Raw genomic sequence first — 72089 nt, 5'->3', positions numbered from 1 at the left:
GTTGTAATTTTAGGATGGGGTGGCAGGCCAGGGTATTTTTTGTTTTTAGGGGTGGGGTTGGGGGGCAGGGTAGTTTAGGTTTTAGGGGGTTGGGGGGCAGCGGTAGTTGTAGGGGCAGGGTGGAGGTGGGGGGTTCGGGGTATTTTTAGTTTTTGGGGCGGGATGGGGGTCGGGTAGTTTAGGTTTTAGGGGGATGGGGTTGGTGTAGTTTTAGGGGCGGGGTGTGGGGGTCGTTATATTTGTAGTTTTTATGGTTGGGGGTCAGGGTAGTATAGGTTTTAGGGGGGTGGGGAGTGTGGGATTGCGGTACTTTTAGGGGTAGGGTCGATGTAGTTTTGGGGGTAGGTGGGTCAGGGAATTTTTAGTTTTTAGGGGTGGGGTGGGGGGCTGGGGTAGTTTAGGTTTTAGGGGGTGGGGATTGTGGTAGTTTTAGAGGTGGGGTCATTGTAGTCTTAAGGGTGGGGGTCTGTAGGGTGCGGGTGGGGGTGTCGGGGTATTTTTAGTTTTTAGGGGCAGCGGTGGGAGGTAGTTTAGGTTTTGGTGGGTCGCAGTAGTTTTAGGGGTGGGGTGGAGGGTTGGAGTATCTTTAGTTTTTAGGGGCTGGGTAGGGGCGGGGTAGTTTAGTTTTTAGGTGTGGGGGTTGGGGTAGTGGTAGAATTGTTTTAGGGGTGGGGTGGGGGTTGGGTACCATTGTTTTAGGGGTGGGGATCAGGTGGGGGGAGTTGCATGCTGGAACCACGCATGCCGTTCCACGCATGCCTTTCCCAGGAATGCCTCTACAACGAAAAAACGTTGTTAAGGCATTAGTGGTAAAGGCATTTGTGATAGCAATGGTGTTGTTGTTCTGACCGCGTTGTTTAGGCATGCATGGTTCCAGCATTCGTGGTTCTGACTCCTATTCGTTCTGTTGAGCCACATCTAACATTTGACAGGAAGAAAACAGGATGCCAAACCAATTCTTGTGTATTTGATGCCTTTTAACTCAAAGACTCTGTTTGTGACTTACCAGGCAGCTGTCTCTGGGTTTATTGTGGTACAGTGAGTGCTTCAAACTGGATTTTAGTGTTACCACAGTATACCCCCACTCACATACCCAGCCTCAGAGCCCAAGTTTAATGTGGCCAAAGACCTTGGCCACCATGAGTTTGCCCTGACACATTAAATGTTTGGCCTGTTTACAGTAAGGCAAACAGGAACTACAGAAAAAGTAGGTTGGTCATGGCCTGGGAGCTATTACTCTATTGATCATAGAGGAACTAGCAGTATCATAGGGTGTTCCCCACCTACTTGCTGGTGGACCTTACAAGACTGGGCCCTCATCCAGCCTTTATCAGGAAAATACTAAACTTGCTAAAGGATGCCAGGCAGACTGAATATGCTGCACTTGGCTTCTCTGGCATGTGAGAAGGACCTGAGGAGTTCGGACCAACTTCCTCTTGAAACCCAAGGATACAAAGGTCTTCTAGGATTATGAGGCTGATCCTCTGGGTACCACCAGGAACATAAACAAGCTGAAGAGGACTTTCTCGTGAAGAAATCCATTTGAACAGTAGCAACTGGACCTGGACTGGAATTTGCTGTTTCACTCGGCCAGATACCCTGATAGTCTACAACTACTCCACCTGAGGTCTGGTGGACATAATCAGTGTATTCCTGTGGTTGTTTGGGCACCCCAAGACGTTTGTGAAATTAGCTCCAGAGCTTCAAGGGGACTGACTGCAAAAATTATTTGATTGGCAGTTCCACACTGTCAGATTGAAATTCCTCAGAAAAATTTAAAAGTTTGGACATGGAAAATGTTTCTAACTTTCCTACTTCCATGTCCTAGCAAGGCCAATCTGCTTGGTGTATCCAACTGGATGAGGTGGCCCTGCTGTCAAAACATACAACACTCTTTTATTTGATGAAATTCCTCTCACTTTTGAGGCAATGCCCTCCTGTGAAGGGCTCTGGTTGTCAAATCTCTCCCTCTCTCTCTGTGTCTTCCTTTATGCGCTTCTGGCAGGAAGGAACTGAAAAGGCTTCTTCAGTAATAATAGTTCTGAATATTTTCCTTTTGTATATAGACATCAACACAGCTACAAAGAATTGTAGGTACTTCCATACCCAACTTCTTTGTTAAATGCCCTCCATTTTAGATGCAATGTGTCTGTAAATAGTATGGTAGGGTTCATCAATCTCCAGATGGTAGTCACCATCACCACATAAGCTATCTTTGCCAGTGATTAATAAAAAGTTGTTCTGAATCTGTACTTAGTCTACAGTCATAAGGGCATAGTTTTCACTGATGCGGGCCTCTTCAACAGGGGTAGGGTTGTTTTCCATCGACGATTACGTCAAAAACGGTAAAAGGGACAAGGGAAGATGTCTTGTTCTTCTGCTTTAATGAGAACACAAACAGAAACAGGACCAAACTCTTTCCACCTTTTCACATATAGAAAGAGGCAAATGCTTCTTTGAATTGTTTTTGCAGGATCCTGCACAAAAACAGTCTTGCCCATAACGCAGACACACTTGTGTCATGGTACAAGGGTGCCTACATTGGTGCTAGGCAGACACATGTTTGCCAGCATTGAAAGACTACTAGAGTGCCATATCTTTTCAATTTGGCCCTCGTCACCTCCCTCCCATTCATGCAAAACAGTTCAGAAACTTGCATTGGTGCACTATGTTACGTGAACTCTTAGTAAATCTGTCCATAAATCTGAGATCTGAGCCTGTTGATCTTGTGGAACAGTTGCGTCATCCCCTTTTCAACTCTGGATTGTGGTGTGATGCTGTCTGGAAGGTGCATCCTACTACATGGGTCCATGTTGGGCTCCATCACATTTTTTTGCAATGTATTTGCTAGGGCACACAGACTACAGCTTAGCTAAAGGCAATTTATTTAATAGTTTGTGCATACTATTTTGAGAGGTACCTGTGGAAGAGTCAATTTGTTTCAGCCTCTGGCATACAATTTGAAATGTTCTTTCTTTGTGTCAGCTTCCTTGTTAGTGTGGTTTGTATTTGGAATGCCGACTTATCTCATTCATTCAGTCCTCTCCCTTAAAGAGCATTGACCCCTTTGACTTCTCCGTTCCCCCAACTCTTTGTACACTTCCATGCACCATTTTCTCCCTTCATCCCATTCCTACCTGGATCCAATCCCTGCATTTGATCCTCTACATTTACATCTGTACCCTGTCCTGGTATTGTTTGCTTAACACACCTCCTTGACATGGTAAGAACTCTAGTAGAATTCTCTTCATGGCCTCACCTCAATATTGTGTAATTTCTTCCTTCCACTCCCTTGCCCATAGTGGGTGTATCCCCTGCAGTCCCTTTTCCCTTTCTGTCTTTATTCTTTGTTTGTGCCATTCTCTACCTTATACCATGCTTCGTTCTTACTTTGCTGTGTTTTTGTGACTGGACTCCTGGATACCCTCATGCGTCCTACCTTCCTTTTGCACGAAAATGCCATTTCCATCATCTGTCCCAACAAAACCTGATCTCTGTCTATATGTCTCCCCAGCTAAACTCCTCTTATTCAATTGCCCACCTGTTCTCTCTCACCATTGCAGTCCGTTGCGTACCTCCACAACAAGTTACTTACCTTTGGTAATGCCATATCTGTGAGAGACTCTATCTAGCCACATATTCCATACCTTACAATAATCCCTAGGTGTCACACTTGATCTGGACATTTTCAAGCAGTACCCCTGCGTGCATGTTGTTGGAGTAATTTGGCCCCGTGTCAGCATTCTCCACACTGGAAATGATGTGTGCTGTTCCTATATAGGTGCCACACCAGCATGCAGACGTGCCTTCCATTTGTGACTTGCTACAACAGGAGTGTGGAGCCATGATGAAGACTGACACCCGGTCTGAAATTCTAAGGACCTTAGAATGGTGACCCTCACACTGTAGTCAGTTTATAGTGCAGAGAGGATGTTAAGGCCAGTAAGGAATCTGCAGATAGAGGGCCATAATTATGACTAGGTTTGCATCGATCATGCACCAAGCAAAGTGGTGCAAGAGTGACGGAAACGGAGAGTCAAATATTTGAAGACACACAAAGCCACTTTACGTGGCTCTGAGTGGCTTCAAATGTCAGAAGTAACGCAATGCCGTGCAAATAGCTGCTTTACGTTATTCTTCCCTGTGAAGGCGTTTCATGGGTGAAGGAGAAGGGATTAGGATTTGCTCCTACAACATTAGCTAATACATTTGCAATAGAGAATAACATTAAGGATTTGTTTATGAAGGTAAGGAAATTATTTGCAGAGAACGAACTAATAGTTAAAGATAATCAGTCTGGGTTTTAACCTCCTTCTGTGTGGAAACAATCTATACAAATGTTAGGAAAGGAAGTAGAGACATTTGAGAGAGAAATAGAAAAAGGGGTTGAAGATCTCTCTGCTAAGAAATTGTGGAGTAAGAACAACTTTTCTAAGAAACACAGAGAAGCCCTTAAACTGTTTGAGAGCTGTGATAGTGTAAGGATTAAACCAGGGGACAAAGGAGGAAGTATAGTGGTTATGGATACGGGTGATTACATGAGGAGGATGTACGCTTTGTTGAATGTAGCAGCACATTATAGGAAATCCAATAGAGAGGAGTGGAAGGCTCTAGTAGTAAGAATCAAAAGCATTCTAAGGTTAGCTAAAGACAATGAGTTGATCTTGTCAGGATGAATATGATTTTCTTAATAATGAACACCCAATATTACAATGCCTGTATGGGTTGCCCAAGATTCATAAAAATATCTATGATCCCCCTATGAGACCAATAGTCTCAAGTCTGAGTTCCCTTAGGGACCCCCTCAGGAAGTATGTAGAGTATTTTTTTGAACCATTAGTCTTAAAGCACCCTTCGTACATCAAAGATGCAGCTGATATGATTTGCAAAATTTAAGACAGCCACGTGGTGTTCATAGACCACAGTGCAAGGCTGGCAGAAGAGAACATCCTCTTCCCAAAGGTATCCAGCTTTTTGGATTTCCGGTCCAGTGGAGTGGTAGGGAACATGCCCAGTTTGACTGGAGAGGTGGAGGCGTGCACCACAAAGCTCTCCGGGGTGAGGTGTTGAGTAAAGAAACTGGGGTCCCCAGGATCGGAGCAATTGTGGTGGCCAATTGTAGAGACGCATAGAGATGCACATGAGCCCCTGTGCAGGACTTGGACCAGGCCCTGAGTAAGACATCACTACGGGCTTGCTAAAGGTAAGTAAGGGTTCAGATGGGAAACTCATGGCTAAAGCACTTCTGTCAAGACATTTGTCTTGACTGCCACTGTAGGTCCCAAATACCTTAGCTGACCTATGCACTACCAAAGCAAATGAGGCACCCTCCTCTGGAGATACTAGTGGGAGAGACCAAGCCAGATTCTGATGAAGTGTCTAACCCACTGGCATCTGCCAGTTCCCAATACCAGTTGTCCTCAGTATCATCTTAGGTATGCTGGAATCCATACGTTTCCTCAGACCCCTCCCATTCATCTCCCCCTCCAGGCCTGTCGAATGAAAAAGGTACTAGCTCCGACCCAGAGGGCATGTACTCAGTTGGTGCCGGAACTGGTGTTGGACGCCCGTCCAGCTCCATATCGTAGTCAGGAATGACAATAGGGATGGTGCCACCGTGGGTCAGCGGCGGGACTGTCGGTACTGGAGCTGGTGCCTAGGAAGGTCTTGGTCTCACAGTCAACTCTACTCGAGATCCAACACCAGATCTATAGGCCAGACTGGCACCAAGGGCGAAACTGCCAGCCAGGATCCAGTGGGGGCCATTCCTGAGTCTGGGGGGCCCAAAGGTATTACAGAGGGACCGGGCTGCTCAAATATGAGGTGCATGGCCGGATACAATTTTTAGCAGCTGCGTAAGGGTCATTCCAGCTCAGGGAAAGTCAATAAAGCACACAGCTGACCCTATCCCAGGCTTTGCTCAAGCTTTGCTCAAGCATGTAAATGTAACATGTTACATTACGGAGACAGCATCGGCAAACGGGTTTCGTTTCCTCCTAAGCCTCATCCAGTATGTATTAAATCCTATCGGAGACCATACATCTTAGGACCAGTTCTTGCAACTTTTTCTAGCCCCGTTAGATCGTCCTTCCTGTCCAATTGATGTTATCACGTCCATCTCAAGGATTGGACATACCATGAGCTTTGAACATTGCTCGATTTACCACTATATATTACTTCAATGACATGACTACAAGATTCCAGCGTACCAAGTATTTAATGAAAAAATAATTAGAACATTGGTTGCTGAAATGAACTTTGTTGTTTGTTATTAAGGGGATTGGCCCTGAAGAAGGTGACCTATAACCAATAGGAACACCGAAACGCGCGTAGGCCTTTGGTTCCCTAAGAGTATCCCTGTCTCAACACCACTCTAATTTAATTTTTTCTAAACATCAATCTCTATATATATATATATATATTTATTTATCAGTATGATATCAATGTACATTTATGTATTGTTGGAAACAATCTTTACATGTTTGTATGTACTGTATTTTAGACACGTTAGTTTATTTATGTAGATTTATACGTTAATTGTTTTTTCATTTACCTCATATGTCTTTCTTATCCATTTTTTGTCGTCTAGTTTGATTGTGGTGTGCCTGATTTAGAAGTTTAACGTTATATATATTTCCATTCATGTTTTATATTTCTTGATTCCTTGTGTTTTGTTATATCGCTTCATTAAAATGTGTTCAGTTGAGATTTAGTTCCCTGTTATCTTTTGTCATTCCTTTAATTCTTTCAGCAGCTGCTTATTGTTTTCTCATACGACTTTGAATTATCAATGGATATTTATCAGTCCTTATAAGGCTTTTTCTCTGAAGTGTATCTGTTACTTCAGATATTATATTATTTAGGTAGCTCACGTTGTAGTTTCTCTTAACTGTATTTTTCCCTGATTGAGCTACTGTTACTCTATTAGGGTATCCCCGTATAGTTTTTCTCTCTTTGCTCAAGCATGTGACTTAGGCTGCTGATTCTGCTGTGCCTTGCATTGGTGCGTTTAAGTCGAAGATCTCTTTGGCTTCTTGGATCTCTTCTTGCAGTCGGACTTACCCGATGACTTTGAACAGGACTGCGACCGCTGGGTGTGGCTCTACGAGCAATCCCAGAACCTTCCTTGCAACCAGGGTCTTGATTGTGGTGGCATCATCCAACATTAGAAGCAAATGTTCTTGAGGGAACGGTCCTTTAGTGCCTTTGGGTGCATTGCACAGCAGTCCTCGCAGGTGTTAGAATCATGGTTTCTCTCCAAGTACCACAGACAAACCAAGTGTGGACATCTGCTTGTGACAGGCACCACATGGCTTGAAACCAGTATTTTTCTTTGGGGACATCCTGTCAGACCAGGAGAAAAATCTCTTTAAAAAACTTTGACAAAAAGTCAAGGAATAAACATTTAAAAGTTGACTAAGTTAGTTCTTCATGGATCAGCGCTATCTGGGATGGAAAGGAAAGAAGTGAAGTAAAGGTTGGCTCCTATATAGACACCATGCATGTAATTTCCATTGTGGGTGATGCTGACAATGCCAATGTGGACGCAAATTACACCACCTACCGGCATGTGGGGGTGTTGCTTGAAAACATCCAGATCCAGTCTGACAATTCTAAGGTAAGGAATTTGGAGATGGAAATCTCTATCAGATATTCCAGTTGCTTGTACTGTTCCCTGACTGTGCCCTTCCCAAACACCTTGTATGTGCTTTTACCTCTTCCACCCTGGCCCTACTGAGTCTGTACTATTTTAATTTCTAATCTTCTCAAAACACTCCATCTTCATTGTTGCATTTACTGTCCTTAGCCCCATTATCCCTTGATATTCTTTTTGTGCTACTTGGTTTATATATTTTGCGTGTCCTCAGCCATGCTTGGACTGGAGACAAATCTCTACTATTTGATACTTCCTGTAAAAAACCCTTGCTTGTTTTTCCTTGAGAGCTCCATTGTCCCTGTATTCTGTCCCTTGCCGTACTAGCTGAACACCCAGACACTCTACCCACAAATTATCCTTATTTGTTCAGTATTTCTTCTTCTCCTGCTGGACCACCGTTTGTGACCCCAGTTGTTTGTCTCTACCCACCTATGCACCTTACATGTGCCATTCTATCTCCTGATTACACTACACCAAATTATCATTAACATATCTTATTAACAGTGAACCGTGAAATATTTCCTATCTGCCCAGAAGGACACTCAGAGACTGGCTGCATGGGTCACAACACCATGACATTTACCCTGCTCAACAGTGGGTTCTCCACCTTGATCTAGGTTTCTTCATTCATGTAGCTCAATGCCAAACAAGCCTACACAGGTGGGCCCGTTCTCGCCTTGCCTAAGCTACAGAGATAAGTCTGCAGGACTGATCACATAACATTTAGATATTACATCAGTTTACATATAAACCTAACAAGACTTCTATGCAGAGTTCAAACTTGCAAGGTCTAAGAAACTCTGGCACTGATTTATACTTTTTGGTGCAAAACTGCACCAACTCAGTTTTGCACCAAGAAGTTTAGCACCGACGTGCACCATTTCTGTGCACCAGCGGAGCACCATATTTATAGAATCGTGCAAGCCGTTGCAAAGGGTATGCTAGCAGCAAAAAAAATGACTTTAGTTTGGTTGGGCTGGCAGTATGGAAGATGGTGTTTTTGCACCCAAAAATTACGTTAGGCAGGTTATAGTGAAAAAAATGACTCTAATCTGTCTAGAGTAATTTTCTGACGCAAAACCATCCATACCACATGAATCCTGGGTTTGAAAAGACAGGAGTCATGCCCACCACCCCAATGGCCAGCACAAGGGACCAGGGTCCCCTGGGCATGGCCAATGCACGCAGTGCCATGTAGGGCGGCCCATTTCAGGGCCCCCAATGGCCCTTTAAAAAATAAAATAAAATACTTACCTGTACATACCTATGATGGGGTCCCCCATCCTCCGCTGTCCCTCTGGTGTGGGTGAGGGTGCCCCTGGTACCCGGGGAGGGCACCATGGAAACAGGCCCAAGGTCCCCTAAAGCCTGCCCTGACCCAGGCGTTAAAAAATGTTGTTTGCACCATTTTTGACCCCTCCTCCCTTCCGTACACCATTTTTGCATGGGAGTATAAATATGGCGTTAAGGCCATAGAGTCATTTTTTGCACAGGAACGCGTACCTTGCATCTCATTAGGGCATGGTAGGTTTCCACTTCCAAAAAATGACTTTAACTCCATAAATTTGGCGCTAGACGGGACTAGCACCAAAGTATAAATATGGAGTTAGTTTTGCACCGAATTAGAGTAAAAAAGAAATTACGCTAATTCAGTGTTAACTGAGTATAAATATGCCCCTCTGATGTCTAAACTTAATGCTCGCAAGTCTTGGACATCTTTACGGATAACTGTGTCAATGAGCTGTTGATTTATCACCTTCATCCAACCAGTTGAGGTGGGCTGACATTCATCTGACTGCAAGCCTAAAGTTCGATAAAGTTAATTAAAAAAAATTAAATCACCTTCACAAACACTCTTATATAGAGAATCAGTCCATCCTTCCCTTACACTGTGAAGAACTCCCCTCTCATCTGCTACTGCTGTCATTTGAAATCTGACAGCCTTCCTCCCAATAAAACCACATCATCAAAAAGTCACTCATTTCTTCTTTCCTTCTATGCAACTCATTCACTAATTGTCTTATCTTGGCTGAGAAGAGACTGGTATTTAATTTCTATAACTGTTAAGCTTGACTTTCTGATTACTGCTTTCCTCCACTGGAGCAACCCAGTTTCCTAAAGAACATGCAGGACAGATCGTCTGGCGTGTACAACACCATACAAGGTGCCTTTGACTATAGCAATATTACACAACACCAAAGCCGATGTAATTACCCAAAATTTCCTAACTTACCATATCAACTGGTAAGTATCACTACTACTCAACACAGTTTCAATATGCTAGTTAATCAGATACCACTGAAGACTGAACAACAATCCACTATTCAACATTGTATATTTTCTGTTTGGTCAAGATATAGTTGTTCTATCCAATGCTCACAATAGGAATGATAAATGCAGTCCTGGAGGCAATCAGCTGGACACCATGGCACCATCGACTTGTAGGACATCAAAGTCAAAGTAATTTGCTTATCTACAGCAGAAGGTCCTCAACTCATTACATTTTACAGAAGTACCTTCAATGCTAGATGTAATCCTGGGAAAAGGCCTGCCACTATTTATCTTTTTTGTGGCAGTGGCATTTCTCATCTAAGGTACAACTAAGCAGGAGAAAACTGATTTAAATCTGTTAAATCAATTTTTGGGTTCTATTCATTTGTAAATCCTTCCATTAACAGAAATGGCTTGGTGAAATGGATTAATAGAAGGCTAAAAGTTACAACCTCAACTGCAAATGCACTTGAAGATTTTTTTTCACCTTACACCAACAAAACCAAATCAGCACACCTGCTGCTCATCGTGTGCTCAAAAAGCATTATTTTTGAAGCAGTTTGCATTACTCATGCAAACAAAATTACCACAGTGCAGCAGAGAGGAAAGGTCTACTCAGCTATCAAGAGAGCTATGTGTATGGAGCACCATTACAAGGTCACCCAACCCAGGATAGACAAATGTGGAATCATGTTTCAATACATTTGCTCACCTATTAGAGATGCATCTAACTGAATCATTGTTTGTTCTGTGGTACAGATTCGAGAGACTGACCACCAACTTTCCCTTCCCTTTCCCGAAAGAATTATTGGTGAGAAAATTGTAAACAGACCTACAAATGTGGGCCCGGAGTTTGGGAGAGCAATACAAGAGGACTGGTTGCTTTTGGGAGATGCTTCCGCCCAACTGCAAGCTTTCAAATGCATTCAGTGGCAAAATATGAACTGGCCTAAAATAGTTGGGGAAAATATTAATCATTCACTAATATAAAACCCCCAAAACTGCTACTATTATAGATGTAGTTGTTATGTATGGTTTAGGACAATTCATGCCCAATAGCAGGGATGTGTGATATAAAACATCCTGGATTTTTCCAATTTGAAAAAAAATTCTAACATGACTGCAGAATTTATAATATTTTCCCTTATTCTGATACACAAGGATTGTGTGATTATTGTATATATTACTAACCTATTATTCTAAAACATCAATAGCTGTGTATGGCTGGACTGTCTAACTCATAAAACTCTGGATCTAGGTGAGCATAACTCATTGCAGAGAAACGTGAGAGACACCAATTGTTTTAATTGTTCTGTGACAGCTGTGTAATAACCAAGATCCCCAAGGAGATATATGAATCTTTGTGGGTGCAACCTACGATTTGGGAGGGTTCACAACAGTGCAGTAGGTCCCTGATGACCACCCCTGGTGGGCTGAACAAATTCCACAGTGATGGGAACTGTCACACAGGTCTGCTTGAGATAACTTAGTGCACAGACTATTCTAAAAGGTTGTACGACGGAATGCCGACTAACAAAACAACAGGTGCCTATACAACAAGGTCGGAACACCGACCTCGTTGTTACTACTAATGCCTTTACCACGAATGCCTTAACAACGATATTTCGTTGTAAAGGCATTCCTGGTAAAGTCATTAGTAACAGGCACCCATTGATCCTGCATGCCTCACCCCACCCCCCCAACCCTACCTCAAAACCTAAAACCCCCGACCCCCCCACCCCCCAACCCACCCCAATACCTAAAACCCCGACCCCCAACCCCCTCCCCAAAACCTAAAACGCCCCACCCCCCCAACCCCACCACAAAACCTAAAACCCCCCACCCCCTCCCCAAAACCAAAAACGCCCCACCCCCCCAACCCCACCCCAAAACCTAAAACCCCCGCCCCCCACCCCCTCCCCTCCCCAAAACCAAAAACGCCCCACCCCCCCAACCCCACCCCAAAACCTAAAACCCCAGACCCCCCACCCCCTCCCCAAAACCAAAAACGCCTCACCCCCCCAACCCCACCCCAAAACCTAAAATCCCTGACCCCCACCCCCTCCCCAAAACCAAAAACGCCCCACCCCCAATCCCATCCCAAAACCTAAAACCCCCGGCCCCCCACCCCCTCCCCAAAACCTAAAACCCCCCACTTACGTGAGTCGTCGCCTCGTCATCTGCGTCGTCCTCCTCAGCCGATTCCCTTGTTTGTACCTTAACCATGCATGTTCGTTGTTCATGACATGCGTGGTTAAGACACAAAATAACGAAGTCGTGGTTAAAGAAAGCGTTGTTCCGCTTTCGTTAACCAAGACTTTGTTATAAAAAAGTCGGCATAAAGGATGTTTCCCATTCTAAAAGGCGATATGCACCTGCCCTTGTTACTGGCCCTAGAGAGCCAAAACCCAGAAAGATGGAAACACCTGGTAGAAGAGGACTAGGATGCAAGGCACAGTTGCTCAGTAGAGTAATTGTACCTGTTCTGTGAAGCATTAATTTTTACATATGCATATATACATCATTATCTTTACTAAGCAAAATAAAGCAATGGGTTGGACGATCAGTTATTGTGCTGCAGGCCATTTGATGATTTCATGGCTTGCACCCCCCCCATTACACTACATCCCTGAGAAGCTGTCACTGCTTGCCATTGCAATACATGAGAGTCAAGTGTTAAAGCGATTGTACTTGGCCCAGTTTGCAGAGCCATAAGGTGATGTACCCCCAGACATCAGAGGCAAATGGCCGCAGGCCTCAGGCCCTGTAGCCCCTGAAACCCTGTAGCCAACCAAACATTGTCTGACACTGACACAAGAAACAAGAAAAAAATTAAAACAAGAACTCTGTCGATATGAAGAACTTCTATTTATTGTTAACCATTGTAGGAAAATACTTTATTGGTCATTGCAACAACAAACATTGTCAAAGATTTAGAAAAAATAAGGTCCTTAGCAGTCCTTTGTAATATACCAGGATAAACAAATCAGGAAGGGAAAGAAATGTGCTTTTCTAAAGGCACAGAGACATGCACCTTGCTATCAAATGAATTTGCAGAAGAAAAAGGCCTTTGAATTATATGAACTTCCACAAGACTATCACATGCACCTTGCTATCAGATGAACTATCACACCTTCATAGACAACAGCATGGTCAATCCTCTCTATCTAAAACACATGCTACTACATCAAATATGGAAGCTATCTACTCATCATCAAAACATGACTACTAGGCCCGCCCAAATCCCGGTGAATTCAGTATCCCAAAGTCCATGTTTGTTTTAAATTCTTCATAGGACATTGAAAGAGGGAGGCGCAACACATTTCCACAAGTGTTTGCCTCTGGGAACATGGACAATTGGACTTGGCCACTGCATACATGAAGAAACTCTATTGATGGTTGAGGGTTGAAGCCAAGTGGTGGAACTGTGTTAGCACCAGTTACAAAACACAGAATGTCTTTTATTTTGGCTTGACATGTGAGTTCTAAAAAAAGGAAAAAAAGTATGAGTCAAAATAGCAAAATAGATTCCATCTGCTAAATGAATACTTCAGTGACGGTTGATACATGATTAATTAAAACCCCTCATGATTTGCTATGCATCATTTCAGAAAAACTCATCAATTCTAGATTATTTGCTGTTAACAACAGAGAAAACGTCTAGTCCTGGCTTGAGCATATGTTACCATCCGCACAAGCCTGCTCACCTTCCCCTCCCCTTAATAGGAGACTTACTACTGCTCAACATGTAGTAGGCATGGGTAGTCCATGTTGCTAGACCTGAATCTGACACATTCTCTGCCACTTCAAACACACGCTCCTTTTCTAAATAATGCTGGCATGCCAATAAAGTAATCTCAAAGACTTGGGACTGGAGGTAACTGCTACCTCCGCTGTGCAAAGGCTCTGCTCTGTTAGAAACACACACAGCAGACCCATTTATTCACCATATCTGTTTTCATTACTTTTCCTCGATGGACAGCACACCTTCCTGCTGAACTGGAGATACCTCTGCTGCTTCAAACTTGCCACCACTTTTGTCACTGGACAACTGCCTATTGTGTAAACGCATTTTTAGTTTGAATCAAGCAAATCATAAACAGATGAAAGGAATGGAAAGATAGAGTAAATGAACTGTGAAACATTGTAAGGATCAATGAAGAAAGTGAGAGATTAAGAAAGCAACAATGATGAAGAAATCATGCGGTGGCGTGAGATTGTGAAAATACAGAGTAAGGTAAGCAAGGGAGGGACCTGGTGGGATAAAAAGAATACTGAACTAGATAAAAAAACTCAAGGCACTGAAAAAACGGAAAGGGAGAAATAATATTTTAATAAAAGAGAAGTGGGAGAGGAATGCTGGCAGGAATACATGAAAGGCAAAGTTAAACTGGTTTATCAGGCGCTCATGCACTGCCATATTGGCTATCTTGAAACGGACAGTGTGTGCCCATGTTTTCTTGTTCTGTGGACCGCAATGTGCCAAAAACAAAAAGTTAAAGAAAACAGCCCACATACTGGCCCTTCCAGGAAACCATCTGGCATTGCCAAAGACCCTGACATTCCAACACTGATTAATGTATGTAGAACTGATGAATAAAAGAAAGGAACAAGGTAGGTAAACAGTGCTGACAACAATGAAGGCAAGGTTAGTATACATTTCAGCTGAATGGACAAAAGAGGAAAATGACGGTAAAAGGCTTAAAAATGTGAAGATATGGATGGAAGAGAGTGTTGCTACACTTATGAAGAACATGAAAAGAAAGAGTAAAATAAAGCAATGTGGAGGGAAATATCAATGGAAGGACAAAGGATGTCTTCACAAGTAGTGAAAGGAATTAACTAAATGTCGATGACAGAAAGAATGATAGCATAAAGGATGCAATCTATGAAAAAAGAAAGGTGATGATAGAGCAAAGAGTGTAAAATAGGGAGCATATAATGTAAGAAAGATATAAATACTGTTGTGAAGTAAGGAGAGAGTGGATGAACGAAAGAATGGGCTCAGATGAGATACCTTTCAAAAAATATATGTGCCTTGAATCTTTAAAATTTGGTTCTACTAAATCCTTTCCCATGTGACTCAAACTGTATGATACTGAGCTATTTGTTGTATTAGTTCCTGAATTTCACAAAGTCAATGTTGAACAGCATTGTTTTTCACCGTATTTCTTTATTCATTTTAATTATAGGAGTACATGAAGCATGATTACAATTGGGTAGCTACCTTTTACTGCGATGACACTTCAGTTAAGCTGCAACAACCTTGTCAATAGTCATATCACACAAAATTAAGTTGAGAAAATGAAATAAAGTTTGCACATACTTTCCAATTGTTTGCACATTTATCCTTTTGTCCTTGCAATGGATTTTACTCTGTGAAAATTAATCCAATACGTGTGTCCTTCTTTTTCTCTCTATACTATACAGTTATCTTTAGGAATTCTTACATACGATGCTTGCTATAATAGGTTGTTTTGAATTGTAATTTTAATGGCTGTCTAGCCATAAATTGAACTATAATGGAACACTTTCACTTGCCTTCGCAATCTTGTAGGTAATCTCTCCAGTAACCAATGATGTGTTCTTCCTGTATCCGGTAGTTACTGCCTGATGGACTGAATTTAATGTTGAACATTCCATTAATAGTATCAGTGGTGATTTCTTGTTCCATCCAAACGAATGCCTCTTCAAAAATATGTTTATGTATTTCCATGGCCTGCAACACGCCCAGAGTTTTTAACCCCTCCTTTAATCTGCAATAAAGAATACTTAACTATAATTAGGCATACTACTGGTCAAATTATAATTTAAAAGTAATTCTAAAATGAACATGTCAATGATACATCCAAAAGTAATTCTGTGCCCTATATTCAAGCTGTGTTCATAAAAAGTTCAGTCTAATTAGGGTCATTTGAAACTAGCTGCTGGAGACCACTGACAAAGGTCAATTCTCTTTTTCCTGAGGTCTTGTGATAATTTCCTAGCAGCAAGGTAGCACACAACCTGCAACTTTTCTTCAAAAAGCTGAAGAGGATAACTAATCAGACTGACCATGCACATTATTAGAGGGCAAACTGTGTGAGTTTCTGAGCCTTTTGGGTATAAGGACAAGTAGAAAATATCAGAACTGCTGTATGTCTAGGTCCCACCCTGCTGAGATGGCACCTAGTGGCTGAGTAATGTAAAAGGTGCTCCGTGTTCTGTGGTTGTGAGCCCACTGCTCTTCAGAGACGCTTGGTAGATTGAGGGGTAGATATTTAGCATGGTTGGAATCAGTGGCAATCCCAAATTGGCTAAACAAAGACCTTGTGATGAGGCAAGAAAGCATGTCTCAGTGATTTCCCTGAAATAAATCTTCAATTTCTTGTTTGTCTCATGCTCCCCATTAGAACAGAACGTACACATTTTGATGAGGAGGGAATCTGCTTCTGGTGGTGGAGCAAGGGCCCCTTTAAACACAAGCACAGACTTTGGTCTGTTTTGTACACTGAACTGCCTGACATTTCCAGTCCAACCACAGATAGCTAATTAGTAGAGAGTTAACACACCTGTGTCCTGCTGTATATCCCCTTGCCACCTAAATAGTAGCTTATTTAGCAGAACAAAGTATCGAGCAATTTTATCACCGCTGCCTCGAGCACTAGGGACACCCATAAATCCACAGAGGAGATCTAGCCCAAGGAAGGCATTGACACTTACAAAAGAGAATTTAATAATGATCCTTCAACAATTCAAAAAAGAAGTGAGTGAAGAACCTGAAGTAAAACTTAACACAATCACTAAATGATCTCCAGTCTGAACTCAAACATAAACTAGCTGAGCTACATCATGATGTCCACTCAGTGAGGATTTGGATTATAAATGCTAAAAGCGAAATTTAGATTCTAGAGTACTGGACTGACCACTATGGTGAACCCGCTAGCCAAGTCCAGAACTTCTGACAAGCCACTATACTCAATTGCAAAAATCCTGAAAATGGATCCCAAAGGGCAAACATCCACATCCACGAACTGGAAGAAGGTGTGGAGAGAAGCAATTTGGAAGCTTTTGTAGCTAGCACATTCTCATCTATTCTTGAAGACGATCATCCAGATGTTACAAATTGATTGTGTACTCAGAGTTGGCTGCCAATCACTCACAAACCTGAGATGATGAAAGGATATCCTTGCAAAACTACAGTTTAAAGGCAAAGGAGGCCATCCTCTAGGTGGCCCAGGAAACGGATACCATCCCTTTTCAAGAGGCCACATGTTTCCTATCCCCAAATATTGCACTGGCAACCTTAATACACAGGCAGCAATTTAGAACCATAAACTAAAAGCTATGAATGTGCTGAAAACATGTGCTATCCTTTGACTTATCCATTAGACTGTTGTTCGACCATAAACAAAAATAACACCCATTGAAGAGGTAAAACCTCCCACAGAGGTCACACACACAGAGGGAGGTTCCCCTCAATGACTAAGAAGTGAAGATGGCAGTTAAGGTGCTGAAGATGCACAAGGCCCCTGGTGTCAACGGCTTTACAAGTGATTTCTATAAGAAAAACTTGGCAGTGTTGCTACCCCAGCCTTAGTTATTGGTATCGGGCAAAACAGCAAACATTCCCAATGAATGAGTGAGGCCCTAATTACACTAATCCTGAAACCCAAGAAAGCTCACAGGCTCTGTGCTTCTTACAGGCCAACAGCCTTGTTAAATCTTAATACCAAACTTTTCTCTACTATAGCTTGATGCCACAGCCAATACAACCTGCCCAGTCAGGATTGATTAATTAAGACAAGACACAAAATAACATTTTGAGAATTGTCCAGCTGGTTGGAAAGGTCAACAAGAAGATCCCGGTCATATGTTAGCCTTAGACACTGAGGAAGACTTCGACTGGGTGGCCTGGGTCTTCCTCTCGAGTACTCTAGAGAGGTTTGAATTTGGTCACTAATTTATAGTGATAGTTTTGCCAAATTATAATAATCCTACCTCCTTCATCCTAGTTAATCACAGAAGATTGAGGGAGTATACATGTGTAGAGAAACAGGGAATAGTTAGCCATCCTCCCTGCTTTTTTATGCTCTTAGCATAGAACCCTATGCATCACATAATGGAGTGGAGAGAGAGGTGGGAGGCACAACCTTTGGGTAGGAGTTTCACAAAGCATTCTTGGTTTCTGATGATGTCCTCTAATCTCTTAATGATCCCTCAAGATTGCTCCCATGATTTCAACAACTTTTTACTTGATTTAATGGAGTATCGGGCTTCAAGGTAAACATAGCAAAGTTCATTACTTTCATTTTTTTCAACCTTACACGATCTTTGAGGAAGGTTGGTGAACTAGCAAAAACACCCAATAAGACAAGCAAATGCCTGGGTGTTAAATTGACTCCTAAGACTGGGAACCTTTACAAAGCCTACTTTACTCCACTTCTACATTCTACATGACAGGACTGCCGGAGACTGTCCCCTCTTTACCTATCTTGGTTGTGAATGCTCAATTCCATTAAGATTACCTTTCTAGTTCTCAATCATTCCAGGCACTTCCTTTAATGGTCTGCAGTGAATTGTTTACCTCCCTCAAACAGTTGGACAATATACTCTCCTATAAACATATGCGACTACTGCAATATGGGGGGATTGCCCTACTGGACATGCTCTTATACTGTACACCAGCCCAAATAAGGGTGATGGTGGACTAGTCTCTCTGAGAAACTGTGAAGCATTTGCCACACATGGAAAGGATGTTGATAATATGCTACATTTGGGACCTAACATAGAAGTCAGGATCAAATCATTAACATTGACAGGATCTGCTTGGCCACCAAATGTACGTTTATGTACTCCCAGAAAGACAACTTTCACAGGCTACACACGGTTACTAAGAAATCAGCATTGGCAACATTTCCCTCCCCACACACACACACACACTCACTGCTTTCACAGAGCATTTACACCTGCACTAGAACCGAATCCCTTTGATAGCATGTGGATGGGGAGGGGGGGGTGACTTACTATATGTTATGTTTCAGGGGAAAGAGATATTGTAACCGTTGATGCCTGCAATAGTAAATTTCATGTAAATGATAGAGAGCGTTTTAGATATACACAATGACATCATTGGGTTCTTAAAGAAATGGCTTCTAGGGAGTTTGAGATCCTCTACCATTTGAGATGTCTGTGCAGGAGGCAGGAGAGACTAAGGTGAGGACCACCTTTCCAAATCACCTCTACTAACATCTGTCCCAACTCGTACTCTACCTTTGCAAGCATTTTCCTATACAATCTCTGTCCTTGATGAGACAGAACCACACCAGACTACCCTATGGCATGACTCCCAAACAATGTTGCATACACTAGCAGGAAGCATACACTATTATCTCCTTATAAGGTGATATTTGATTGATGCCTATATCTTGTTAAGTTTGGAGAACAAGCCAACACTCTTTAATGGAGAGGTTGTGGATTATTAGGAGACTTTAAACATATGTAGTGGGAAAGTCCTCATGTCTCCCCTTTCCAGAATGAAATCCTTGTACAAATTGAAGTGATACTTGGCTATCCAGTTCCAGCTTTACCTCCTTTGGTGAGACTGCACTCTAACTTCTTTAAGTAACAAAAAATTGCTAATGAATTGAATATGTGGAATTATTTGGGGGCAAATAAAACAACACCGGCACCCGAGAGGAATAAAGTGGACCCTCCACCTGTGTCAATGTGGCATCACAGACTCTATTCGGACAATGGTTAAACAGATCAATGTCCTTGTGGATGGATTTAAAATAAGGCAATTTGGAGCTGCCCTTACTTTTGTGTCTCACAGACACGAGCCCTGATTCTGTTAATTTTTTATAACTAATTTTAGGTTGCAAGGCGTTGAATATAAGTCTTCTGCCTCTGTAACTCAGTTGTTTATGCTGATGCTCAGGGAAGGTAGCCAGTGCATATTTTCAAGTGCATTTTCTAGTTGTGGAAGGTGGAAAAGAGGGGGAAGGGTGGTCCGTGGACTCTCTTTTTAATTCTTCCTGGATTTTTTCTCTATTTTGAATTGTGTTGGGTGGGTCAAACCAAAGGGGATTGTTGGGATTTCTGTACATTTTGTTAGCCGTATATTTACATCCTGTTGCTGTAGGACTGCATAAGTTGCACTGCAAAATGCCAATAAAAAGACTGAAACAAAGTAAATTCAATATATATTTGATAACAATAATGTGATTGATTTCTGATTCTATCATTGGATATTCATGGAAATGTGATTATGTATGAAGCCATTAGGATGGACAGTGATTTACGGTAATTACATTTTTAAAATGATATAGGCCCTCATTCTGACCTTGGCGGTCGGCGGAGAGGCGGCGGTCGGACCGCGAACAGACCGGCGGTCAGAAAAATGGCATTCTGACCGCGGCAGTCACCGCCGCGATCGACCGCCACTTCCCCACTCCGACCGCCACGGCGGTCATGACCGCCGGGCTGGAGTTTGCGCACTCCGGCCCGGCGGTCGTCCCAAGACCGCCAACGGTATAATGACCCTGCCTACCGCCGCGGTTTCTGGCGGTCGGGAACCGCCATGCGAACCATGGCGGTAGGCACTATCGGGGCCAGGGAATTCCTTCCCTGGCACTGATAGGGGTCTCCCCCACCCCCCACTACCCACCCGAGTCCTCCCCCCACACCCTCCACCCCCCTGCCACCCCCCAGAGGTGGTACGAACCCCCTCCCCACCCCCACCCTGACATGCACATACATGCACCCCGACATGCACACACCCCCAACATGCACATATACACACCCCCTACACACACATAGACAACGGGGACACATACCCGCACACATACATGCAGACATGCGCACCTGCCGAACAGCACACATTACCCATAGACACAGCAGCACCCCCCGCCCGCATACACGCACCCACACACCCCCTCTACACACTCACACGCACACCCCCATGCACGCCCACATCACACAACACCCCCCCTCCCCCTCCCCTCACGGACGGTCAACTTACCTTGTGCGTTGGTCCTCCGGGAGGCGACGGGAGCCATGGGGAGGTGACCGCCAACAGAACACCGCCAACAGAAGACCGCCACACAGATATGTGGGTCGTAATTCTGTGGGCGGTGTTCTGCTGGCGTGGCGGTGGAGGTTGACCAGTCTCCACTTTTCCGCCGACCTCCAGTGTGGCTGCTGGCGGTTTCCCGGCGGAACGCTCCCAGCGGTCGGAATGCGCACAGCGGCATACCGCCGCGGTTGGCGGTCTTCACCGCGGCGGTAACTCGGCGGTCTCGCGAAAAGACCGCCAAGGTCAGAATGAGGGCCATAGTGTTATAGCATATATGCACATAAATATCACCGTACCTAACTAGCGAAGGAACAGTCCTCCCCACAATGTACCAATTGATGAAATCCTCCAATAATTCTCTTTTGTCATTCAGAGATTTCAATGGGCGGAAGCAACCTGCTATACTTAGAACTGTGCTGTGTTTTTGAATCAATTCTTGAAGATTCTCAAGAGAAGAAGCATTCTCAATCTGTGGAAATTGTAAGAATGTGATATTGTGATTAAATATTTTTAAAAAAACAATGATACTGTAAAAAACATTAACTAAACCATATTAATGCAGAAAAAGTGACTTGACCATCTTGTTCAGTAAGTTCAATGTTTCTAAAAGTATAGCACTCAATAGACTAAACAATATTACCTGGGACTGTACTTAACGATACTGTAGAAAATTTAAAAATCCACATTGAGTGAATTAATCCAGTACGCAGATATTGAGGTACTCTCCTATATCATATTGTTTGTGGAAACATGGTCAGAAAGGCTCCTTCTATTATATTAAAAGTCAGTGCTGTAAACTGTAGCAATTCGTAGGACGTCCGATGGGGCAACTGGAAGTGGCTGTTGATATGCCTCTAGTTATGTGCCTGAAGCTTTGTCTTCTTGGAATGTAGAGATCCAGATATATCAAGCAGATATCACATGTTGAAACAAATATGGATCAAAAATGGTCCCACACGAGGGCCTCCTAGGTTGATCACTTGTGCAAGAACATGGATTTGTCTATGGCGGTGGAGAGAGTGGCAAATAATTGTAGGCTGCCCTGGAAAGTCTAAAAAAATTATGGAGCCCCTGGAATAGACATTCTGAATTAACCTGAATCCATATAAGAAAGATAAGTGCCATTTTTTCATTTTTGTTTATAGTACATATAGGGGGTTATTCTAACTTTGGAGGAGTGTTAATCCGTCCCAAAAGTGACGGTAAAGTGACGGATATACCACCAGCCGTATTACGAGTTCCATAGGATATAATGGACTTGTAATACGGCTGGTGGTAAATCCGTCACTTTTCCGTCACTTTTGGGACGGATTAACACCTCCTCCAAAGTTAGAATAACCCCCATAGTAACATATATAAATCCATGATACATAAATATTAACCATAACAAATTAAGTACAAATGAGTTGCATGTTTTTATCTAGTTCACCTAAAACTAAATGAAAACAAAGTAGGAAAACTAGATAAAGATTTCTCAGCACCAATGTTCAGTATCTATTGCTTACCTCTTGCAGCATGTCTTGTGTCTCAGGATCTACCACATCTCCCAAACTGGAATGCACATGTTTTGCATCAGAAACTAAACATTGATACAACACAGGAGACACAAAATTTGGAGCAGGCCCCCCGTGAACTAGGGAAACGGCCATTGCTTGGCCAGCAAGGTAGTACTCATCATTTCGCATACCTGAAACAAGAAAAAAACAATTAAACATAATGGTGGTCATTCTGACCTCGGCGGTAAAAGGCGCCTACCGCCGGTCAGAAATCCTCCATAATCCCGCCGCGGTCGCGGAAACCCGCCACGGTCATTCTGACCCGCAGAAGGCAAACCTCCGAAAATCCGACCGCCACAACAGACCGCCAGACCAGCGGTCGGCGGAAAAGTGGAGGTGACAAAACCTCCACCGTCACGCCAACAGAAATACGCCCATCCCATTACGACCCACGAATCCACGCGGCGGTCATTCAAACGCGGTATTCCATTGGCGGGACACACCGCCGCGGTCAGAATACACACAAACGAACAAAACTCAGCCACATTGGACGATTTGAATCCCACACACCTGATACACATACACACACCACTCCCACACACACAATACAATATAAAACACCCACCCACATCACCCACAAACCCCTACGCTAAAAAATTCGTAAAGAAGGCAAGAGCGAGACACCAGCATCCAAAAAATAACAGCCACAGCCACTCAACACCATCACCCACACACTATCCACACACAAAACAACACACACCACCACACTCAACTCACTTAAATACACATACTCCACCCCACACATCAAACACACCACCCCATGGCACCCCAAAGACAACCCCGCTTCACAGACGAAGAACTCAGGGTCATGGTGGAGGAAATCGTTCGGGTAGAGCCCCAGCTGTTCGGCACACAGATACAATACACCAGCATTGCCCGGAGGACGGAGCTATGGCAGAGGATTGTCGACAGGGTCAACGCAGTGGGACAGCACCCCAGAAATCGGGAAGACATCAGGAAGCGATGGAACGACCTACGGGGGAAGGTGCGTTCCATGGTATCCAGGCACAACATCGCCGTGCAGAAGACTGGCGGAGGACCCCCACCTCAACCCCCACAATTCACATCATGGGAGGAGGAAGTCTTGAACATCCTGCATCCTGACGGCCTCTCAGGAGTCGGCGGAGGAATGGATACTGGTAAGTTGAAGCTTCAATACTGCTTCCCCCCCACCTGCATGCCAAATCATACCCCAAACCTCACCCCCATCCTCGAACCCCACCCTCACCCCCATCCTCGAACCCCACCCTCACCCCCACCCCCACCCCCACCACCATCCTCACCCCCACCACCATCCTCACCCCCACCCCCAGCACACCTATTCCCCGCCAATGTCTCACCATCACAACCCACACATCCCAAAACCTAGGCCTGCATGCGTCCACTAAGCATGGACACCCATCACCAAAGCATGCCCAATGCATATACACATCCCCCCCACAAGCCACCCTCACCAAAGCCCACACACACGAATGCCAGCACTTGGGGACACGAGAACCCACAGATACACCCATATGCCACACATTGAAACTATAACCATACCTCTATACCCCTGCAGGACCCGACCGTCAACACACCGCGGCGGAGGGGCCAGAATTCTCCACACCCCCCACCCAAGAGGCCGTCAGCGATGACAGCAGCTCTGTCGACCTGGACACCGATGACCAGCCCGGACCATCGGGGACCTCTGGACAGTCGGTTCCCCTCACACAGGCCCAGGCCACTACAGACCCAAACCCCTCTGGGAACACCAGCACAGCTCCCACCCAGCGGGCCCATACCTCTGTCTCCAGGGCGCGTCAATCTGCGGTGTGTCTACCACTACAGGGCACCCAGGATAACCCACCACCCCAACAACAACAGGGACCTGGGGGCAGTGGTAGTGGGCACACCGGCCAGGGGGCAGAGGCCCAGGGAAACAGGGGAACTCGGAGGGCAGCTGTGCGACAGGGGGGGGAGGAGAGGCCCAGGGAACCCACTCTCCACGAGGTCCTCACCACCATCATGGGAGCATACAACCGCTCCCAGGAGACGATGGCGACGGTACTGGCCCGGTTCCAGGAGATCCAGGTACTGCAGGAGGAACACTATCGGGGGTACAGGGAGGACATCAGAGCCATCAACACCACCCTGGTTACCATGGTAGGGCTGCTGCAGGACCTCGTCAACAACAGGGCGGACACTCAACAACACCCAAGGGCCCCTGCCACTAGCCTGGACCAAGAACAGCCAACCACCTCCGCCGGCGCTAGTGGACAGGAGGCCCCCGCACAGCAGCAGCCCACCAGACCCCCACCTCCTGCAGGAGAAGAACCACCCCGCAAGAGGGCCCTGAGATCTCGCAAGAAGACAGAGTAGGATGTCAAGACCCCCGCCAGCAATGGATACCACCTGATGTCATCCCACTGTCCCACATTGTCACCCTGTCCATCCTTGAACTGCCCATGCTGCATCTCTCCACAGACCTCTGGACAATGCACCTGTGTGACTGTTACTCTGGACTCTGCCATGGACATTCCTTCACCATAGCCCCCACCCACTTGAAACCACCCATCCCATTTTGAGCACTTAAATAAACACCTATTTTGCACCAAAATATCTGGAGTCTGGCTGTGATTTCAATATATTGTAATTGACATGACAGTGCAAATATGTCCTTGTACATGGTGAAGTCAACAAACAGCTGCCACAAAGCTGTAGTCCATGGGGAAACGAAGCACAGGACTCGTAGTGGGGACCCCAGATCTGAAATAGGGAGGGAAAAGCCAAAACTCAGTCGTCATACACTGGGGCAAATAGACAGGCAGCAGAGATGCAGGAGAGTAGTTAACATTTACTAAATTATCTTTGAAATGTTACCTGTGTCCTATTGGAAGTACTGTTCAATGATTCTGTCCCTGTTGTCTGTTTCAGCCCCGTCGTCTTCCTCCTCGTCACTCTCCTCAGGTTCCACCGCTGCCACAACACCACCGTCTCGACCATCCTCCTGCAGGAAAGGCACCTGGCGGCGCAAAGCCAGGTTGTGAAGCATGCAGCAGGCCACGATGATGTGACACACCTTCTTAGGTGAGTACATTAGGGATCCACCTGTCATATGCAGGCACCTAAACCTGGCCTTTAGGAGGCCAAAGGTGCGTTCGATCACCCTCCTAGTACGCCCATGGGCCTCATTGTACCGTTCCTCTGCCCTGGTCCGGGGATTCCTTACTGGGGTCAGTAGCCACGACAGGTTGGGGTACCCAGAGTCCCCCACTAGCCATACACGGTGTCTCTGTAGCTGTTCCATCACGTAAGGGATGCTGCTATTCCTGAGGATGTAGGCGTCATGCACTGACCCTGGGAATTTGGCATTTACATGCGAGATGTACTGGTCAGCCAAACACACCACCTGGATGTTCATTGAATGGTAATTTTTTCTGTTCCTGTACACCTGCTCCCTGTCTCTTGGGGGAACCAAAGCCACATGGGTCCCATCAATGGCACCAATTACGTTGGGAATATGTCCAAGGGCGTAGAAATCACCCTTCACTGTAGCCAATTCGCCCACCTCAGGGAAAATGATGTAGCTCCTCACGGATTTCATCAGGGCAGACAACACTCTGGATAACACCTTCGAAAACATGGGCTGAGACATCCCAGAAGCAATTCCCACGGTTGTCTGAAATGACCCACTTGCCAAGAAATGGAGTACTGACATGACCTGCACCAGAGGGGGAATCCCTGTGGGTTGGCGGATGGGGGACATCAGGTCGGGCTCCAGCTGGGCACACAGTTCATGGATAGTGGCACGGTTAAGACGGTAGGTCAGGATAATGTGGCGTTCTTCCATTGTCGACAGGTCCACCAGCGGTCGGTACACGGGAGGATTCATCCGTCTCCTCGCCCAACCCAGCGGACGGTGCCTAGGAAGTACAACATGGAGCACACAGTCAAGCAACCCACAGGTACGTACTCACAGCTAGCACAGTATACGATTCTCTATGCAGTGAATGGCGTGTCTGAGTGGCTATGCAAGGCCTAGGCCTGTGTGACGCAGTTGAAATTGAGCCATGTGGGCCCTGGAAATGGCGGCTGCCTGACCTGTGAAGTGTGACAATGGGATGTGAGGTCAATGCGCTGGCGTGGCACACCGCGGCGGGCGGCGGGCGAAGACCGCGGCGCAAAGCCGCATTGGTTAACATTGAAGCCTATGGGTTTCAGGAGCCAATGGCGAAGGGCGCCGGCGGTGGCGGGACGCACCGCCGCGGTACGCACCGCCGCGGACGTCACCGCCATTTTCTATCTACTTATCCACTTGCGACTTGAACTTTCACAGGAGAGGACCTATACTGCAAGTGTTGCTGTGACCTCGGTCTGGAAGGGACAATGGCTGCTGCGCCTGGGGAAAGGGCCCCTGCCTTCACTGGAGAGGAGTTGGAGAAACTTGTGGATGGGGTCCTCCCCCAGTATGCGCTACTCTACGGTCCTCCAGACCAACAAGTGAGTTTAATTCAATATGGATTTGGGGCCACTGGCTGGCTTGGGGGCCTTGCGGGGGGCCTGGCGGGGATGGGGGGCATGTTGGGCCTGGCGGGGGGCCTGGCGGGGATGGGGGGCATGTTGGGCCTGGCGGGGGGCCTGGCGGGGGGCCTGGCGGGGATGGGGGGCATGTTGGGCCTGGCGGGGGGCATGGCGGGGGGCCTGGCGGGGATGGGGGGCATGTTGGGCCTGGCGGGGATGGGGGGCATGTTGGGCCTGGCGGGGGGCCTGGCGGGGGGCCTGGCGGGGATGGGGGGCATGTTGGGCCTGGCGGGGGGCATGGCGGGGGGCCTGGCGGGGATGGGGGGCATGTTGGGCCTGGCGGGGGGCCTGGCGGGGGGCCTGGCGGGGATGGGGGGCATGTTGGGCCTGGCGGGGGCATGGCGGGGGGCCTGGCAGGGATGGGGGGCATGTTGGGCCTGGCGGGGGGCATGGCGGGGGGCCTGGCGGGGATGGGGGGCGTTGGGCCACTGGAAAGGAAAATGCTGAGAAACTTGAACGTGGTATTTCTCCCTCCCTGTACGTGTCACATAGGTCCGCGCCCATGAGAAGATCGGGATTTGGCGTGCCATCGCCAAGGAAGTCCGGACCCTGGGGGTCCACCATCGACGGGGCACCCACTGCCGCAAGAGGTGGGAGGACATCCGCCGCGGGACCAAGAAGACCGCCGAGTCTCTGCTGGGGATGGCCTCCCAACGTAGGCGGGGTGCCTGCCGTCAACTGAGCCCCCTGATGTTCCGGATCATGGCGGTGGCCTACCCTGAATTGGATGGGCGCGTGAGGGCAGCACAGCAGACACAAGGGGGTGAGTACAAGCATTATCTACTCTGTTGTCGCGCAGTGGAGGTGTCTGGGTGGGGGAGGAGGGCTGGGGGTCCCCCTAGGCCAGGGCGATATCTGTAGGCTGGGCACCCCCGTAAGCCCCTGTGTCCCCAGCCACCACCCTCAGTAGTTTGTCAGTACAGCCATCCCTGGGCCGTGTCATCCATGGGTGCAGTTGTCAACTCTAGGCGTGTAGGGCATGTTCCACGGAATGCGTAGCGGACCCCAAGTGCGGAACTTAGTGCAGGGGGCATCTGTGTCTGTCATGTCCGCTAACTGTACCGGAGATCCATGTACTCAATATCCCTTTATTTCTCTCTCCCCCCCCCCTTTTTGTTTGTCTTTCTGTGATTGTGTGCATCAGCATCATCAGGCGGAGGAGAAGTGGCATCGGGGCAGGAGGGAGCTGCATCTCACATGGCCCAGGAGGGCCATGCCACAGAGTCAGACTGGACCAGTGAGACGGAGGGCGAGGGGAGCTCCACGACGGGGACGACTGGACCCTGCAGCGACACGGACACGTCCTCGGAAGGGGGCTCCCTTGCGGGGGTGGCACCATCCGTGCCCCCCGCCATTACAGGTACAGCCGCCACCCAGCGCACCATCTCCGCCCTCCCAGCAGCCCCTCAGCGTTCGCCCCGTGCCCGCTCTGCCAGGAAGCCGGGCATCTCCTTCGCCCCAGGCACCTCAGGCCCTGCCCCTGTTACCCCCGCTGCCCTCAGTGAGGAGGTCATTGACCTCCTCCGAACGCTCATTGTTGGGCAGACTACCCTTTTGAATGCCATCCAGGGGGTGGAGAGGGAGGTTCATCGCAGCAATGCGTACCTGGAGGGCATTCATTCGGGTCAGGCTGCCCATCAGCGATCGTTCCAGGCTCTGGCCTCAGCACTGACGGCAGCCATTGTCCCTGTCTCCTGCCTGCCTCTACTAACTCCCTCCTCCCAGTCTCCTGTTCCTCTGCCTGTCCCACCCACACCATCAGACCAGCCTGCACACACCTCAACACCCAAGAGAAGCTCATCCAAACATAAGCACCACAGATCACGCAGACATTCACACACGCAACATTCCGATGCAGACATGCCAACAGTCACTACCACCTCTGTGACCCCCACCTCCTCGTCTCCCTCCTCCCTCCCTGTGACGTCTACACTCACACCTCCATTCACCTCACCATCAGCCAGTGTTTCCATCACCAGCACACCCTGCACTCCAGTCCGCACACGTGCAGTCACCACCCCCACTGCCATTTACACGTCCCCTGTGTCCTCTCCCACTGTGTCTGTCACCCCCTCTTCCACACCACACAAACGCAGCCACCCACCCACCCAACAGCCATCCACCTCACGACAGCCTATCCCTCCTGCACCTGCACCCAAAGACAGCAAACGTGACTCACCTACAACCACATCCTCTCCCTCCACTCCCATTCCCACTGTACCTACCACTCTCCATTGTCCCAAGAAGCTCTTCCTCGCCACTACTAACTTCTTTCCTGACCCTGAGCCCCCCCCTCCTTCTCGTCGGGGTAAGAAGAGCACCTCAGCCACCACCAGCCCTGCAGCCCCCTTGACAAGGGTGCAGGGGTATTGGAGCCCGCCAGCCCGCATGTCTGGATCTTCGCCCAGCAGCAAGGGGACAGCCAGCCCACCCCCTGGGAAGAGGAGCAGAAGGCGGAAGGGGCGCCGCAGAAGCCCGCCTTCTACATCCCCCCCGGACACCACCCAGAGACAGTCACCAGCCACAGCTCCAAAGGGAGGAAAGGGCCACAGGCCCACGACTAAGGAGGGCAAGGGCAGCAAGTCGGAGAGGTCAGGCAGCAGGCCTGCTGCCCAGGAGGAGCCCACAACCCCCATAGCCGCTGCCCCGGGAGGAACCGGCACAGCTGCCCCGGGAGAGCCCACCACCCCCATAGCCGCTGCCCAGGGAGGACCCAGCCCAGCTGGCCAGGAGGGCCCCACCACCCACAGCCCAGGTGGGCAGTGAAGGAGCACCATCCCCGCTGCCCAGGAGGGCACCACCAGGCAATTAGCAGTTGGCCATAGACCGGCCGCCGTCTCAAGAACCGCTGAACTGGGCCCTTCAAGGCAAGGACCGCTGAACTGGGCCCTGCCGTCTCAAGAACCGCTGAACTGGGCCCTTCAAGGCAAGGAGCGCTGAACTGGGCCCCGCCGTCTCAAGAACCGCTGAACTGGGCCCTTCAGGGCAAGGACCGCTGAACTGGGCCCCGCCGTCTCAAGAACCGCTGAACTGGGCCCCGCCGTCTCAAGAACCGCTGAACTGGGCCCTTCAGGGCAAGGACCGCTGAACTGGGCCCCGCCGTCTCAAGAACCGCTGAACTGGGCCCTTCAGGGCAAGGACCGCTGAACTGGGCCCCGCAGTCTCAAGCACCGCTCCGCTGGGCCCCGCCGTCTCAAGAACCGCTCCGCTGGGCCCCGCCGTCTCACGCACCGCTCCGCTGGGCCCCGCCGTCTCAAGAACCGCTGAACTGGGCCCTTCAGGGCAAGGACCGCTGAACTGGGCCCCGCAGTCTCAAGCACCGCTCCGCTGGGCCCCGCCGTCTCAAGAACCGCTCCGCTGGGCCCCGCCGTCTCACGCACCGCTCCGCTGGGCCCCGCCGTCTCAAGAACCGCTGAACTGGGCCCCGCCGTCTCAGTAACCGCTGAACTGGGCCCTTCAAGGCAAGAACCGCTGGCCCTTTGGCAGACGTGGCAGGGCAGGATCTATCTCGGGCAGGGCTGCAGGATGTCCTCTGGCCAACTTGCCTCCTCCAGTGGCAGTGGGGTCTGTTATGGACTGTATGGACTGTGGCTTTGCTCTCCCCAGGATGGCCCAGTGGGCAGGCCACCCACTGTATGGACTGTATGGACTGTGGCTTTGCTCTCCCCAGGATGGCCCAGTGGGCAGGCCACCCACTGTATGGACTGTATGGACTGTGGCTTTGCTCTCCCCAGGATGGCCCAGTGGGCAGGCCACCCACTGTATGGACTGTATGGACTGTGGCTTTGCTCTCCCCAGGATGGCCCAGTGGGCAGGCCACCCACTGTATGGACTGTTTGGACTGTGGCTTTGCTCGCCCCAGGATGGCCCAGTGGGCAGGCCACCCACTGTATGGACTGTATGGACTGTGGCTTTGCTCTCCCCAGGATGGGCCAGTGGTCATGGAGTCCCCTCGTGGATCTGGCGTCGTGTACTCAAGTGGCTGAGGTGCCCCACTTTCCCTTCCCCCTGAGGTGCCTGTCCTATTTTCTTTCTGATGCCCCTGCAGTGTTCTCTCCGTGGAGTTCTTGTCGTGGGACTGGGCCTTGCCCCTTTGCACAGGACCCCTGTGATCCACGGACAGTGGTTGGACTACATTTAGTAGCTGTATATATTTTGGACATAGTTTATTTATTTATTGGGATTACTGGTGTACATATTTCAATATATCTGCCCGTTTATGATCTCTTCTTTTGGTCTTTGCATTATTTCGGAGGGGGGTGGTTTGTGGGTTGTGACAGTGATCTGTGGGAATGCATTGATGTGTGTGTTGTAGTGGGTGTGGGTGGGTGGGTGTGTGCCGGTAATCTTTTCCCTCCCCTGTGTCGTAGGTGCAGTACTCACCGATGTCTTCCGCGCCGCCGGGCGTGCTCCTGGTATATGAGCAGGAATAGGAGTGCGGGGATGACCTGCAACTCTGGTTCCATACTGCCGGAATCTCGCGTGGAGTGCGTAGAGGTGAGCGTTTTCCCGTTCGTAGTCTGTTTCCGCCGTGTTCTTATCGGCGGTGCTCCCGCCCCGGAAAAGGTGGCAGATTGGTGGGTCGTAATAGGGTGGGTACATTGTCTGCCGCCTGGCTGTTGGCGGGAACCGCCGCGCTGTTTGTTTGTACCGCCGTGGCGGGCGGAGTGTTAAGTTGGCGGGCTGTGTTGGCGGTTCCCGCCAGGGTCAGAATTGCATATTTTAGACCGCCGGCCTGTTGGCGGCTTGGCCGCCGCTTTATCACCGACCGCCAGGGTCAGAATGAGGGCCAATGTGTTCTGCTTTACTATAAAACATTTAATAAATCTCTGCTCCTACATTTATTGCATAAAATGTAGAGAACATGTTGTCCAAGTACCCATGTCCCGATTCATGAAGGTACTTTGTGCAGTCAAGTAAAGAGTGTGGAATCTCGGGATGGAATCTCTTCACTTGAGGCAGAATCTCCGCACTGCAGTTCAGTGTGGAGATTCCACCACAAGTACGGAGACTCTGCATTTATAAAGTTACTGCATGTAAGTACCTTAGTGAATCGGGCTCCCAGTGTATATTTGAAGGAGAGAAGATTTTCCGACTAATAGCCTGATTACAAGTTTAGATGTATCTTAACATTCTTGATAAATAAGATACCTCAGGGTATGTTATTTGTTGAGTGTGATAAATTACTCTTATTACAGGTTTGTGAGAAATAACCTAGTGGATTTCTGTACTTAACGCCCCAAAATACACATGATCCAGTAAATATCCTAAGCTTTGCCCTTTTTAAATTTCAGCAAGTCTGACCAGTCATAATTGAATGAATCTTGAGTTATATTACCCACCTGATAATTATTGGATGTGTTAAATACCTTAGAACTCTTAATTCCAACCATCTGCAAACAGGGGTTTACACATGAGTCACAATTTACATACCTCTCATAAAAAGGCACAAAGTGCTTTAAAAAACGGGGGTAGTCCTTTCAAATTTAGCACATTGTCATCATAACTGAACTTGAAATAACTAGTTAAGGCACATTTCATAGCAAATGTGCATTTGCACAATATTACCAGCGGTGGAATACTGATGTGCCAAAATCTGGTGGTAGCGTATCATCAGGAGTGCAATAAAAGAGAGGAATATCGTAGGAGGCTGACCCTCTATGTAGTGTGCAAGACTAGGCACACTGTGCAGGGGGGTCCAGGCAACCCACACCTTGGTCTACAGGGGTAAAAACTAGATCACCTAATGCTCAATTTTTAAGTTAGCTTGGTCGAGCAGTTAAGCCAATCTTGGAGAAGTGCAAAGCATTTGTTGTACTCACAGTATCACTCTTGCAACTCACACACTCAAAGGAATAACTCAAGACCAATTAAAAAAAGTACTTCAGATTTTTATGTAATTTTTATGATCAAGATGATCAAAATCGGTTAAGTACTTTTTGAGGTATGAATTTTTGAAGTCTAATAAAAATAGTATTTTGTGCGTAATTATGCACTATAGGAATCAATGGAAGATCTCCTTAAAAAATACATATAAAATCATACAGTTGGTTTACCAAGTTTTTCTTTTGCAGGGTGTTCGAGGTCCTCAGTGGGCACACTGTGCCAACTGGAGAAATTCGGGTGGTTCCTGGTTCCAGTGGGAGCAGCAGGAGAAGGTGTCTGGAGCTGGCGCAGGGCCACTCCGGGGGATCACTTGGAAAAGCACTGCAAAGCTAAGTTTAAAGATGGTTTCTTCGGGTCCCCTTGAAGTATCAAGGTCATAGGTGAGGGGGACCCTTAGGTCACAGCAGGTTAGTAGGTTCTTTGGTGCAGGGCACAGGGCACAGGGCAGCCGGATGCAGAGCTAGTCGGTGAGCCAGGAGATGTGTGCAACGGTGCCCCCTGGAGCAGGAGGTAAGTTGGTTTAAGGGTTGTTTGGAGGACAAAAGGGGTTCTCTAGCAAGAGGTCCAGGGCGTTCATGAAGTCCCTTGACTGGGTCTTCCTCCTGGTCCTTTTTCAGACCCAAGCGAGCTGGTTTTCTCGATGTCCGATGTTCAATCAGTCAATCAGTTTTTGTAAAGCATGGCTACTCACCCGTGAGGGTCTCAGGGCGTGGGGAGAGGAAGGGGGCCTCATCCAAAGAGCCATGTCTTGAGGTGCTTCCTGAAGATGGTGAGCGATGGACTTTGTCTGAGGTGCAGGGGGAGGATCGTCCACCGGCGGTGGTTCTGGTAGGCTGGTTCTGCGCTGTGCATGGCCTTGTACGTGGGGGTGAGTAGCTTGAAGGTGTTTCATTTCTTGACCCGGAGCCAGTGGGAAGTCCTCAGGTGTTGGAAGATATGTTCTCGGCGTGAGAGGTCCAGGATGAGTCTGGCAGTGGCGTTCTGGATGAGTTGTAGTTTTTTAATGTTTCTAGTCGAGGTGCCAGCATGGAGGATTTTGCTGTAGTCGAGCTTGCTTGTGACTAAGACGTGGGTGACTGACCTGCGGCAGTCTGCTGTGATCCATCTGAAGATTTTCTAAAGTTTGCGGAGTGTGTGCCAGCAGGAGGAGTTGACTGAGTTTACCTGGAGGGTCATGGAGAGGGAGGAGTCCAGGATGATGCCTAGGTTGCGGGCGTACTCAGTCGGTGCATGGGGGCCCTGAGGGATGTGGGCCACCAGGAGTCATCCCAAGCTGAGGTGGCATTTCCAAAGATGATGAGCTCAGTCTTGTCAGAGTTGAGCTCGAGGTAGCTTTCTCTCATCCAGGTGGCGACGGCTTCCATTCCTGAGTGGAAGTTCCTTTTGGCCAAGTCCAGGTCTTCGGTGAGGTAAATGATGAGTAGTGTTATCAGCATATGACACGATGTTCATTCCATGGCTTCCGACGATGGCTCTGAGAGGGGCCATGTATATGCTGAACAGTGTGGGACTCAGTGAGGATCCTTGGGGGACTCCACAGTTGACTCCTGTGGGTCAGGTTATGTAGGGCAGGAATCTGACCCTCTGAGTCCTCCCGGAGAGGAAGGAGTGGATCCATTCCAGGAGTCTTCTATGGATTCCTATGTCGTAGAGTCTGGTGCTTAGAGTCCTGTGGGAGACCATGTTGAAGGCTGCTGAGAGATCAAGGAGTATGGGCGCTGTGGTGTGGCCGCAGTCTAGGAGTGATCGGATGTCATCGGTAGCTGCCAGGAGGGCTGTCTCCATGATGTGGTTGCTGTGGAATCCTGACTGGAAGCTGTCCAGGGAGTTGTTGTCCTCGATGAAATTTCATAGTTGTGGGTTGGCGGGATAGGGTAGCAGCGAGATGGGCCAGAAATTCCTTAGTTCTGATGGGTTGGACGAGGGTTTCTTCAGGAGAGGGCGTACTTTGGCGTGTTTCCAGTCCTTGGGGAAGGTGCCAGTTTTGATGGAGGAGTTCATCGTGTTTTGGAGCTCGGGCGGGCAGGGGTCAATGGGGGCTCCGGAGTGGGTGCTGTTCATGATGCTGACTGTTTCCTCCATGGTGAGCGTGGATGGGTTCTGTGGGGGTTGGGTCGGTCGCAGGTTCCTGTGACAGGTTTTTCCGGGATGAAGCTATCGTAGATGTCCTGGATCTTGCATTGGAAAAAGATGGCGAGTTTGTCGCAGATGTCCTGTGACGGAGGATGCTGGTGGCTTCAGAGGGGGGGATTTGTAAACTCGTTGAGGACTGAGAAGAGTTTCTTAGAGTTGTGTCCAGAGGAGTTGATGCGATCCCGGAGTGCGCCCTTCCTTGCGTTCTAGATGTTTCGGAGGTGGGTGGCGGTTGCAGCTCTGAATGAGGCGAGGTCTTCTCTGGTTTGGCTGTTCCTCAATTTTTTCTCTAAGCGTCTGTGGGTGCACTTTGATTCTTGGAGTTCGGTGGTGAACCAGCTGACTTTCTTAGGTACGCTTTTGGCTGATGTCAGCCAGAGGTGGGCTACAGTGTCGGGGCATTCAATGATCAATCACAACACAGGCACTTTAGCTGCAAGAATGGATTTCCAACAGCAAAGGAACATGAAGAGGCTGTTTATCCAGATTACGCATTCCTCTAGACTAATACCCTGTCCTGGGCGCAGCGAGCCTGTATCTAGATTTAAAACTCATGCTCTCAGCAGTGGTATTCATTGCCTTTGACAGCATTGCCATTTGCTGCTACAGCATTTATTGTTAAGAAAACAAATTGTAAAAAAAAAAATCACGCACAGCTCTAACATATACTGCGTGTATGACCAAGATGCATCACTTTACATGGGGCCCACGGGCGGGGCTCTGACTGGACACCAGGCAGCAACTGCTTTACACACAGGTTGAAGGTATGCAGATAAAACTAGAAGTAAATATGGCCATTTGTTTGTGTTATGCGTGGAAAGTTAAAAACAAGCCCACAGAGCAGCTCTGGCTAGACCCCACCCTTCTTCCAATGAGTGGCTGCAGAGCCCGAGGGAGGAAACAAAGACAACAGGTTAAAGGAAACACGTGGCCACCTAAAAACAATTGCATGTGTGAAGAGCTCTTTACAATTTAAACAAGAAGACAAACGAAGTGTGAGGGGCACAGAGCCACTTCAAAAGAATTGCATGTGTGAAGAGCTGTTCACAATTTAAACTAAGGCCAGGGGGGAGTAGGAAGGGATGCAGTGCCTAATGTGCTCCACGGAAAATCTGGCAAAACACCATTGTAATGACAACCAACGGAGCAAGAGGTACGGTCGCAATGATGAACAAAACAAAAGTAAATAAAAAAATAATGCATCAGACAAACAAGAAAGAAACGAACAAGAAAGATCTCATCTAACAGGGGCAGTCTTCATGGAAGGGAACCGAACACCAAAAGGCGGGACAAAGACAACAAAGGGACCATAGAAAAGCAACATTGTACGAGGAGTACTACAATGAACCAATGAGAAACAATGGGCATGCACAAAGCCCACAGGGAGAGATACATCATGTCTCCCGACAGCGCATAGGTGCTGCATAGGCTCTACCTAAAAAACTGCAAAAACCAAGCCCAACCTGAGGGATCTTTTAAGTTTTCCTTGAGCCTGAATTGAGTTGACCCATCCCAAGACCAGGGATAGAGACAGTCTGGCAGCCTGCTTGACTGTCAGTCATTTCATGGACATTCTTGTTGTCCTATCATTCTGCGTTAAATGTATTATTAGGCTTCACACACTGTGTTGCCCTGATGTTTGCAGTTTGGTCATTTACTGGAGAACTGTGGGCAACCCTGAATGTGCCTTTTTGTTCAACTGGCTGCCCACAGCACACTTTTCTGAGCCCTGCCTTGGTGCCTGTATCCTAAGAGGCAAGTGATAGCTGGATAGGTGCAGTCCTCCTGTCATAGTCAGGCCTGGGATAGTGCTCTCAAGACCTTTTCTGATGGGACTAGTTAAACTAGTGTACCACACATGCAAACCAGCCTCTATTAACTTACATAGAGATGCTTTTGACAGGCTACTAATCAATATCATTTAAACATGTAGGTTAATTTATTGGAGAATTTATTTTTTTATACAGCACACATCTTGAACACATGTATTTTAATGTGTTCTTGTATGTGTTAATGACATCCCTAGTGCGTATGACAGGTTATCGAAATACTTAAGCTCATTATGTGTGCTGCACTATAGAGGTTGGTGAACCAATAATTTATCATGGAGAGCAAACCCAGCGGTGGACTCTGGCTCAAAGATTCTTGTGCTGAAGTCAAACCTTCAAAATAAGTGCCATAAAAATCATGCTGCAAACATGTTTGAATCCGATAAGATGTTCACAATTTAAAAAAGTGTAAATCTTTAAAACTCAGAATCTTTACACCTTAATACATCACACAGTAGTATTACAAATAAGAGTTTTGTAACATGCACTAAGAAACGTTCCTGCTCCTGCCTTCATGACACTATCAGTAAACTAAGAGGTAAATCACTTATGTTTACCTTAAATGTAGACTAAGGGGCAAAATAACAAAGATTTTGTGTCCGGGTTGTGTCACTTTTATGTCACAGCTCCAATGCGAAATCATTTCTGTTATTTAATAATTCATGTAAAGCTACTCATAGGCATAGGGCCCCCTTGCTTTTGGAAGAGGTTCCATGGGTGGAGCATAAGCGTTTCCACCCATGGATTTTGAAGCATTCCCAGATTTACAGACTTGTAAACCTGGGAATGTGCCAAAATCCTCCATCTTCCAAGTGAGGCGCAGGAGGAGGAATATCTATTTCTACTTGTTATTTCCTCTCCATGGGTGCTGGATTTTGTAGCACACATATGAATTGGAAAAGGGTGTTAAATATTGTATTTATTTAAGAAGGTATCCCTTCAAGCACAAATCAATACTGGCTGTAACACAGTCACTTTTGCACTATGTTCCTAGGGTGCCTATGTTCACGCTAGGGAACACACAGTGTGCTAGTGCGAGCAAGCAGTAGAAAAGTATCATATTTTAATTAGTAGGGCACACATCTGCATGCAACACTGTGCAGCAACTTTGCTTGCTCCCCTATGTTGCAAGAAAAATGAGTAAATCTGTCCCTAGATTCTAACTATGGCTGGAGCAACATGCAGTCTATTATCAAGTGTATGTTATTCAATAACCTCTTGTTTTGGTTTAATTGTAATTGTATTTATATACCGCTTACTACCCCTGACAAGGCGTCTAAGTGCTTTTCAGCGAGGAAAGGATTAGTGGTGGATTAGCCTAGGGAAATATGAGTTAATATGAGCGGTGGACCTGTGAGTCATTCGGTTGGATTAAATAGAATATTGGAGGGATAGAACAGGGAAAAATATACAAAGTGTTAATTGGTAGATCATAGCAGTGAGATGAGGTACGAGATGAGTAAAACAAGTGATGGAGGAGGGAAGAGTCTGTTGAAAGAGATTAGTGGGAACATAGTAGTAAAATTAGGTTTGGGGATGTCAAAGGAGAGATACTTGAGGGAAAAATGTAGGGTTGTTTGGGGGATCATAGTAGGAAAATGAGGTAGCAGATGAGCCAGGAGGGATAGAGGGGGGAGAGTCTAGGAATGGTTATGTTGGAGATTTTAGTAGTAGAATCACTTTTGGGATGAGTCAGAGGTTGGAAAAAGAGACTAGATTGAGAGAGGTAAAGTGTAAGGCAGTAGTGCATTGGAGAGAGTGATTTGTTTCCTTTTTTACAGTAGGAGTAAAGTAATAAATATATAGATACTTGGAGTTAAGTTGTAGACAAGTGTGCACTTTAGCCCGCTGCTCCAGTCACAACATATTTAGATCTTTCTTAAACTCATGTTAGCAATATTTGGCACGCAGTTCCTTCTTTGTAATAGGAAATAAACTGAACCTACCCAACTCTCCTTCTGTTAATGATGCGCTATCTTGATGCTTTTTTGTACCCGAGGGACTGTCGACTGAGATGTTAAAGTACTTCCTAGCTATCTCAGGAAAATGTCATCAATTGACTGTGGCATCTACATTCTTTGCAGTTTGTGCTATTGAACAGGAGATGTGTGGTCATTTTCTCCCAGAAACATGGCTTGTAGATCAAGCCACATTTGTCAGGTACTGAAGTATTTCAGTCACTGGCAAAACAAGTGGACAGAGGTCATGCAAAAGCAGTGCATTGATAGAGGTTTCAAAGTCACAATAATAAAAAAGGATAATTTCTTTAACCTATGAGGTTCTGTTTGTTTAATGTCACTGGTCTGTCCAGGACAAATTGTTTAAGCTATGAAGTTCTGTAAATTTAGGGGCATATTTATGAAAAGTAGCGCTGCACCTAGTGCAGCGCCACTTTTCTTGCACCCCTGAGCATCCCCCTGACACCACCATGTGTGTGCCGTATTTACAATACGGCGCACCATGGCAGTAGTTAGGGGGACTAGCATCAAACTTTTTGACACTAGTACAGTGCTTTGCAGGACTGGCATCGAAAATGGTGACGCTAATCCTGTAAAGCACCCGGAGAGCCATTGAATATAATGGGAGCCTCCTTGTAACGCCTGCAAAGAGAAGGCATTAAAAATGCAGAAAATGTTTTGCAAAGGAATCTCATAGATTTCTTTGCACCATTTTTACAATCCCCTTAAGACCAGAACTCCCCCCTTGCATACATTATGCCTGGTGCAGGCATAATGTGGCACCAGGGTTTACAAATTGGCACAATGCATGCATTGCACCACTTTGTAAATATGGCAGGGGAAAAATGCCATGTTAGCGCTGCCTTAGCGTAAACAAATAATGATATGGCGGTACTAAGGTGGCGCTAGGGGCTCTTAAGTATGCCCCTTAATGTTACTGGTTCTGTCTATCACACATTTTTGAATGCCAAATGGCAGACCTGGAAAATACTTCCTGTTCAGAATTAGGCGGTAGGAAGTAGTGAATAAAGTGGTTCAGGATGAATAAAAGCCGAAATTATCGTGCTTTTGTAATTGGAACTTAAGTATAAAATGAATGTCTGACTGTAGGGTTAGAGGCTGCTAAGTGGTGGACCCTTTTTGTCAAAGAACCATTAGTGCTGCAGAGGGATTAAACTGACACAAAAAGAGCCATAAATAAACACTTTTAAGAGTTTTCTCAAGCATCCAGATGGGCAGCACTGTCTCACAAGATAGCTATATGACATACAACATTGGAACACATGCCCAGGATGTGTCAGCTCTGCAATAGAAAGGTGAAGAGAAGGCATTTTTGTATGCCACAGTTTAGTGAACACTGGTAAACTTTTGTTAAGTTTTTGCATTATTGCAAAGCTGATTTACTTTTCACTTCCCCTCAAGAATGCATGACTATTTCACATGACACTGACTGAGCACAAAGAAACCTGCACCAGTGGGGCAGTGTCAGAACATACCGTTTCCATGTAGCGACTTATTGTAGGAGGCTGGACTGGCTTGTAGTGAGTACCAAGGGGTACTTGCACCTTGCACCAGGCCCAGTTATCCCTTATTAGTGTATAGGGTGTCTAGCAGCTTAGGCTGATAGATAATGGTAGCTTAGCAGAGCAGCTTAGGCTGAACTAGGAGACGTGTGATGCTACTACAGTACCACTTAGTGTCATATGCACAATATCATAAGAAAACACAATACACAGTTATACTAAAAATAAAGGTACTTTATTTTCATGACAATATGCCAAAGTATCTCAGAGTGTACCCTCAGTGAGAGGATAGGAAATATACACAAGATATATATACACAATACCAGAAATATGCAGTATAGTCTTAGAAAACAGTGCAAACAATGTATAGTTACAATAGGATGCAATGGGGACACATAGGGATAGGGGCAACACAAACCATATACTCCAAAAGAGGAATGTGAACCACGAATGGACCCCAAACCTATGTGACCTTGTAGAGGGTCGCTGGGACTATTAGAAAATAGTGAGAGTTAGAAAATTAGCCCTCCCCAAGACCCTGAAAAGTGAGTGCAAAGTGCACTAAAGTTCACCTAAGGACAAAGAAGTCGTGTTAGAGGAATAATGCAGGAAAGACACAAACCAACAATGCAACAACGCTGGATTTCCAATCTGGGGTACCTGTGGAACAAGGGGACCAAGTCCAAAAGTCACAAGCAAGTCGGAGATGGGCATATGCCCAGGAAATGCCAGCTGCGGGTGCAAAGAAGCTTCGACTGGACTGAAGAAGCTGCAGTTTCTGCAGAAACGCAAAGGGCTAGAGACTTTCCCTTTGGAGGACGGATCCCTCTCGCCTTGTAGAGTCGTGCAGAAGTGTTTTCCCGCCGAAAGAACGCCAACAAGCCTTGCTAGCTGCAAATCGTGCAGTTAGCATTTTTGGATGCTGCTGCGGCCCAGGAAAGACCAAGAGGTCGCAAATTGGACCAGGAGGTAGAGGGGAGGTCGAGCAAGACAAGGAGCCCTCTTAGCAGCAGGTAGCACCCGGAAAAGTGCCAGAAACAGGCACTACGAGGATATGTGAAACGGTGCTCACCCGAAGTTACACAAAGGAGTCCCACGTCGCCGGAGACCAACTTAGAAAGTCGTGCAATGCAGGTTAGAGTGCCGTGGACCCAGGCTTGGCTGTGCATGAAGGATTTCCGCCGGAAGTGCACAGGGGCCGGAGTAGCTGCAAAAGTCGCGGTTCCCAGCAAAGCAGTCTAGCGAGGTGAGGCAAGGACTTACCTCCACCAAACTTGGACTGAAGAGTCACTGGACTGTGGGAGTCACTTGGACACAGTTGCTGGATTCGAGGGACCTCGCTCGTCGTGCTGAGAGGAGACCCAAGGGACCGGTAATGCAGCTTTTTGGTGCCTGCGGTTGCAGGGGGACGATTCCGTCGACCCACGGGAGATTTCTTCGGAGCTTCTAGTGCAGAGAGGAGGCAGACTACCCACACAGCATGCACCACCAGGAAAACAGTCGAGAAGGCGGCAGGATCAGCGTTACAGAGTTGCCGTAGTCGTCTTTGCTACTATGTTGCAGGTTTGCAGGCTTCCAGCGCGGTCAGCAGTCGATTCCTTGGCAGAAGGTGAAGAGAGAGATGCAGAGGAACTCGGATGAGCTCTTGCATTCGTTATCTGAGGAATCCCAAGAGACAGAGACGCTAAATAGCCAGAAAAGAGGGTTTGGCTACCTAGGAGAGAGGATAGGCTAGCAACACCTGAAGGAGCCTATCACAAGGAGTCTCTGACGTCACCTGGTGGCACTGGCCACTCAGAGCAGTCCAGTGTGCCAGCAGCACCTCTGTTTCCAAGATGGCAGAGGTCTGGAGCACACTGGAGGAGCTCTGGGCACCTCCCAGGGGAGGTACAGGTCAGGGGAGTGGTCACTCCCCTTTCCTTTGTCCAGTTTCGCGCCAGAGCAGGGCTAAGGGGTCCCTGAACCGGTGTAGACTGGCTTATGCAGAATTGGGCACATCTGTGCCCAACAAAGCATTTCCAGAGGCTGGGGGAGGCTACTCCTCCCCTGCCTTCACACCATTTTCCAAAGGGAGAGGGTGTAACACCCTCTCTCAGAGGAAGTCCTTTGTTCTGCCATCCTGGGCCAGGCCTGGCTGGACCCCAGGAGGGCAGCTGCCTTTCTGAGGGGCTGGCAGCAGCAGCAGCTGCAGTGAAACCCCAGGAAGGGCAGTTTGGCAGTACCAGGGTCTGTGCTACAGACCACTGGGATCATGGGATTGTGCCAACTATGCCAGGATGGTATAGAGGGGGCAATTCCATGATCATAGACATGTTACATGGCCATATTCGGAGTTACCATTGTGAAGCTACATATAGGTAGTGACCTATATGTAGTGCACGCGTGTAATGGTGTCCCCGCACTCACAAAGTTCAGGGAATTGGCTCTGAACAATGTGGGGGCACCTTGGCTAGTGCCAGGGTGCCCTCACACTAAGTAACTTTGCACCTACCCTTTACTAGGTAAAGGTTAGACATATAGGTGACTCATAAGTTACTTAAGTGCAGTGCAAAATGGCTGTGAAATAACGTGGACGTTATTTCACTCAGGCTGCAGTGGCAGGCCTGTGTAAGATTTGTCAGAGCTCCCTATGGGTGGCAAAAGAAATGCTGCAGCCCATAGGGATCTCCTGGAACCCCAATAACCTGGGTACCTCAGTACCATATACTAGGGAATTATAAGGGTGTTCCAATAAGCCAATGTAAATTGGTAAAATTGGTCACTAGCCTGTCAGTGACAATTTGAAAGAAATGAGAGAGCATAACCACTGAGGTTCTGATTAGCAGAGCCTCAGTGAGACAGTTAGTCACTACACAGGTAACACATTCAGGCACACTTATGAGCACTGGGGCCCTGGTGAACAGGGTCCCAGTGACACATACAACTAAAACAACATATATACAGTGAAAAAATGGGGGTAACATGCCAGGCAAGATGGTACTTTCCTACACTTATCTATTTGAAATTCAGAAGCATCTGATTTTATGCATGAGCATTGCACGAGTTACCACACTAACGGAGTTTAGCGTCAAAAAGTATAGCGCCGGCTAGCGCCATTCCTGGACACCAGCCAGGCACCATATTTATGGAATGACGCTAGATGGCGGTAATATCCAGTTAGCGTCATTGAAAATTACGCTTACCGGGTGGGGGAGGCGTAGGGGGAACCAGAACCTGTGCGCCGAATTATGGCGCTACACTGTTTAGAGGCAAAAAAATGCCTCTAAGCAGTGTAAAGCCATTTTCTGGCGCACAACCCCCATGGACATGGCTCCTGTCTTGGTAAAGACAGGAGCCATGTCCACCACCCCAATGGCCATGCCCAAGGGACAAATGTCCCCTGGGCATGGCCACTGGGGCCAGCGTCATGCAGTGGGCCCCAAGACAGGGCCCAGAGCAGGGAAAAAAAAGAAAAATACAGTCACTTCCCTGAGATGGGTCCCCCATCCTGTGGTATCCCTCTGGTGTGGGTGGGGGTGTCCCTGGGGCCAGGGAAGGGCACCTGTGGGCTCTTCCCATGGTCTCTGACCATGGAAACAGGCTCACAGGTCCCCTAACGCCTGCCCATACCCAGGTGTTAAATGATGGCACTAAGTAAGCTTACCACCTTTATCTAAGCCCCCCGTGCATGAATTTAGCACTGGGGATAAATATGGCGTTAAGGCCATATCGTCATTTTCTGGACCTGAATGCCTACCTTGCATCTTATTGATGTAAGGTAGGTTTCTTCATCAAAAAAATGAAGTTAACTCAATATCTTGAGCCAAAGTATAAATATGGAGTTAACTTTGCGCTGAATTAGCGTAAACAAATGACGCTAATTCAGCGCAAACAGGGAATAAATATGCCCCTGACTCGGCAGACGTTTTGACTTGTTTTTGTTATATCTTGCCTTAGAAATACATTCCCTCTGATAAGTCCCAAAGATATCCCTGTGCCCCGTGCAGGGGCTATGATTATATAATCTAGAATGGTTGACCTTTTTCTGCTACCTCCGAATAATGTGCATAACCCACATGCAAGGAGATCCCTATCAGTGACCTCCCCTGGTGACAGGGAAACTACAGCCTTACAAGGAGTATCAGGTGTCCCGCTCCATCAGGAAGGGCCTGGTGCGGAGAGACCCAATAAGAGTCATCAGTTCATAAACCCATAATTGTGCACAGCAGACAGAGGTCTAAACATGTGCTTCATCAAAAAATGAAAGACTGCAAGCTGACAGAACCCAAACATCCCTGTACCGCTTAAGAGCTGATTAGTACATAGGAAATACATGACTGTTGTCAGACCTCACAAGGATGAGCAGTCACACTGTTCATGCAGAATATCAAGCAGGGACTACCGAATTACCTCAGCAATGGACACTCCACTCAATCCAATGAGCTATTTTCGTGGCATTGAATCTGCGCTCAGAACTCCATATAAAGCTGCCACTATTTGTACACACCCATTGCTGTGACCTTTTCTCTGACACCATTTTCGTTTTTCTGCACTTGGTTTTAGCAGGTCAGGGTGACAACAAAACCGTGCATTCCAAAGAGGTGGAGATTTGAAAGTGAGGTAATTGAAATGCCTCTCGTAGGCCTTTGGATGGGTTACAACAACAGTGGAAGCCAGCATTTCATCTAGCTCAACGGGTTGTGCAGTACTGAAGTTAAACATGCTTGGTTCGTGAGTGAAGTGAATATAATTTTTATCAAGGGTGCTGAAGTGAAAAAAGGCGAGATCGACATTCACAGCAGCACACCAGGGCCAGCCTTAGCGTTGGTGGCGCCATAGTGCGACAATGTTTGATGGCGTCCACCAACGACCACCTCTGCAAAGGATTCCCTTACTACCACTTTTTAACAGAGCCTCTTAAGTTTCCATAACCACTCTCTCTCGCAAATCCATATAATTATATAGCGCCACTCAGACCAGTGTAGGGTGTCAAAGCACTTTACATTGTACAGACATTACACAGAGGCAATCAATTATAGGTGTATAAATCAGTGTATGAGCAATGTTACATAAGACATAGAAGTACAAGATTTATGAGTGACATGTCATCCACACTAGTATGCTGTATAGTTTAATAATGCTTGGTCTGGAGAAACACGCCCTCAGAATTTAAATTGTGATATCAAGTTTGGGGTTTCTCTTTAATAATAATTGATTTCTACCAAAATGAACCCGTTTTCCAACATTAGGATAATGAAAGGTTGGGGAAAAAATCATAACGCAATAATCTATACCTTAAAGTAGGCATGCATTTCATTAATGGCAGATAATAGCTCACTGTTCTATATTAGGATTTTAAGTTGTAAACGGCAAGCAACAAAATTACCTCTGACAAAAGAAGTGACCCACTAACCTGTTTGCATTTTATGCACATTGTGATCTGCATGTTACACCTTCTTTGCAGCAGGCATATAAATCTGCTGCACTACCTTAAAACTCCCACTGCAGAAAACTCGATCTCTCTCCAGCCAGCACATTAATCGGCTGAGTTATGGTGACATCTTTAATATTGCCTGCAAACTTCTGGAGACAAGGAACGCCACGGCATGTCCTTTAACAATAATATTCTTCCAAATCCGGCGCCCCCACCCAGAGTCATCACCCGGTACAGTGGCACCTGTCGCACCGCCCTAGAGCCCTTGCCTCCAGCCCTGCCCGGAGAGGGCAGGGCTGGAGGCCTTTTTCACGGGTTTCAAAAGAATATAATGCATGATTATGAAGGTTATTTATTTCTGTGTTAAAGTTATTTTCCAAATTGGAAAGGAACTTTAACACAGCTGAATGTCAGCACAATCCTACAGGGACCCATAAATAACCGGCCTGGATAATCCTGCAATAAATTCTTTTGAAACCAGTGAAAAAGGCCTCCAACCCTGCCTTCTCCCAGGCCCTGACTCTCGGACTCCTGAGCTGCTCACCTCGCAGCTAACAGGAAAGGCTGCACACGGACCTAATTTTTCAGAACGGCAGCAGAGCTCCGGGGCATTGCCTCAGCAACTCGTCCAGTCTAGGTTCTGATATAGGCATCAGGCAGGGGTGCTGCTACCCCTTCTCTCATGGGTATTACTGCATCTTTAATAAACCCTTCAACAGTGCAAGCTATTTAAAGAAAAAAAATCAGAACGAAAGTCTAAACAAACAGCACCTACCAGAAATGTTTCAGCCTGACGTGCGAAGGAGGCAGCACAGAGCTGCTGGACTCAAAAGTCGGGCTGGGACAAAGGTCACTGATTGTGGAATGAGGGAAGGGGCTATGGCAGGCAAGTGCCACTGTCAACCCCAAAAAGCAGAGCAGAGAAGGGTGTAACTGCTCTGTGTGCAGCTTGTTCATGCACGTGTTGAAAACGTGCTGCTGAGATGGCCGATTCAGTATCCAATGTGAGCCCTGCAGTATTGAGCTCCACAGTGATTGGCTGTTACTGTCATGTGCTTTTCAGTGTGTCTTACACACACATTTCACCTTATCCAATTGATTCACATCCTTATTCAGTTCATTCAGTATTGTATGCAATTCAATGTGATTCATACCACATTTCAGTGATGCATATATTCATTTCAAGAGCAGTGTTATTTGCTTCACTGTTATTTATATCTATTTAAAGAAATATCACATTTGAATCATTCCATAATTTAAATTTTTTTTTTTTTTTAATTAGCTGTTATGTTATACAAACTCTATACAAAACAGTACATTTGTATTCAGTAAATTACAGTACCTTAACACATGGGCAGCATATTGATAAATACATTAATGGTCCAGCAGTATCCCTCTTTTCCCATAACATATTTCTCGCACATTAGGAGCCATATTACAAAAATGCCTCGGGTGGCAATGGGCGTTTGCGCCCGCTTTGCGCACCACGGGGTACTTTGGTATTACAGAAGGGGCGGCAGACGCTTGTGATGCCCCTTCTGTAATACCAACAGTACTGGCACACATATAGTGCCAGCACTATCACAACAGGGTATTCCCTTATTTACATGGGGGAGTTGTCCCATGCAAATGTCGGAATCTCTGCCTCTGCTCCCTGGCAATATTACAGACGTGTGGGCAGAGGCAAAGAAGATGTTAGGAGGCACATTGAAATTGTGCCACTTAAAGGGTCTAGAAGGCAGCCCTCTAGAAGGAGAAAAGGGGTCCTATGGAGCCCCAGAATTCTCTTTGCAGGTGGGTGCAGTCACTCACTGCACCCGCCTACAAGGGCATCTCTAATTCCCCTTCAAAATGCAGGCAGGTTGCTGCTTGCTCAGTGATACACAAAGCAGTTTAAAGCAGCCGCTCCATTCTTCACATGAGTGCACTGCCCCCATAGTAGCATGAACTCTTGACTGCCGTGACGGCAGAGCATTCATGCTAATACTGTGCATCTTCCTTGGTTGCGCTGGGCAAACCTTTTAAAGGGTGCGCCTGGCGCAACAATTAAAATGCATTGTATGTCTGATATGGCCCCATGGTGGCACCTCCAAAGCACAGTGCATTTTGAGCTCTAGTCCAGGAATCAGTTTGAATACATATTGCCACCATGCCGCCATTTCTCCCCCATTTCCCATGTTTGGCACAATCTTTAGCAAGTTTCCAAGCCATTAATATTGTGAGTTAACAAGTATGCTTGCAATGGGCCACCGATGTTCTTTGTCTGGAGACCCTGGATAATAGTAGAGTTCCAGTTGGTCACTGTAGTATATCATATCATCCAACCAGGTCCTCATTGCAGGTATGAGATCCCTACCCCTCACACATGACACATGCCTCTTTGCCAGTAGTAGTACCATCAATGTGAACCGTCACATGCTGCATGGTGTGCCATTAGTATAGTCCCTAGAACATGAAAAACTTTGCCACAGTACCTTGCAATCAGTGGGCATGCTCAGGTCAGGTGAAGGAAGACCACTTCTTGCTTGTTGCATCCTGCAAACCAGGAGTGGGACGTAGTTTCCGTGTAAACAATTTTTAGGAGAGTATGGTTTGCCCTGTATAAATATACCGTTAGGAGATGGCTCCCCAATTCAGCTACAACCATAAGATGACTCCTTATGGGTAAATAAATCTCCCAGGTCTGCACCCCACAGCACCTTGTTATTAGGCCTTACTGATAAGGCATCGGCCTGTATAGAGGAGCAGAGCTTGGTTACCAGTTGTCCAGCCACCTGTACATTCAAGAACATGGTTAATGTCTTGGCTTCTGCAGCTCCACAGTAAACATAAGGTAAATATCCCTGCACAATGTACGAAGGCAAAAATAGGTGAATGTGTCCATCGAGGAAAAATTGCCTGCGTTTGCAAGTGTTGGGCAACCAAAAAATGATTGGTAAGGAATAGCTCACTCAGTGAGTGGATCCCTGTTTAGTCAACCTCTAGACGACAACTTTATCTTTAATCAGCAGTATTAAAAGGAAGTGATGCGGGGATTGTTCAGGGGAATAGAGCATTCGGTAGCCCAGCCATCTACAAATCTCCTCCCAGGCCAACTGTGTGCATGCCACAAACTGTAACTCTACTCGGCCGTAGCGCAGGATGTGCCCAGCAGGGCTCCCAATGGATTTGGGTGTGCTATGTCATGTTCAAAATTGTGTCTGCCATGTAGGGGTAGTGGCATAATGCAGTAGTGTGCAAAGTGTACTTGAGCACAATGGTAATTAAACTCTAAGAAACTAATTTACTAGAAATTACGCACTGCTGCTGCAGCGAGGCGTCAAAGTTTTTAATGCCATGTAACAACAGCTCCTAACGCCATGCTTGCACCAAATTAACTAAGCAGTGCACCATTCATGTTAGAATTGGTGCAGCATTAAAAAAACTATGCTAGCCTGTGTGCCATGGCACTAAAATAAATGACGTTTGTGCTGCAAAAGTGACACTAGCCTGATTAGTGCCACATAATCTGACGCTACCCATCCTAGCACCACCTTTGCACCTAAAATTGTAAAAAGTACAGCCGGAAAATGAATTAAAAACAAAAACAAAGAGTAGACACTGGAGAAACAGAAATGGAGAACCTAGAAGACCAGAGACCCCACGACAACCCCAACAACCTCAGTGCCAGCCAGGCTGTCCAGTCACACTCCAAGGAGAAGGGGAAGAGAAAGATGAAGTGCAAGTTTAGTGAGGAGGAGAACAACATCCTGATCACCGAGGTGACGGAGCATCAACACCAGCACTTAGTCAACTCAAAATTGCCATTATAAATGAAGGAGGCTATATGGCAGTCCATTGTGGACAAAGTACATAGTGTGGCAGAGGTGACTAGGACAGTCATTAACTGCAAAAAGCAATGGCATGATTGCAAGCGCAGAGCAAAGGAGAAACTGGCCTAAAAACGCAAGGCAGTATTGCAGACCAGAGGTGTAAGTCCAGTGCCCAAGGAGCACCTGGATGAGTTGGAGGAGATGGGGTAAGCCGTCATACCTCAGGAGTTGGTGGCAGGAGTCAAAGGACAGGACAGTATGTCACAGCGCCCAAACGCACAGTCTGCAGTCCAAAGGATAGTATGCTGGCACTCCTATGGTGAAACAGCAAAGACATGTAATGCACACTGACCACCCACATCTGCACAGCCCAGTCCAGCACCATCACCTCACTCACCTCATTCTCCGAAGTGCAGCATATGTCAACGTTTACCTTATATTGTGCCTCATGTATGAGTAAATGACAAAGTGCAGTGCAGAAAGCCAGCAGCTGCGCCATGCTGTGTCAAATAGAAAGTTTGCTGATGCGTTGTAAGTAATGAAACTCAGGGGCTTATGTACAAGCCCTTTCTGCCACTGATGTGTCACTTTTTCTCATAGAAAAAGTGACACACCAGCGGTGCAAGGGGCTTGTAAATAAGCTCCTGTATTGTTCCCAGCTGACATGGCAGGCAGGGTGAATGCCCACTGCTCTCAGTTGCCATGGACAAGACTACAGGAACTCATTCAAAATAATCAATGGGGGGTTAATCTAAGAGATGCACACCACTGGTCCATGTATGGACAAACTAATGATAATATGTGGGCATAGTAGAACACTGCTACTGCTCTGCATGATATTTGCTGACTGTGGAAGCCAAAATGACATTTCCTCTGAATTGTGAGACTGTGCATACTGGGGAGATGGAAATGTGTACTGCATGGTACCTACACAAATACACAGGGACTACTGGGTCTGAATCTGCAATGCTTGTGGCATACCTGGGAAGGGATTGCAGCGAAAAGCCAATTGGGGGACTACAACCTGCATGTCATGTAGCTTGCGGGCAACATGTGGCATGTGCCAGTAGGGAGTATGATGCAACATTATCTCATGGTGAAATATGTACAATTTGGAGGATGTCAAACAGGGATGTGAAAGGGATACGAAGAAACACCTGTCCACCACAAATCACAGGACCCATGGAAGAGCCCAGGCTGAAGTGGGTGGGCCTCTGATGTGGGACTCAGATGTAGGTACTTGACACTAATCACACCGCTAATACAATGTGGGGTGATGCCCTAACAACTGCTGTCTATAAAAAAATAACATGTCAAACTGGATACGGTCATGCATGATCAACGTGTTGAAAGCATGTGAGAACGAATGTTGATCTGCATATGAACACTGTGTGCCACTTACCCAGGTACAAGGAACCAAAAGTGGGTAATCTGACAGGGTCCACAGTCACATGATGTATGACACTCTGCAGATAAACAATTCACATCAGGGTTTTAGGGAGGAATGTAACTGGGCTAAACTCCCCAGTAGTACAGGGCCCATCCACTCAGAGCAGACACACAATGCTTGTGACAGCAAACCATATGTAATGCAAATATTGCCAAACTGTGCATCAATATCCATGCCCAACATGTGTATTACACATCACTATTGATCTGAGGGCCCCATGTTTGTGGAAATTACATAATGTGGTGCTGCAGCCGGCTTGCTGTCCTGTGTTGCATCTGTTGTGGCCTACTAAAGGTTTCCTAGATGTGGGTGTGCTTTTTTAAGTGGAACTGTGACAAACATTCCAAGATATATGTTAGATCAAGTCATTTATTTACATATTTAACAATCATGCCTTTAGTCACATATGCTTAGCTAAATAAGTTCTGCATGACGTGTGCACACCTGCGTGCACCTGCAGCAGTGTTCTGGGGATCACAATGATGTGTTGGCTTGTCCTCCCCCTCTTCCCTTGGTGCCTCCAGTTCTTCATACCAGGGGACATTTATCCTGACAGAAATATTGTGCAGTATTCCCGCCAAAGGGGATGAATACAAGAGTCTCTCACCTGAAACATCCTGGCAGCAAAACCAGGCCTATAGCAGGCCAAAGGTCCGCTCGGCGATGCTTATCATAAGGATGTGCACCTGGTTGTAGAACTTTTCTGCCACAATTTGTCGATTTCCAAATGGTGTCGTGACTCACTGTTGGATGCCATGTCCTTAGTCAGCTGTAATGTAAAAGAAAAGAAACAGTGTCATTGTTTTGGATTATTGTATTTGCATACGTCCTGCACATGTGCGTTATGTGACCAAATGATATGTCAATCATGGAAGTTGCTTCCATTTCCAGGGGCCTGTTCACTCACTGTATGTGATGTCAAATGCAGTGCATGGGCAGATACATCATACAATTCAACTCCCTTACTGTCATGTTTCTGCAGCAGATTTTGATAGTGGCTGATTCCCATCACTCTAGTCACATGTTCACTTTACATGTGTGGTGAAAGAAAATGTGGATGTAAATCTTTTTTATAGGTCCAGCCTTCGTTGTGGTGACATGCCAGACACGGCTGACACAGACACATGTATAGGTCCATGCTCATACCAGATGTTGGTGTTTCCCTACATTACATATGCCCATGCCTTTGATTGACCTATATTGTCCATGATAGTTGGTATGATGCCATCCATACAGTATGCACTCACACATCACAACTGAGTGATATGATGTGACAACTGCCTATTCCCAATCCATGATTGCATGTCACAGTGGGGGAACATTGTGTACATGTGGGATGGCATTGTGCCCAATTTGAGCACACAACACATGTATCCTGCAGATTTGTGGGTGGTCACCTGCAGTCCAGCTATACGACTTCCTGCATTGTACTACGTAACTGAGAAGGTGAACTTGTACACAATACTTAGGACCTTGTGAAAATTCAGGGTCCGTACAACTGGACTTAAACACAGGTTGCCTAGCAAGTACACATTCATACGTGCAGCAGGGGTTGTAGGTTTTCATCTTTGCTTTCAGAATGGAATTTGTGTATGGAAAAGCATCTTCCAGCCAAGACAGCTGCCTCAAAACCATGGTGAGTGATGTCTGTGTGTAGCATCACACTTCACACATGTGAGATGGGAGTTATTTTACATACCAATATACATTTGTAAGGTTACATGTCACCTGCCTATGGGCCATAGTTTCTCATCTAGCACCTGGGGCCTCATTTAAGAGGCCCATGGCACAGGGCAATGCAGCAAGTGCCTTGCTGTGCTGCTGTACATCATCGGAAAAGGGCAGAAATGTGATGTATCAACAATATTATGGTGCCTTTCTATCCTTTCCACCTTTGCTGGTGCACAAATTGCTGCCTAGCACCAATGCAGGCAGCCTTGCAGCATGGTGCAAGGGTGCCTACATTGAGGGCATGATTGTTTTTGTGCAGGAAGGGAGACCTTCCTGCACAAAAACCATCCCACAATATTTTTCCCTCTTTCTATGTGCGCTGAAAATGCAGCACACATCGGAAGTGGATAAAACGGGGAGTAATAAAGATATTTCTCCTTTTTGCGTCACTCTTCTTCCACCACGGAGGTGGCATAGGATTCTGGTGCATTCCCAGTCTTGTAAATCTGGGAATGCATCAGATACCTTGGCTTCCATGGGTGTTGGTGAGTACACCCCAAGTAACACACAAGGAACGCATCTTTCATGCAGTGTTATGAATGAAAGGTGTCCATATTTAGAAGGTCATGAAAAGCCATGTAAGGTGGCTTTACATGGCCTTGTAAATATGGACTGGCACACTGCACCATGGGAGAATCAAAAAAATGTTTGCTCCAGTGCCGCAGTGCACCACTAGGGCCTCGTGAATTAGGTCTCTGGTTCCTGATGGGTTAGCTATGACACAGCCGATGGTCCATATGTGTTGCATGTGAACACTCCCAGTGTGCATGGACCAACTCACGTGCACACAGAGATATTGAGCAGAGTTCCTGGCTGCCATGCATGGCTGTGTCCCTTTTATCATGCAACATGTGCACAACTGGCTTGAGATGTCTTCACCTGTAGGTCAGGGTGATATGCATTACATATGTGTACTGATGCAGGGTGCATATATGTGTAACAGGCCTCACCCTGCACTTCCTATCTGTGCAGACAGAGAGTTATCTGTGTGCTGTGTCCCCCATATCTATTTGTTATTGTGTCTGTTAAGTACTTGCTATTTGCTTACCTACAAGGAGGCCATTTCCATATTGTCCATCCTGGAATGTCTGGTTAATGATTGACTGCTGGAGGATGTTGGCATCATATACACTGCCCGGGTATTTGGCCATCACATACAGGATCCACACATGATGGTCAACCATGGCCTGTACATACATTAAGTGGATATGTTTCTAGTTTCTGTATAAGTGGGCAGTTGCAGCATGAGGACCTAGTTGCACGTGTGCAGTCCAGGGCACCTAGCACATGCGGAAAATGAGGAACGACGTAGAAGCCTTGTTTTATTTCCTGCTGCAGTTGCTGGGTATTAGGGAAGATGATGTGGCAGGGTGTGAGGCGAATGATGGCATCCAGGACAGAGGGGAGGAATGTTGACAGGGATGGCTGTTATACTTCTACCACTCGTAGTGTAGTGGTCTGGAAGGAACCTAATGCAAGCATATGTAGCACAGCGAGGAGCTTGGTCAGTGGTAGTTTGTTGCTCACCCTGTTGACCATTGCCTGCAGTATGGGCACTATGAGGTGGAGCAGCTGGATGATGGACTCCCTTTGCAGCCGGTAGAAGTTGATGACCTCAGGGATCAGGCACTCAAGGATATCCACAATCAGGGGTATCCGCTGGAGGTAGATGTGCTCCCTTCTCCTGAGCTGCATCCGTGGTGTGGGTGGTGGTGATTGTGTGGTGTTGGTGGATGTGGTGGTGATGGCGGGAGTTGTGGTTGTGGTCTTCTTGGTGCCTCAAGCTGTAGTAGGAGTAAATTCATGTTGTCCTATAGGTCGCCAGAGTGTTTTGGGTGTGTTTTCCTTATGTACCTGTGCCAATGTGTAATTTTAATGTCTGGTCTGATAAGGCAGCGGTGGTGCTAACTCCTTGTAAATGAGGCCTTAAGTCAGGTGTTCCCAGTTCAGCCTGTTTGCAAGGTAAAGTCAGTGTGTACCACAGAACCTGAGTTGGTTTGCCCGTCCAGGATGTGAGTGTTTTAAAAAACTGTCGATTCAATAAGTAGAGGAACATTGTTAAAAAGGTAAATTAGATTGGGCAAGATGACCATCTCAGTAAATGCAACCCAGCCTAACAAAAATAGCAGGAGTTGCATCAAACAGAAAAACTACTCTTCGATGTATGTTACCTCTGTTCTATAGTTCTCCATGATTATCTTAGGTGAGCGACACACCAAAATAGTTGTCAGAGGTTGTACTCCAAAAGAGGGGAAAATGTAATGCTCGAGTTTGCTGCCGGTGTTAATGGGAGAAATGTGCATTTATTCCAATTGATTGCAATACTGAATAGTGCTTTAGATAAAGTGCACTCTCGGGTGACCAGGTTGATGTTTTGTTTTGGGTTGTATCCTGTAGGAAGCTGTAGGGGCAAGCAGTTAGGCTTATCAGAGGGAAGCGCTAAGCATTTATTGAATTATCAGAGACAATAAATGAGACACACACTCAAGAAGCAGCCTGAGACCAATTGTTTAGAAAAATATTTACTTTGTTTGTATTATTTAAAAACACCAGAACATTTGAAGAAAAATAGATACTGTTACAGTTCTTAGAATGATTTGCAGGTAACACTGTGTAGATGTATGCACTTTTACGTGGCACAAGTTTGAAAGTACTATGGCTGCATAGGTGTTCTTACGCTCACTTTTCATGGGTCCCCTGTAGATAGTAGGGTGCTGGGCTGCAAAGTTACTGTCAAGACCAGCAGTTAAGGTTTACCTGCCCAGGAGCGTCCGGGTGCAGTGGTCTTGGTCGTGTTGGGTTCCTGCGCACCGAACACTTGGCGACAAGAGGAGCCACCTGGAAAAAGAATTCAAGGGAGGGCTTGGTGGCAAGTCCGGGAGGTCCCAACAGGAATGCTCAATCAGTGGACACCCAGAGAGCAGGGGGAGACCATTGGAAGTGGTGGACCTGGGCTGGGGTGCTCGGATACAGTGGTGCTTCTTAGCGGTGGTGCTCATGTGCCAAGGAGCACATGGTTCTTTGGTGCACCTGCAGAAGAAGAAACAAGACAAGGCAACTGGATGACTGAAGTCTTTCTTCTGTGATGCTGACATCCCTCACCGGCAGGTCTTCAGTTCTCCTATTGGAGTCAGAGGTAGGCTTCAACAAGTCTTGGTCGGTGCATGGGGTCCAGTACCCTAGATGTTGGTGCAACTCGGCTCTGGTGGATCCCTGGGTCTCCTCACTTGGAGGGGTGACAGGGCTGGCTTTTTGGAGCATGGGACCTCCACCTGGATGGCTGCTGTGGCAGTGGACCCAGCGGTGTGGTCCGTAGGGCAGTGGACTGGGTGTATGTGGTTGGTGCATGCAAGCTCCAAGGGAGATGTTAAAGGGCTGGCGAAGTGTTTGAGAACCTTTGAGGCTTTTGGAGTCCCCACAGCTGCAGGACAAGTCAAAGAACCATGATTGTCAGGGCGGCGGCAGGTAAGCAGGCAGGTGCCAAATTTACCTGGTATCCACAGTTCTTGCTCTTCCAGGTCTTCTGTGTCCTCGTCTCTTTGTTGTCAAATGATGATAGCTTCTTGTGTCGAGGAGCTGCCTAATTACTAACTTTAGGGGAGTGTAGAGCAATAGCCAATGGGCTACATACCCTTGGGGGGTCCACACTCCAATATGACCACTTCACATTGGAAGTGGGCATATCTCTATACCAGAAGGCCTAGTTCCAACAAAAAGCAAGAGGGTGGAACCCTTCTTCGAGTGCCCACCTCGCGTAGCCCACCTTAGGGGTGTGGTTAGCCCAGAGGTGGTACATGCCTAGTGGCTAGTTAATTTTCCCAGCTGTCCTGGTGCCAAAAGTGACTCAGGTCAGGGCGTGGCTACATCCAAGACTGAGGAAGCCAGGGGCTGTGCATACCAAAGGCGGCCGTGTCCCGTGTAAATCCCACCCTTTTTATGCATATCTGTTAGCCATCCTACTGGAGTGGGGGATAACACCCTTCTCCAGAGCAGGCATTGTTTCTGCCCTCTGACAGCATGGACACTCGCCTTCAGATGGTCAGAAATGTATCTGGTGGTGGCAGAACGGACCAAACTAGTCAGTCAGCACACCAAGAGACTCGTAGAGTTCAGGGGGCAACTTTAAGGCCCTCTGTGTCCACATCCGAATAAATCAGAGGCTGGCATCAACCTGGATTAATGAATATTAGGCGTTTGATACCAAACACCATAGGGCTTGGGGAAGCCGTTATGTATCTGGGTCACTCATGCTGACGAGTGTCCAGCACATTCCTTAAAATGGCTTCCTGGTTTGTGAGAAGGTAGCCTCTTTCTAGCATTGTTACCCGCACTCTTAGCCTGTTTATGAGTATATGTCAGTGGGTTTTTACTGTCTCACTGGGATCCTGCTAGCCAGGGCCCCAGTGCTCATAGTGAAAACCCTATTTGTCAGTATGTTTTATATGTCTCACTGGGATCCTGCTAGCCAGGACCCCAGTGCTCATAGTTTGTGGCCTGAATGTGTATACCTGTGTAGTGCCTAACTGTGTCACTGAGACCCTGCTAATCAGAACTTCAGTGCTTATGCTCTCTCTTTGACTTTACAATTGTCACTATAAGCTAGTGACCATTTTTACTAATTCTAATTGGCACACTGGAACAACCTTATAATTCCCTAGTATATGGTACCTAGGTACCAAGGGTATTGGGGTTCCAGGAGATCCCTATGGGCTGCAGTATTTCTTTTGCCACCCATAGGGAGCTCAGACAAATCTTACACAGCACTGCCACTGCAGCCTGAGTGAAATAATGCACACGTTATTTCACAGCCATTTTACACTGCACTTAAGTAACTTATAAGTCACCTATATGTCTAACCCTCACTTGCTGAAGGTTAGGTGCAACGTTACTAAGTGTAAGGGCACCCGTGCACTAGAAAAGGTGCCCGCACATAGTTCAGGGCAATTTCCCCAGACTTTGTGAGTGCGGGGACACCATTACACGCGTGCACTACATTTAGGTCAATACCTATATGTATCTTCCGAATATGGCCGTGTAACATGTCTAAGATCATGGAATTGTCCCCACATGCCAAATCTGGTAGTGGGGTACCAATCCCATCATGCATCCCCGGGGCTCCACTATGGACCCCAGGTACTACCAAACCAGCTCTCTAGGGTTTTCTCTACAGCTACCGCTGCTGCCAACCCACAGACAGGGGTATGCCCTCCTGGGGTATGGGCAGCTTAGTTCCAGGAAGGCAGAACAAAGAATTTCCTCTGAGAGAGGGTGTTACACACACTCCCTTTGGAAATAGGTGTTAAGGGCTGGGGAGGAGTAGCCTCACCCAGCCTCTGGAAATGCTTTGAAGGGCACAGATGGTGCCCTCCTTGCATAAGCCAGTCCACACCAGTTTAGGGAACCCCCAGTCCCACTCTAGCGCGAAACTGGACAAAGGAAAGGAGAGTGACCACTCCCCTGTCCATCACCACCTCAGGGGTGGTGCCAGAGCTCCTCTAGTGTGTCTCAGACCTCTGCCATCTTGAATCCAGAGGTGTGAGGGCACACTGGAGGCCTCTGAGAGGCAAGTGCCAGCAGGTGATGTCAGAGACCCCTCCTGATAGGTGCTTACCTGACAAGGTGGCCAATCCTCCTCTGAGGTCTATTTAGGGTCTCTCCTGTGGGCTTTTCCTCAGATAACAACTTGCAAGAGTTCCTCTGCACCTCTCGCTTCGACTTCTGCCAAGGATCGACCGCTGACTGCTCAGGGACACCTGCAAAACTGCAACAAAGTAGCAAGAAGACTAACAGCGACATTGTAGCGCCTACTCCTGCTGGCTTTCTCAACTGTTTCCTGGTTGTGCATGCTTTGGGGGCTGCCTGCCTTCATCCTGCACTGGAAGCCACAAAGAAATCTCCCATGGGTTGACGGAATCTTCCCCCTGCTCCAGCAGGCACCAAACTTCAGCAACACTGGTACTCTGGGACCCCTCTCATCCCGACAAGCATGGCCCTGGAACACAGGTGGTAGACCCAAGTGACCCAGACTGTCCAGTTGTCCAACTGTCCAAATTTGGAGGAGGTAAGTCCTTGCCTCCTCTCTCCAGACAGTAATCATGTGCACCGCGTAAACTGCAGCTGCTAGGGCTTCTGTGCCCTTTTGCAAGGAATCCTTCATGCACAGCCTAGCCCAGGTCCCCAGCACTCCGTCTTGCATTGCTCAACTCCCTGAGTTGACCTCCGGCTTCGTGGAACCCTCTTTTGTAGTGTTGAGATGATCACCATGCTCGGTCTTCTTGAACCCCTGTTCAAGGACTTTTGTGGGTGCTGCCTTCTTGTGCATAGGCTCTCTGGGTTGCTGAGGGCCCCCCTCTGTCTCTTCTCTCAAGTGGCAACATCCTGGTCCTTCCTGGGCCCGGGCAGCACCCTTTTTCCTTTAAATGCGACCTTTGCAGCTAGCAAGGCTTGTTTGTGGTCTTTCTCCAAAGAAACAACTCTGCGTCCTACAGCACTCTGTGGGACATCTTCTGCATAAAGGAGAAGTTCCTAGCACCTTTCGTTGTTGCAGAATCTTCAGCTTCTTCCATCCAGAGGCAGCCATTTTGCAACTTCATCCGGGGTTTAGTGGGCTGCTGCCCCCCTGGACCCTTTCACGACTTTTGGACTTGGTCCCCTTCCTTTCCAGGTCCTCAGGTCCAGGAATCCGTCTTCAGTGCTTTGCAGTCTGTTGTGGTCTTTGCAGAATCCTCTATCACAAGTTTAGTGTGTTTCTGGGTAAGTAGTATCACTTTACTCCTACTTTTCAGGGTCTTGGGGTAGGGTACCTTGGACACCCTTAGTGTTTTCTTATACTCCCAGTGACCCTCTACACACTACACTAGCCATGGGGTCCATTCATGGTCACATTCCACTTTCAGAGTATATGGTTGTGCTGCCCCTAGGCCTATTGCACCCGATTGTATTCTACAGTGTTTGCACTATTTTCTAACTGTTTTACTTACCTGATTTTGGTTTGTGTGTATATTTTGTGTATTTTACTTACCTCCTAAGGGAGTATATCCTCTGAGATATTTTTGGCACATTGTCACTAAAATAAAGTACCTTTATTTTTAATAACTCTGAGTATTGTGTTTCTTGTGATATAGGGCCAGATGTAGTAACCGTTTTACAGGGCGCAAACTGCAAAAATCGCAGTTTGCGCCATGCAAAACAGACATTGCGATGCACATTCCCATTTTGCGAGTCGGTACCGACTCGCAAAATGGGAATGCGACTTACAAATAGGAAGGGGTGTTCCTTTCCCATTTGCGACTTGCACCCCGATGCAGAATTGATTTGTGACCGCGAAAGCGGTCGCAAAGCAATTCGCAGTTAGCACCCACTTGAAGTGGGTGCTAACTCATTCGCAAAAGGGAAGGGGTCCCCATGTCACCATAAATGTTTTTTCAGAGCAGGCAGTGGTCCAATGGACCACTGCCTACTCTGAAAAAACTAAACCAAATGGTTTAATTTTTTTTTCTGTATTGCAACTCAGAAAAGACATGCTTTATTGAAAAAGCAGTCACAGACATGGAGGTCTGCTGTCTCCAGCAGGCCACCATCCCTGTGAGTGCAGGGAATCTCAAGGGGGTCGCAAATTGCAACCCACCTCATTAATATTAAGGAGGTGGGTCTTTGCGACCCCCTTGAGATTCGCAGAAGGTGTCTGAGACACCATTCTGCATACGATTTTGCGAATCAGAAATTGTGGGTCGCACCGACTCTCAATTTCCGATTCACAAAATCACATTTTGCTACATCTGGCCCATAGTACCTATATGATATAAGTGGTATAGTAGGAGATTTGCATGTCTCCTAGTTCAGCCTAAGCTGCTCTGCTATAGCTACCTCTATCAGCCTAAGCTGCTAGAACACTACTAATCTACTAATAAGGGATAACTGGACCTGGCACAAGGTGTAATTACCATCAGGTACCCACTATAAGCCAAGCCAGCCTCCTACATGGTTCACTTGCAATTCTCAGCAGTGGGGCCGAGCATCACATGGACATATCCACCCATGCAGATATGTCCACACACCAAGTGTACTGCACCCTGTCTTAGGGCTCTTAGGTCTGCCTTAAGGGTGTCTTACATACACTTACCTGCAGTGATAGGGGCATGGTACAAAAAGGGTGTCAGGTTTTCTCCTAGTTTGCACCCGGTCAGGCAGTCTGCAATGGCAGATGCGTGTTTCTTGTTTTAAGGAGGGACCCTGAGGGTGGCACAACCTGTGCTGCAGGCATTAGTGACCCTCTCCTCAACCCAGGCCCTCGGTACAAGAGGTACCATTTACTAGGAACTTAAACGGGTGGAATTGTGTGCCAATTGTAAACCAATTTACATGTTTTGGGGAAAGAGCACTGGCACTGTGGGCCTGTTTAGCAGGGACCCACTGCACCTCAGTCAAAAAATCTCTATACCATTGACAAAAAGTGGCGGTGACTATGTAAAAAAGGGGCAGTTTCCTACAGATAAGTAGAGCATGATATCAACAACATAGACACTATCAGATTTCATGGAGAAATATCTGTTTTTATTTACTGGGTACCCATATCATGATTAAAAATCAAACATCCTATATTGCTGACATGTTTGAGACAAAGAATTATACCCATATGTGTCATTTGACTTTCATCAGGGCTTCTCTACCTTCTTTCCTAGGGGTAAATATCTGTGGTATACCAATAACCATTTCTATTACTGGATCCATGCATCTGGCCAGAAAAAGATCATCTATGAGCTCCCACTTTTGTGATTGAGTCTCAGGGGTAGGAAGGGAAGAAGAGAAGGAACTGTAGTCCACTAAATCCACAGAAGGAAGATGACATCGAAAAGCATGCTGTCTAGAGTGGCACTCGCACATCTCTGAAGCCTTGGACCTGGCTGGGGAGCTTCTGTCTCAATAGCAGTAGTTGTGGGGCATACAAGGCCATGAGGTTCAACTGTCAAGTGGCTACCTCGAGCAGAGGTTTCACAGTATTTCAGAGGGAGAAGCTATTTTAAACTTATATCAATACTAATGTTGATTAGCTCAGTCCACGTCGCTGAAATCCTCCTCTGGGACAGGAGACCCATGTGGTAACACAGACAGCCTATGATGAGTTTTTACACAAAAAGGTGCAGTGCTTTCAGGAGTCTGGAAAAGACAGGGCCTGTTGCAATGCATGATCTCAAGGTGCACCAGATACAGCAATGCATATTGCATTCAAGCATGGCACAGTTTCCCCTTGATGTCAAATACACACTCTGTGCCTCTTGGACTGTTTGTGTGAAATCAAAAAAGATGGAGAGCGTGGAATCTGGCACCAGATGAGAGTCTAGGGCCCAAGGATCAGTGAGCCCTTTCCACAGTAAAGAAAACTAAAAAGCTGCCAGCTCCAATGAAGAATTTGAAAAGCCATATTGCCAGTGTTTGTTGCCTTAGGCACACCTATGATTTGCAGGTAGTTGCATAATAATCTGGGTCCAAGTGTTCATTTCTCACTGACATCTAGCACTTTACTGATGTTTACTGCTTTTTCATTATAGCCATCCATGTTGTTCTTGAGAGTGCAAATTTGACTGTCAGCTGTAGTAATCCATTTTTCCTGCTAGCTGAGAGTAGTGGTTAGCTTGCCCATTCTGGAGTAAAACATTTCAATCTTGTTACATATGGCAGTCAGGCTTTATTGGATATGCCCTAGGTGTGACTTTATGTTGCCGTCATCCATTTCTGCGGTGGCACACTGAGAGGATAATGCTTATTCTGATGAGTGAGCTATGCCTGTATTCATGGCTTCACTGTGTAATTTAGCTTATATAGTGTCACCCTTCCACATTATGCATACAACAGTGAAGGCAGTTGGGCCCTTCCCAGTTCGCAGTAGGGTGCCAAGGTATAATCATTGGGGAATGCTGTGGCTGCTGGAGGAGGTCAGCTACTAGTAGAGGCTTCATCACAATTTGCGATTCCTCAAAAGGCTTTGTACATAAAAAAGCCTATTTTGCATTTCTTAATGGCCCAAAATAGCAATTCGGACCATTAAGAAATTCATACTGGCTTTGTACATCTGGCCCTATATCTCTTGCGGTTCACATTTTCTTTTTGCTTTGGTTGATGAGTGAAATTGACAAACTATGATGTCCTAAAATGTACACCACCCTGTCTGTTTTAGGACAGTCTAATCCTGCACGCCTCATGCCTCTGATCTTATTCTTCATTCCTTATCACTCATCCCTATCTCCAATTTCCCCTGTCCACATGACCTACTCATCACCCCTGATTCACCACACCTCCTTCCTTAACCGTCACCCTCAACCCACCTCCTTCCCAAATATTGGAAAAAACACCGCAAAACACTAGTGTTTTTACAATTTTGAACATTTTTAAATCTTAAAAAAAGTCTATGCAGTACTGCAATAATTCCTAGGGATTACTATGCTACTTACAAATTTTAAGTATTCCACTGTATGTCACTCCACTCTACACCACTCCACTTTATGCTATTTCACTGTATGCCGCTCAAATCTCTGCCCCTCCACTGCATGGTATTCCACTCTACCCCACTCCACTGTGAGCCGGGCCAGTCTATGCCACTTCACTGTACACCTGTGCTGTACATTAAATCCTAAAATTACCCTAAACTCCCTTTCCATTCACCCACCCTTAAACCCTAACATCACCTAACAAAAGTAAGACTTACCTGCATGGTTATGTACTGTGTGGTAAAGGTAGAAAGACTTCCTTTGGTGGTACTTACCACTTACCAGCATGGTAATGGATGTGTGATAAAGGATGTTTCCTTCTTGTATATTTTTGTTAGTCCTGGCATCCTTGGCGTGGTTTCCCCTGCCTTTTTACTTCTGCTGCCTGTATTTTTGACTCTGTGCTGGATTTGGTTCTTGCTCGTTTTTGGTACTCTGGGCACTTTACCACTCCTGATCGGTGGTAAAGTGCTAGTGATCCCTGTGTAAATTGTGATTATGATTGGTTATCCCTGGTTGACATATTTGATTTACTAGTAAGTCCCTAGTAAAGTGCACTACAGGTGCCAATGGCCTATAGATCAAATACTAATAGTGGACAGGGTGCAGTGTATTTAAAAGATAGGACATGTACTGGTGTGTTTTACATGTCCTGATAGTGAAATACTGACAAATTCGGTTTTCACTAGTGCGAGTCCTATCTCTCCCATAGTCTAACATGGGGCTTAGGGTCTCTGAACTCACAATTTAAAAATACATCTCTTGGCAGAGTTGGTTTTTAGATTGTCTGTTTGAAAATGCCACTTTTAGAAAGTAGACATTTTCTTCCTTAACCATTATGTGCCTCTGCTTGGCTGCTGAATCCACGTCTGGGTCAGAGTGACAGTTGGGCTGTGAATTCACTTTAGACAGTAACACAAAGGGAGCTGAGGTATGTTCTGCATATCCTGATGATATAAGGGAGGGAGGAGCTCTCACCTGCACTTGAAAAGGCTGTGTCTGTCCCCTCACAATACAGTATCCAACCCATTAGAGTGTGGCTGGGGCAGGGCAAGGAGGAGGCAGGGCCTTGTGCACTACAAATACTTTCCTTTGAGGTTTGCCTATTTCAAAGACATACATGAGTATAAGCAGTGGACCCAAAACCCCAGACTTTTAGAACACTTCAGGATCAAGAGAAGATTCTGCCAAAGAGATGAACTTAAAAGTTATGAGGAGGAGTAGTGCCCCTTTGCTGTGTGTGTTTTGCTAGGTTGGCCTGCAGTTGCTGCTTCTGCCTTAGAGAGGACAAAGACTGGACTTTGCTGTGTATCCTGCTTGTGAAGATACTCCAAGGGCTTGAACTGAGTTTGCATCCTGTTAAGAAGCGTCAGGGACATCAAAGACATCCACTGCCAGCACCTGGGCTCTCTTGCTGAAACCCCTGACTGTCAAGTGGTACCACATCCACTCCCTGGGCTCCTGGAAGGAGAAGCTGGCAGAACCTGAGAGTAAATCCTCTCACCAGAGCTGAGCCACAGAATAATCGGCTCAGCACTTGCACTGCGGCTGAAAAATCAATATAGTGTGAGTGAAATCGATGCATCGCTAGCTCAGCACGGGTTCATTGATGCTGCGCGTCCGGATTTTACACGCATTGTCCCTGGGCATCAAAATCTTCAACATCACCGCACGGACCCGAGGCTGGTGGTCCGGAAACCAAAGCATTGCTTAACTGGCAGAGAAATAATCAATGCACGGCCTCACTTGCGAGTAAGGAATCAACGGATTGCTTGCTTTTCTGATGCACGCTCACCCGTGCAGCTTCATTTTTGACCCATACCAGGTACTTTGTGCTAAAACATGCATCCATTGATTTATATGGATTACGACACATTTTACTTTGAAAATTAATTTATTTCCTTTTGTGGTGGTTTCACTGTGTTACCTTGTGTGGTTGTACATATACTTTATACATTGCCTCTGAGATAAGCCTGATTGCTTGTGCCAAGCTACCAAGGGGGTGAGCAGGGGTTATCTTAGGTGTTTGACTCCCTTACCCTGACTAGAGTCAGGGCCCCTACTTGGACAGGGCGTAAACTAACTGCCAACTAATTACACCATTTTCAATAATTTGGTTAATATTTTCCTATAGTCATGTTAAATAATTAATTTTAGTCCATATCATGTAGTTTCAGAATATGTGACACTAATTTCAAAATCAACTATTAGTCATACGTGCTTTATTCATTTGAATGCAGGGCACATTTATCTTACATAGTTTCATATTCATTTCAATGCTTTTCATGGGCCATATAAATTTCAACAGGTTTCATGCTCATTCAAAAGTGGTTCATATTCATTATAACATGTCATATTCCTTTCAATTAATGTCATTCATTATAATGGATGTCATATTCACATTAACACTTGACATATTCATTTTACCATGAGTCATATACATTTTAACATATGTTCTAATTATTTTAATACATGCCATATTGATTTTGATGTGTATCATATTAATTTCAGAGAATGCCATTTTAATTTTAACAAGTTTCATGGTAATGTTAGCATTTGTCATATGCATTTTAAGGCATGTTGAATCAATTTCAATAGGTCTCACATTCACATCAATGAAATTCATAGGCAGCTTAGCATGATGTTATGTTTGTTTCAATCAATTTCATAATCATATTAACACTTGTCATTAAGTTTACCATGCATTATATTCATTTTAACCTATGTAATATCCATTTCAATAGGTATCATATTAATATCAATGCATGCCATATTCATTTTGAAAAATGTCATGGGAATCTCAATGTTAGTCATATTCATTTTAGGCATGTCAAATTCAATTCAATGTGGCTTATATTAATTTCAACACAAGTCATATTCATTTTAAGCCATCTCATATTCATTTCTGTATATCTCATATTCACTCCAATCTCAGCAATATTCATTGCATTGCAATTCATAGTCATTGCAACATGTGTAGTGTTCATTTCAAGGTATGTGATTTTATTTTCAGTGTACCATCTATTCATTTCAAAATATAACATATTCACTACTGTAACAGACATTCATTTCAATCTGTTGTAGTCATTTCAACTTATATCATATTCCTCTTGCCATATGCCAGTCTTTAAAAAAACTGTCCCATTCTTTTTTATACATATTTTATTCATTTCAGTGCTTGCTATATTGTTTACAGGGACTGCCATATTCATTTAAGTATAACTTAAATATATTTCAATATATCTCTTAATCAATTCAAAGTGTGTGTTATTCATATTAATCACTAAGTAGCATATGTGCTCTGCCATGTTTCATATTTGTTCTGGTACAAGTCAGAATCATTCTGCCAGGTATCATAATAATTTTGACACATATTACATTCAGTCTTATATGTGTTATATTCATTTTGCAGGACGCTATTTATTTCAGGGGGTGTCCTATATGGATTTCTGTAATTTTGACGTGAACGGCTTCCCATAGAGGGGCCTAGAGGGTGAGAGACTGCTTACATCCCTCATGCCATTACAGTAAGCCTATGTCTTTTTAATGCTCATGTAATTTAAAGAGCCCACCAACCAGAATTTAAAAAGTTGATGTTCTTTTGATACACACTCAGTCAGGTCGCACAGACATGCTTGTTTCCAGCCTCAGCTTCTCTTGAACTGCTAATTCCATCCATGTAGGTCTCTTTCAACAGTAGTATTTTAATTTAGTGGTAGTATATTTTGGTGAGTGCAAAAAGCATCATCCCAAGAAATAAAATTGGAGTTCGCGTTTTACACAATTGCTTTTGTTAATCACTCTATCTACATTACATCTTCGGAGTCAGTGAAGCTCGTGCACTAACCTCTATGGTCCTCAAAGAGCATGTACAGGCCGTTGGGGAACTCTGCCAGAGCTCTTGCTCCTCCTCCTTGGTAAGACGCAGTGCTTAAATTGTGCTCGTTGTTTCCCGTGCAGAGCACCAGACAACTTATTTTTGAGGACCGGCGCTCATTTTTCTGCCTCGAGAATTTACTGTAAGCAAAAGACATATGGGAAATACGGAGGAAGAGAAAAACAAAAAAGCGTCACAATGGGAGAAAGCAGAAAGCTGAAGAGTGAGCTGAAGGGGCAGGGAGTGGCTTTAAATGGATTGAGGAGGCCCGAGATGGTTTCAGGATTACCTGCCTCAGCATTCCATGTTCGCACATTTAATTGCAGCAGCCTATGTTTAAGATGAGGGCTTTGGGCACCGGCACGTTTTTATTTACAAATTAAGCACTGGGGGCGGCTTTCATTGCTTTTTTTAACTTGGCCAACGACAATTCACTTTATGTATCTGCAGTTTGCACTTTGTGGGATAGCGAGATTTGGAAGACAACAAAGGGAGAGAATCGACTAGAGGGGAAAAGAAACTTAGACCCACCATTTTGTGAGTTTTGAGAAATACTTTGATAAGGATCATTTAAAAGTAGCATTTTAGTTTAGCTTTCGCATATTTTGGTGAAGTAAGTGAGCAACCTCCCAGAAAATAAAATTTAAGTTCGCCCTCCACTAAACTGCTTTTTTAATCATGCTATCCACACTGTTCCAACTGATATCTCTGGAGTCAGTGAGTCATTGAAGTTTCCCCTCTAATCTCAACAGTCGTGAAGCATTTGCAGGCAGGTGGGGGACTATAGTTTGGCTCCTGCTGTGTGCCTGTGCAGTGGGATGCACCAGTAATGAGCCAAAGACAGGCCCGCCTGCACCCGTCTAAGGCCAGAACAGGCCCGAAGTCCAGTTTTACATAGAAGGAACCCGGCAACAATACTGAAGGCAAAAACTACTTCAAACAAAAAGTAACAGGTGTAAGCAACAATTAGGATAACATCAATTTGCAAATGGCATCCAGTTATCTACATCACCTAATAATGAAAAACAGACAGAGAGTTGTAAGCTTGCTTTTCTGATGGGATTGATCATAACTGAAGCACAGCATAGAGATACACTTATTTTAAATAATAGCCTAGATATTCTACTCTACTGAAACACGGCTGACAGAATATTCCAAGCCTAATTTGGTAACTATGATTTCAGACGTTTGGAAACTCTGCATAAAGACAGAAATAATAAAAGTGTGGAGTGCCTCAGGCGTCTTTACTGAGCCCTACTCTGTTTAATGAGTACATTTGTCCACTAGAAGATATTGTTCAATTATTTGGTCTCTTGCGTGGATGGCATCCAGATTGTCATATCCCTGGCCTCATAAAAACATTCTAAAGCAGGTCAACTTCAGCCTTGTCTTACAACTGTAGCCAAATGAATGACTGCACGCTGTTTAAAACCCAGTGGTAACCTGACTGCTGGCCAGAAACCTTTGGCTCACCCAAACCTAAATCAGCTGTAAAAAATTGCGAATGGATTGGATGAAAAGCTGTCATTTCAGACGCTGACAAAGAAAGTTGCTGCTTGATGTTTCGGTACTTTGAGGCCAGTGAGAATGGTTCTGGCAATATTACTAATATCTACCTAGAGGAGCGTAGTCCAGGCATCAGTAACTTCTTGCCTGGACTATGGAAATGCATTATATTTGGGAATTCCACAATTTGTACTGAACAAATGCTGCAGCACGCCTACTATTAAGGCTGCCTAAACACCAGTCCGTTTCAGGTTGTTTGATCAAACTTAATTGGCTATCCATAAAAAAAAGGCTTCAATTCAAAGTACTATGGATTGCATATTGAGTGAGCGTATAACAATAAAGGTCTGAGCCTCTCGCACCATTTGGTACAATTTGTGAAATCTGCTACCTCTCGCTCAGCAGTGATTCCCTCAGTTTTCAAAAGTAGAAGCAGAGATCGGTATCTTTCCTTTATGGCTTCTAAATTATGGAATTCACTACCATTGATGCTGCAGGCGAGCTCACCTTCAGGAAACATCTTACCACTTGACCTTTTGTATGATCATGGCCCTGTGTGGATAGCCATGCACTTTATATGATAAAATAGAGAAGAAAATAATAGAATAGAATAGAATAGAATAGAATTTAATTTAATTTAATTTAATTTAATTGAACAGGTGGAAGACTAACCATAATTTATAATGAAGACATTTCAGTAAACTAATCTACTAAATCCAACTAATCGAACAGAATTATTGGTGGTGAGGTGTCCTTTTCACAAACAGCTTCAGTAACCTGTATCATCTGCAGGTGAAGCAACAGATTTCGGTAACGGATTCCATTAAGTGCTTGCTCAACTTACACTAACCACATCTCATTTACCTGATTAAGGGTTTTAAAATAAGAATAAATAGTGAAGATTCACATAGGATTAAAAGTTGAAAAGAAGCCCTAGCTAGACTAGGTTTTACGCAATTGGTTAATTCCCTGCACATATCGCAGGGCACTCCATTGACCTTGTATTTAGAAAGGCCAGTTTTTTGTAAGAATTTCACTCATTAAGCCTGTGATGTGGACATCTCATTACTTAATTACAGCAGAAATGCTTTTTAAGGCACCTCAGCCTGCAAGGGAGACATATTGAAACGCACGATTATCTAAAATCACTGCAGAAAAAAACAACCCCAAATTAAATAGGATTGTAAAAGCCAGATCAGTACAAGAGAAGAATTTAAAATCACGAACGAACTCTGATCCTTTTTGCTGCATGGCACAAGCAACTCCCACATCAGAACTCTGCACATCAATAGCGAAATAATTATTGAGTAAAATGAATGCAACCCATTCGACTTTGCATTCTTCGCAAAATGAGCATTTGGCTTGTCTTGTTGCAACAGCACATACTACTCGCTGTTTCAATTCATCACATTTACAATGGCACTGGTCAGCAGTCTCTCTAAAATGGCATTGGTCCTTGCTATCGTTCTGTCTGGAAGGGAATGAATATTAGATCTCTGCTGAAGAAACTGTCAGCAGGGCCATTAGGCCCAGATTTATGAAAAAGTGGTGCATCAGCTCCGATGCGCCACTTTTTCTGCACCCACCCGCCGGCACCTAACAACACCATGGTTGCGCAGTAATTAACATAGGGAGCACCATGGCGATAGAACAATAGCAGCAACATTTTTGACGCTATTGTGGAGCTTTGCTTCATTGCGTTAAAAATGTTGATGCTAGTGTAGCAAAGTGTAAGGAGGCCCATTGATTTAAATGCATGCATAATTTTAACGCCTGCTCTGAGCAGGTGTTAAAAATGACAGAAAAAATGGTCAATGAAATCTGTTAAATTCCACTGCACCGTTATTCTGTACCTCCTAGTGCCGGAACACCCCACCTTGCATATATTATGCCTGGCACAGGCATAATGTGGTGCAAGGGGTTACAAAGTGGCACAATGCATGCAGTGCGCCACTTTATAAATATAGTGTGGGATAAATGCTACCTTCACACCATACTGTATTTGCATAAAAGAAATGATGCAAATGTTGCTCTAGTGGCTTCTTAAATCTGGCCCTTAGTTTCTGGCAAAATTTAGCAAATCTCACCACTGCCATTAATGTCTAAAGTAGTAGAGAAGGTTCTTAACCCCTAGCTTACACGACTACTTAGTGACAATCATACTTTGGACAAATTCCAATCAGGATTTCAGACTTCATATACAACAGAACTTTTCCTTCTGGCCTTGAAAAACAATCTTCGATAGATCCAGGACATGAAGTGGCTGCACCCATCCTACTGGATCTATCTGCAGCCTTAGACACGGTGCCCCACACTACTCAATTCCCAGCTCAGAGAAGTAGAAATAAAAGACCTAGTGCTGGAACGGCTCAGATGTGTGTTTCAGAATCATAGATAGTTACAATGCCTCCATACACTTCCTCTTACTCTAAACTGGAGTGTGTGGAGTACCTCAGGGTTCGTCATTAAGTCCAACCTTGTTTAATGTTTTTGTGGCACCTTGGGCTTGTCTTTTTAGATCTCACAAGTTGGCTGTGATAATTTATGCTCATGGCACACAAATCATTATAAGGATAGTTGGTCATGATTCGTTGAGTCGATCTAACGTTATTAAGTATAGGACATCTATTACATATTGGATAAGAAACAATTTTTGAAATTTAAATCAGAGAAGACAAAAGTCATGATTTAGGAGGACACCTCTTCTTGGTGGCCAACATCTCTTGGAGAGTGCCCAGCCCCATAAATTCATAGTCGAGGATTTATTTTCAACAGCATGCTGGATTGTTCCGTTCAGAATGTTAAATCATCTTCATTATCTTTTTTACATGTTAAAGCACTCAGAAAAAAATATCCCACTTCTACGATCTGATTTAAGGGTATTCTGGCCTCATTATCGTAATGATTTGTATCTTGCTCTTAATGAAAGTACTTTGTGGAAACGTCATATCTTTCAGTACGTGACAGGCAAGTTTATTTTGAATCTTCCTCATAGGGCTTCTGTCATAATCATGGCCAGCTACACTAGATTCCCCTGGTCCAATTCAAAAAGCGATTTGCATGTGTACGTTTCATACAATTGCCTTTTTATGAGTGTAAAACAACTTTTTGAATTCTTCAAAAATTGGGTTTGCAATCATAAACAGATTTTCTCACATGGGGAATTCCCTGTGAATAAATCTATTCACATTACTAGGTAGTGGGCAACGAGTGGGCATTCAGTGGAGGGTATGAGTTTGTGCACACCAAGAAACGTACATATTTAGAAGTATTCACCAATAGATCTGTGACTGCTTCCACTCCTGAAACCGTTTGAAAAAATAATATTGACAAGGGTAGGAGTAAATCCATTTCTATGGTGGAAAGGGGAAGAAAAACTGGTGAGGG

Source organism: Pleurodeles waltl, chromosome 4_2, assembly GCF_031143425.1.
Source record: "Pleurodeles waltl isolate 20211129_DDA chromosome 4_2, aPleWal1.hap1.20221129, whole genome shotgun sequence".
Classification (NCBI taxonomy): Eukaryota; Metazoa; Chordata; class Amphibia; order Caudata; family Salamandridae; genus Pleurodeles; species Pleurodeles waltl.
The sequence above is the reverse complement of the archived record's forward strand: the minus strand, read 5'-3'. Positions refer to the sequence as shown.